This window comes from Amphiprion ocellaris, chromosome 18 (genome assembly GCF_022539595.1).
Source record: "Amphiprion ocellaris isolate individual 3 ecotype Okinawa chromosome 18, ASM2253959v1, whole genome shotgun sequence".
Classification (NCBI taxonomy): domain Eukaryota; kingdom Metazoa; phylum Chordata; class Actinopteri; family Pomacentridae; genus Amphiprion; species Amphiprion ocellaris.
The window spans coordinates 1,603,547-1,675,635 of record NC_072783.1 but is presented as its reverse complement, the minus strand read 5'-3'; the positions used below and the strand labels follow the sequence as shown (position 1 = coordinate 1,675,635).

At 39.7% G+C, this 72,089-nt stretch overlaps 1 protein-coding gene across 1 annotated transcript; it reads right to left on the bottom strand.

The window, feature by feature from the left end:
• Nucleotides 1-15,265: 15,265 nt before the first annotated feature.
• On the bottom strand, nt 15,266-59,422 carry LOC111569263 (heparan sulfate glucosamine 3-O-sulfotransferase 3A1-like). Its single transcript, XM_055004202.1, has 2 exons — nt 58,543-59,422; nt 15,266-17,922 (listed from the first exon to the last, which is right to left on the bottom strand). Exons 1-2 carry the CDS (start codon nt 59,127-59,129, stop codon nt 17,301-17,303), a joined length of 1,209 nt encoding a protein of 402 aa, XP_054860177.1. The 5' UTR covers nt 59,130-59,422; the 3' UTR covers nt 15,266-17,300.
• Nucleotides 59,423-72,089: the final 12,667 nt, after the last annotated feature.

Sequence of the window (72,089 nt, the reverse complement as noted above, 5' to 3'; positions counted from 1 at the left end):
GGTTAAGAGGAAAGTGCATTTTTTCGGTCACAAACTCAATTTCCTTGGTGAGCTGAAGAGGCCATGCTTTAAAACCCAGAGCATAAAGCCTGTTTAATTTGTCCCACATACGGGATCCTCCTGAAACCTCCCGCTCTGCTGAGGACAGACCCAGTCCTGATCGCATGTGTTGAGGAACATAGCAGCTCTTCTGTGAGCTTCGACCTTCTGTGGCTGTAATAACAACACGCTCTGCATTCTTTCATGCTTCTTGTCTTTATGTCGTTATCGGAAAGTGGAAAAATTGTCAGCGAAAGGAAATGAGGCCAAACAAATTAACCTTGTTTCTCACTTTGCACCTTACAGTGTGTTCCAGGGTTGTTCTACATGACGGCACTGTTCTAGGGTTCATGCTCTGATCTGTGATAGAAGGATGGAGCCAAGAAATGAACACAAACACACAAAGATGTTTGACATTGACACACTTCCACTGTGAGAACAGCAGCAATTTAGTTTTTCTAGTATTCACAACAACATGTCTAAGAAAAATCAATGGATTCCAATGGGTTTATTCCTTACAGATGGGTTTTTTTGTGCTTTTTTCCCCCTTTAATAAGCACATTTATAGTAGAAATGAGGATCCAACATGTCACTGTGAACAGTTTATCAAGAATTAACAGAAGAATTGTAAAAAGGTGGTAAATGTAGAATAAAACTGAAAACAAAAATAGAAAAATACTTAACTAGAGAAGCACTCAGAGAGCACAGTACACCGGCAAGGCTGCTCAGTTGACGTATCATTTCTGACAGATGAAATCTTTAATAACAAATGACCTTGCGCTGAGCACAGGCGTGTGTTATGCATGTGCATGTTATGTATTTATACCGAATTGCGTGTAAATGACTCTTATAAAGGTCTGTTGATCAGTTCATCGCTTTTGACAAGCCTTTGTTTTGCTAGTGTTAAAATAACCGTTCCTTTCATGCTTTTATTTTTATTTTAACTTGTCTGGCTGGGGTTTGCTGCATACGTGACCTAAACATGTAGCGGCCGGCAGGAATTGATGGGACTCAGAAACACCCCACAATTTAATCATTTGTTTCCTTGTATGATTTCCAACAGATAAATCACAGTCAATTTGTAATAGGATGCGATCATGTGATCGTCAGCAGGTAACTGACACAGTGTTCACTTGTTGTCATGGTTACAGTGACGGTGTGCCGGCAGCTATATCTAGCAATGGGAAATCCTTAAAGTCGTGGATTCAGACTATAAGCCGCATCACTGCCAAAATCTAATCACTTGGTCCTTGTGTCATTTCTGACCTTCCCTGAAATTTTCATCCAAATCCGTTGGTCTGTTTTTGAGTAAAGTTGCTAACAGACAGACAGACAAACGTGCGCCGATTGTCACATAACTCCACCGTTCCTTGATGGAGTAATAAAAGAACTTTAAATCAGAATATTTATGTTGAGACCTTCTTTCTTTGTTTTTGTGATTTTAACTTGAAATGTTTCAGATGTAAATGCTACTCCATTTGCATTCAAGCATAATCACATTTACAAAAGTCAGCACTGTTAAAAGACTTTGCTTCTGGTCAGTAATGAAAATTTGCATAGTTTCATAGTTTTTGAACGCTAAATTTGCAAGTTCAGGTCACTTTTTAGCGGTAAGAGAATCCAACAGTCCAAGATTGAGGAGGCTGCTGCACAACCTGCTTTGATATAACCTCCTGTCTTTAAATAGTTCTATTTCTGATCAGTTACAAGACAGGAATTGATGGTAGAAATGCATTTATTGAATAAACCATATATTTTTTCGTGTGGTTAGCGATCCAGCTAGCTGTCTAATCTGACTGCAAGTTTCTGGATTTTTAATATGCAACCACCTCACCTTTTTGCATGTAATTTGCTGTGTTTTTCTGATTATTTCTAGAATATGTTATTGAAAACCGTAAAAATAAGTATGGAAGAGGGAGAAACTGAGAAAAAGAAGCAGGACCTGTTGAGGGTTCTTGTCATCTTGCAACCTCTGAATCTGAGCAGTAAACTGGTTAGTAGTAGGATTCTGAGAGCTTACAAGCTTTGGGTCAACAGGTCAGCCAAGCTTCCTCTGTTAAAACAAGAGATGAGACCATTAGTATCAGTTTCTTGTCCATACGATGACTACAAAGCTGTCCTTTCCAGTTTTGTTTAAATCATCTGGTTGGATTCTTCCAGGGTCTCGCAACTGTGGCTGTATCTTCAGTTAGTTTAACTCTCATGACTTTAAAACGGGTCAAAATTGATCCGTTTTAAAGTTTGAAAATGTGGGGGAAAAAAATCTATTTTCACCGTGAAACTTCTGATGTCCACATTTTCAACATTTTGGGGAAATCTATGAACATTTTTTGGTGGGAAAAAAAGAAATGTTAAAATGTTTTATAAGAACATTCACAAAAAAAATCAAGCAAAATCCAGTGAATTTCACTGGATTTTGCTTGATTTTTTTTTGTGAATGTTCTTAAACAAAATATTAGAAGTTTTACTGATACATATGGAATCACTTTAGATATTATTAGGATTTTTTGGGAAGATTTTTACTCATTTTTTGAAAATATTTACAAGAATTTTCTTGCCAAATTTGGGTGATTTTTAAAAAAATAAAACTTTTAAAGAATTATCGGAATTTTCTTCCTGAAGGTTTTGCAAATTTTGAGAAATTTGTGGAATTTTTTGCTGAATTTTTGGATTTTTTTCAGACAAGGAAACAATATTTTTTGGTGCCTGTAAATGAAGACAACAGAAGGGCTAAATATGCCAGCTGCATGATGCTTCGACAGCGTGGTAATCTGGGTTAAAAGTAACACTATGCACCTACACGGCCTTTTTGTTTTCCGTACACGGCCCTACAATGTGATCAATTATCACCATGCCTCTGAAGCTGCATGCCTGAATGCCTGAATGCCTGAACTGCTCGTCTCATGACTGAATACGTTTTAGCTGTCATCACTTGAGCGAGGACACTGTCCCTGATAATTAAAAGAGCTCCATTGTGGTGCCGTGGAGCCGCTGTTCCCATGCAGGCAGCAGCGATGGGATCGGATGACGATGACGGGGCGAGTGTGGAGCGAGGCCCGGGGGTGGGTGACGAGGGGGCAGGGTCCCTCAGGGTGACCTCGGCCGGGCTTCGCTCGCCAGCTGCTGCCTGAAACGAGACACCCGAACCCCTCCATCCACCTGGATCGCTTACCTGACACACACACTGTCCCTGCTGCATATGTACGCAGATACAGATGCAAATGCCAGCAGTATCTGGTTCCTGCTCGTACTACAGGGCAGTGCTGTCACATCGCTCCCTTTCAGAGCACAAACTGCTGTAGAAACTCAACACAGTCTCAGTGTTGTGGAGTTTTCGATTAGGGTGGCTTGTAGTGTTCAGCAGTCTTTGTGATTTCTCCCACTGTGTAATGGATGATTTTCCCTTTCAGTCCGACCTGCACTGGAAAAAATACCCCTCTCAAAACTTATTTCAAGGAAATTTTACCTTGAAATAAGTGAAAAAAATCTGCCAATAGAACAAGTGAAAAACGTCTTGGTCAGATTTCTAGAAATAAGATATGATATTTAGAGCATTGAGATCTTAAAATTAGCTGGGAAAACTTATTTTAAGCTCTATTTTACCAGGATTGTCAAGCTTAGGTGTCTCAAAATAAGCCAGACATGCTAAAAAATTTCTGCTCAAAAATAGATTTTTGCTTTCATGTAACCTCCTAATTTGAGATGTATTGAACTTATTTTGAGTTGTATTATAGCGGCACTTCTCTAGATTTAAGATCATGTTGTATTTGAAATAAGATTACAAAGATTAATTGAAGCATTTTCAGATATGTCTTCTCACTGTTAGCTAGAAATCCAAATATTTAGTCGTGTTTGACAGCATTTGTTGCGTTTTAGGGTCAGCCAGCTATGTCCAAAAGCAGCTGTTTTTAACTCAAAAGTAGACATTTGCTTTTTAAACATTCATGTTGAGTACAAAATGTAAGATGTATTTTACTTATTTCAGCTTGTATAACAGTGACATGACTCTAGATCTAAGACCAGCTTGTCCTTGAAACCAGATTAGAAAGTGTGATTTAATCATTTTCATATATCCGTCTGCATACAGTTGGTTGAAAATACATTAGTTGTAAATATGACCATGGTTCTTCCTCCCTCATTTATAAATAACTCTACACCATGTAAATATGTCTAGTATTGAAATCAACTATTTATTTTTGAATTTGCAGCAACACGTTTGCCAACTTGACAATATGAACTAATTGGTGATTTTCCAATAAAATGCAGTTACTTGAATCAAGTGAAGTTTATTTCTTAAATCAAGATTGTGTAGCTTCTACAAATAACATCTCAGCTTGAAAAATGTATGAAAAGTAAAATGAACCTTGTTTCTTGTAAAATACAACTCAAAACAAGATAATTTCCAGATTGTTTGACTTAACAAGATATTTAAGATGCATTGTCTTAAAACAAGTCCCTCCATCTGCTGAAATGTCTCTTGTTAAGTGAATTTATCTTAAATCAAGTGGGATGAGACATTTTGACTAAAAATAAAACCAACAGACTTGGTAAGATTATGAGTTTTTGCAGTGCAACGGCTCCAGTTTCCCCCCATTGCCTGCTTTCTATCTTTACATCAACTATGCCACGACCCGCTCCACCAAAATATACATTCTGGGAGGTAATATTGACTCTGTCTGCAACACCTCATCAGAGTCTCCTCCAGACTAGCTCATCACGCCGGCTCCCTCCAGTAACACGTCTCCACAGCTATAGCCCCGGGTGATAAATAATTACTTACTGGAACCTTGACTTTTTCTTCTGTGGTGTTTGCATGCTGTCCCTTCACTCAGCACTGTGGCACTCTGACAGCTTCAATTATTAACGAGCTCCTTTTGCCTCGCTGTGCGCCCTCCGTGTGTTCAGGTTTTTGTGCGACTAACACCACAGAAAAGAGAAAAAACAAGAAAAACTTCAGACCTATATGTGCAAACGTGGCAGATCATTATTAGAGTCTCTTCCTGTTTGTCATTTGTATGAAGTGTTCCAGCGCAGAGCTTTTTTTTGGTGTCATTTGTTGGTGGGGGTGTTTTAACGGAGAAGAAAAGGTGCAAGTTGTGTGTTTTTCAGCAGTAATGCAGGCTGTGTATGTGTGTGCATGCATGCATGCGTGTGTGTGTGTGCGTGTGTGTGTGTGTGTGTGTGTGTGTGTGTGTGTGTGTGTGTGTGTGTGTGCGTGTGTGCATGCCTGCGTGTGTGTGTGTGTGTGTGTGTGCGTGTGCATGCATGCATGCGTGTGTGTGTGCGTGCATGTGTGTGTGTGTGTGTGTGTGTGTGTGTGTGTGTGTGTGTGTGTGTGTGTGCGTGTGCATGCATGCCTGCGTGTGTGTGTGTGTGTGTGTGATGGGACAGTGTCTGTAATGAGTGGGAGGTAAACAGGGGCGAGCTCTCATTTATTCATAAGCCAAACAGAGACTGTGCACTGAATGGGAATAAGTGTGTGATGATTTATTTACAGCTATTTGTTTCAGGCCACACAGGCTAACCTGCCTCTGAAACAACTCGTGCTCTTTATCCAACTTTGCTCCTTGTTGCTGCCATGTCAAAACAACAGCAGTTTGTAAAGTCGCTGTCGTATACAGTCTATAAAAAGTACTTATAGTATTTTCCTTTTCATTACTTTTTAACATTGAATCATGGTCAAATTAATTAGACTTTTTTGGCAAGAATTTACAAAAAAGACTCTTTAATCCTCGTGTCGTCCTGCGGGTCAAATTAACCCGTTTTAAAGTTTGAAAATGTGGGGAAAAAATATATTTTCAGAGTGAAACTTCTGATGTCCACATTTTCAACATTTTTGGGAAATTTTTGAACATTTTTTGGTAGAAAAAAAAGAAATGTTAAAAATGTTTAAGAATATTCACACACAAAAATCAACCAAAATCCAGCTAAATTCGCTGGATTTTGGTTGATTTTTTGTGAATGTTCTTAAAGAAAATATTCGAGGTTTGACAGTCCAGGTCCAGCCCCTTTTCAGCTGCAGCAGAGACACACATGAACTGGTCACCAGAAACCGCTCTACCTACAAGAACAGTTTGTTGAATTCTCTAACGCGGTGATCTCCATGGCCAGATTAGTGCTCAGAAACCAGCATTAAACAGAAGACAACAAAAAAATCATGTTGCGTTTGCCAAGGCCAGTTTGATGAAAGGATGGACGATGGAAAAGTGAAAGAAGGGTGATTTTTCTGGTGAATCATCCATTGAAATACATCCCAATCGACGCAAATACTGCAGTAGACCTGCTGGAACCTGCATGGACCCAAGATTCACCAAGAAAACAGTTAAGTTTGGTGGAGGAGAAATCATGGTTTGTTGTTACATCCAGTATGAGGGTGTATGAGAGATCTGCAGAGTGGATGGAAACATCTACAGCCTGAAGTATGAAGAAATTCCTGCTGCCCATTACATTCCATACTACAAGAAAGGGCAAATCCTGCAGCAGGATGGCGCTTCTTCTCACACTTCAGCCTCCACATTGAAGTTTCTCAATGCAAAGAAGGTCAAGGTGCTCCGCGATTGGCCAGCCCAGTCACCTGACATGAACATTATTGAGCACGTCTGGGGGTAGTATAATAAATATAATCTAGAGGGCTTTGCCATTCATATGAGCCATTTCTGATTCCAATTGATCAACTACAAGTCAAGTTGTTATTTGTTATTCCTACAACTTGAGAAGACTTTTGTCAGGGACTGTATATATTTTAATATGCATGCACTCATACTTTAACTTTTCCTCCCTTAGTCCAGCGTGTGAATTTGTCATTAACATTTCACAAATACCATATTAAATGACCTTACTTTATGATAAAATAGTTTCAAGTAAATCCAAGCTTGTCGAGCAGAAGCCTCCTGATGATTTGAGCTGGAAAAACCCTTCTCTGGTGCGTAAACCACCATGACCTCATTTAGCGACAGTCCTCCCAAGAAGAATGACAACATCTGCATTACAGCAAGCATCCCACAAGGCCACCCAGCACATGTATGTTTGCATTAAAGCGACAGCGTTGTCTACGTAAGGCTGAGGAATCCTGATGGGAGCCGGCAGGAGGTGGACACATCATTACATTCGTTAATTGTCGACAGTGATGTGTTAATGGTACAAAAACAATGTTGTCCAGCTGATTGAGGTGTCTTCATGTGTTGGCATGAACAAACAAGAAATGTGGCTGAGACTGATCAGAAAGCAGGAAAAGGTGGTTCTGTGGAGCAAACTTATTTCATATTTCATCATCAGCTCATCTATCAGTTCTGGTGAATTGTTCAGGCTATGAAATATGACAAAAATGTGCACCACAACCCCAGAACATGTAAACTGCCTGTCAGAGTGATGCTTTAAGACAGCTATGCTAAGAGAAGAGACAGTTTGGAAAATCCCATCCTGCACGGTCATTCACTCTTAGACCACAAATGATTATTTGAACATGAAATCGAGGTTTAAGGGGAGTTCTGTGCTGCTGAAGCTGTTTCCTGACAAACAGCAGTTTTGCAATATCTTTCCACACAACACTTAAACACTTTAGCATGTAATCCTCCATTAAACCACATGTTCTGATATTAGTGTTTGTGTTCAAAACAAGATAGACAACATGTTTGTTGGTGACCTTTACAGCTGTAAGTAAGGTCTGTTTTGTAAGATTATCTTTTTTTTGCTTTTTTTCAATTTGGTGAAACGAGACAGTGGGAAAAAACAAGAACTTTGTGGAAAGAGAAGGGGAATGTCATGCAGTTGTTTCACAGTGAAACTTCTAATGTCCACATTTTCAACATTTTTGGGAAATCTTTGAACATTTTTTGGTGGAAAAAAGAAATGTTAAAAATGTTTAAGAACATTCACAAAAAAATCTATCAGATTTTTTATGTGAATGTTGTTAAAGAAAATATTAGAAGTTTCACTGATATATATGGAATCACTTTAGATATTTTTAGGATTTTTTGGAAGATTTTTTACTAATTTTTTGAAAATATTTACAAGAATTTTCTTGCCAAATTTGGGGGATTTTTAAAAAAATAAAACTTTTAAGGAATTATTGGAGTTTTGCAAATTTTCATAAATTTGGGGAAGACAAGGAAACAATATTTTCTTGTGCCTGTAAACGAGGACAACAGGAGGGTTAAAGTGGCTTCTGTGTTTAAATCTGCAAACTAATCATTTGGACTGTCCAAAAACCCTCAAAAACCTGACACTACTGTAGCTTTCATGCAAATGTTGTGTGTGACTAAAAGGTTCAGCGCTCACAAAGCCTTCTACTAGAAGAGGACAAAGCTCCCCAGAGTCCATGTGGGCTCTGCCTCTTTGACTCTCTGGCCATCTTGTTTAGACTTCTGTCACCCTGCTTTTTTTCCAAAAGGAAGGAAAATTTGAGCTTAACATGAACATGTCTTTAATCATGTGTCAGGATCAATTATCACTCTTTGAGTCGCAGCAGGTCTTTTGAAGAACGCTCTCTCTTAAGGAGGGATGCGTGAAAACTTCGGAGCCGAAACGCATATGTCTGGAAAGAGTCCTGTTCCCAGACCATCTTAATTGCTCATTTGGTGCGTTGCCTGCTGTACTCTGGGCACAGAAGTGACAGTTCAAAGAGCAGGCCCTCGCTTTATTACAAGCATGCAAACCAACGGTAAAATGCCTTTTCATCACGGGCAAACAATTGGTCATTTTTGTGAGAACCTCTTAAAACTTTACAACAACAATTTCGCTGCAGCATAGCTAAACACTGCATCTTCTGCAGGCCACAGCTTTCCACAATAAGGAAAATCTGTAGCCTGGCTCATGATAAAATATAAAAAAAAACCCTCAGAATAAGAGTGAGAATCTTTAAATACTTTCCATCTTTAGTTTAATCAGTATAGCAAATCATGCTGTGTTTGGTGTTTAACCCTCCTGTTGTCTTCATTTATGGGCACCAAAAAATATTGTTTTCTTGTCTGAAAAAAGTCAAAAAATGCAGCAAAAAAAAAAACACCCAAATTTCTGAAAATTTGTGAAACCTTTAGGAAGAAAATTTCAATAATTCCTTAAAAGTTTCCCTTAAAAGTTTTATTTTAAAAAAAAAATCCCCCAAATTTGGCAAGAAAATTCTTGTAAATATTTTCAAAAAATGAGTAAAAATATTCCAAAAAATTCTAAAAGTATCTAAAGTGATTACATATATCAGTAAAACTTCTAATATTTTCTTTAAAAACATTCACATAAAAATCAAGCAAAATCCAGTGAAATTCACTGGATTTTGATAGATTTTTTTGTGAATGTTCTTAAGAAACATTTTTAACATTTCTTTTTTTCCACCAAAAAATGTTCAAAAAATCCTCAAAAATGTTGAAAATGTGGACATCAGAAGTTTCGCTGTGAAAATATATTTTTTTCTACATTTTCAAACTTTAAAACGGGTCAATTTTGACCTGCAGGACGACACGAGGGTTAATGTAAATTTCTATACGATTACCTGCCTGGAGACTGGGGATAAAACACAGGTATCTTGGTTCCATCTGGCTGTAGAGCACCAGATAAGACTCGAGATTGTGTTTTTGAAGTTTGAAGATCTCTCTTTAAGATACAGAACGCACGACAGATAAAGCAAACTGGAAACTGCAGAGACGACACAGTCGCCCCCTCGGCTGTTTTGATTGCGGCTGTGTGCGGAGCGTGCCTGCTGGAGATATTTGCTCAGACTAGGCTGGGGATTAAGGGCTCCTCTACTGGGAACCAGAGCAAACAGAGGTCTGATCCCCTCCATGTCCCACCGCGGGGCAGGAGTGGGTGGCGACTGTGTGTGGAAACCGGCGGGTCAGTGTGTGTTTGTGCACGAGGCCATGTCTGCATAGAAGTGATTGCACCATCCTGGGCGTGCACGAGCGCTCTCACTGTAGCCTCCCTCTTCAAAGCAATCTCCCTGATCCCTTTACTTCATCATTTTACATGGCCTGTATGATGCTCAGGGCTCTTCACATGCACACATTCATGCTCGCAGCCTTGTTTTTCGACAGCGCTGGCAGTTGTTTTCATGCAGGCCACACATCTTTTAGCTTCTGTGTGCAAAAACAGGCTGGGAGTTGCGTGCGTGGAAGGTTTTGTTGGCTTACTTCGAGTTAATGTGGCACGGGTGCGAGCTAATTGGGCACAGGTGACGCCACGCAGGTGCTTTTTTTGTGATGGGACGAGTAGAAGAGGCAGAAATATAAGAAGAAAGGGAAAATGCGGATCAAAGAGGTTTGCTGGGCTACCAGAAATGCCTGTCTTTCTGCAGCAGCTCACCCCACCCTGCAAAAAAAACAGTAAAAACACCACCACCACATGCGGTCAGCTGTTTTTCAATCGACAGACTTGGAGTTCTCCCCAGGATCGTGCCGTTGATATTGAGCTGAATCCACTCTGACAGGGCTGGTCGGCGCGTCGTCCCGCAGCAGATGTTGCCGTTCCATTTTCAGAGCGACGCTGGCCTTCAGAGGACTGAGCGTGAGGAGGAAAGCTGTCTCCGTTTATTACCGAGAAGAACCGTCACCGAAGAGGAGGCCCCCGTCGACCCACTCGGAAAGAAATAACAAGCAAATTGAACAAGTCAACAAACGGACATCAGCCTCCGCTTCCATCTGCTCCCACGACTCCGAGCAGGTTGTTCGAGTCACAACATCATTTCAGCGGGCTGACAATCAGCATAAGTAGTCCTCAGAAACGTGGAGACTTTCAACAGGTTTCCTCCTCTTCATCGTGGTTCATCTACTAAGTGCCTGTCAGTGCAGTTTCTCAAATCAGTCAGCAGACTGGGAGGAAAAGGGAAGGAGCAAAGAAAAGCATGCAGGTGCAATGAAGGAGTAGAGAAAAGACAGAGATGGGGAGGAAAAGGGAGTAGAAGCTGTGACTGATATGCTGTTTATACATTATTATAGTGAGTCTACAGTTACTCTGTTGTTTTTACTATAAAACCATCAGGAAGCAGCAGAGACGACATGAGGTTTGCCAGGTGACTGTTCAGTTAGACTGATGAAGTTCCAGGACAAACCTCGACATATATACTGTACATATCCATCAGTATTTAGCATTTTATGACTACAACTTGGGGCTGCACAGTGGCTTAGTGGTTAGCACCGTCGCCTTGCAGCTAGAAGATCCCCGGTTCACGATTCCTGGGATCTTTCTGCATGGAGTCTCCATGTTCTCCCTGTGCATGTGTGGGTTTTCTCCAGCTTCCTCCCACAGTCCAGAAACATGCTGAGGTTAACTGGTGATTCGTAGGTGTGAATGTGAGTGTGATTGTTTGCCTGTATATGTAGCCCTGTGATAGACTGTTACCTGTCCAGGGTGTCCTCTGTCTTCACCCTAAAGGCTGGGTTATACTTTCAGCACGAGAGAATGTGTGTGCATTTATACTCCATGCAGCGTCTGCTTCCAAACTGCAGGGGGCAGTGTATCGCAAACACACGTCTACCTGGTCCACTCTAGTACTAAACTAGAGTAGAAGAAGTTTGCCATTGTTTACACCACTTACAACATGGCATTTTACCGATTAATTGCATTTCAGCAGTTAATTTTAATTTCACACCATGAATAGTTCATAACCCGGTTACCACGGTGATCTCTGTGTGATGAATTGTATAAGTTCCCGTATTTCTAGACTTCAGCTACGAGTAGGTCCTGGTCCTCTGCAACGTTTTTCTGCGCGGCTCCGTTCGCATAGTCGGAAAAATGTGGAGGTGCACAACGCAGAAATTTTCCACGTGAGAAGGGCCACTCGGGGGCGTGGCTGCTAAAATGATGTAATTTGTCCGCACGGACCTCGCGGATGCGGCAAGCATAAAACAAGCTTCAGTCAGATTGGATAGACTGCAATTAAAGAAGATGAAGCACTGTATAGATAGTGGATGGATGGACTTCTGTAGAAGCGTTTCAAGAAGAGTTTACATCTATTTCTGGCCAAATCTCCCCTAAAGCGCTGCAGATGTGCAGATTAAGCATGATTTTAATCTGGAAATGGTCACCCATGACCAGTTTGAGATCTTTAGCAGTTTTATCAGTTTAGCATGAGGCCAATGACAATACCTGCTCACATATGTTGGACAGATAAGATTTCCCACATGGCTTTGCTGTACAGAATAGTAATGAGCTTGTTTTAACCCTGTGAGCTTGAGGCTAACTCTACTATCTTTACTTTTATCTGTCATCATAAGGGCTTGCCAGACATGCCGTATGTTGTTCGAGCCAACCAGATCATTTTATATATAATACATGCAGCTGTTTCTATATTAGCTTTTATATCAAGGAAAATTATTGTTTATACATGTATTTCACCCTAAAATGCTGACAGTGAATGTATATGATAGATAGGGTGGATTGTGTGAAATCCTGATGGTGGGATACTGTGTGACTTAGAATTTGGGAAAATATCTGCTACACAAATAATATTATTGTTATTTTATTCACTGAGGTGTTTATATGCAGTAGTTTTACTGCAGAGGTAGTTAACCAGACAAATATTATGAAATGAGAGGGACTTGGTGGTTAATTCAAATGATGCATGCATAAATTTCATCTGTATTCATCACATCATTTCTTCAGAATTCACAAATTCGTAAAAAGCACAGCTTATTTAGAAAACTCTAGTTCTGCCGTTTCCTGTAATATGATAATAACATAATGATTGTGTTGTTTAGATATTAACGTGTCTACGCGATGATGAGTTTATGAGTCATTCAAACTAGAGTAATGGGTGTGGAGATGGGCGCAGCACTTGATTTAATTTGTTTGATTGAATTTGATCTAAATTCAATTTTATTTTTTTCCAATGACACTTTGTCACACGCCCAAGCGACTGGCATTGTTGGAAAGGTCAAAACATGCTGTTTCATTTGACATATGCTATGCTTTGCTGCAGTACATTCTTCAAAAACAGTTCAACTGAGAAGAAGGGATGTGATTTTTGGATGAAAAGTGCATCTGTTCGGCTCTAAGGGTTAAAATTATTGAAGTAGCATTTCACATGTTGAGGCTGATTATAGCCTTCACTGCAACGTAACTGAAACTGACATTTTCGGCAGAACAGACCGACCATAGTTGTCCACATCAGCAATTGGTGGATCTATTTTTCAGTCTTGCATCCTATTCAAAGTACATTTGCTGAAAGTAATGCTGCCTTTCTGTTTTCTGGTCAGCATTTTTGGAGAGGACATCATATTGTTTGAATTAAATGCAGTTGATTAATGGACACAACCCGTCAGCACTGACTTGTTTCTGTAGAGCACCGAGGTCATAACTGGTTGATCAGACCATGCAGTGTGAGCATGTCCAACATTTTGTCCACGCAGAACGACTTTAGGAGCAAAATTAATGACAGACTATGAGAATGCCGCAGCAGCATGGTGGTTCAGTGGTTGGCGCTGTTGACTTAAAGATGGAAGTTTCTGGGTTTGAACCTGCTGGTTGATCTTTTTGCATGGAGTTTGCATGGGTTTTGTCCAAAAACATGCATGGTAAATTACCTGATTCTAAATTGGCTGTAGGTATTAGCATATAAACATGGTTGTACTTCTTTTTTGGCCTGCAAAGGACTGATGACCTGTCCAGGGTGTTAACTGTCTTCTACCCATTGTCCAGCTCCAGTCCTCTGCATTATATTTCACCAAATTCTAACCCTCACCAGAAAATGTCAGTGATGTTTCAACATAGTCTCCATAAACTTCAATGCACTTGCTCCACCGATGTTCAAGCTTTGCTATCCCTTTGTTGGAGAAGGCCAGATCTTGAGCCTTAAGAGTCTCCTTACCAGCATGGATGACTTCATCACTCTGAAAATGGTGACCACACAAGTGGGATTTCAGTTTGGGAAACAGAAGTAAGTCAGTGTCATTAAGGTGCATGGGGCAACAGTTCCAACCCATGTTTGGCTGCTTCTGCCACCTGTACTGTGTGTATTTCCCTGGAATAACAGCACTCAAACTCAAAGCTTTACTCTCTATTTTTTTCCCTTAGTTTGCTTCTTTAAATCATCGCAATTCAGATGAATAGTAGTCCCCATTAATGACTTGACTCTTCTGGACAGAGTCAATCAAGAGCAATTGATCACTGCCGCTTGCTTGACCTGTATGGGAGGTGGAGAACCAGAGTTTTTCCATTATTTGTTTTGATTATTCGATTCAGGATCAAAGAAGTGAACCCATGCTTCAAATCTCTTGGGGACTTTGGCCAAACCAGCTTTAAAACGAGTCATAAAGATCCTCAAAATTGCCATTTTCTTCAACTTTTGATCTGGTGTTAACATTTTGAGCACCCACTATGCAGACAGTTTGATCATATCCAAGCTGTCTTTCAAAACAGCGTGAACTGAGCCAACACTGATGTCCAATGTGTTGGACAGTAACGCGTCTATCGATCATGAATATGCGGTGAATGGCCTCCACTTAATTGTCTGATTTTGGAGGCCGGTGCTCTTCCTCCTCCTTTGAAATCAGCAACCCACTGTTTTTATGGTTCAGTAGCAAGGGGAGTCCTTACCAAGTGTGATGACCATGTCTTTGTCGACGTCCTTGGGGGTAGTTCTTTCTTTATGAAGGCACTTGATCACAGTTTTGGCTTTTTTGTGGTACATTTTTTGGTTTCCCTTTCACCCACTGATTTCCAAAGGGTGCCATCGCAGAGATGACAACAAATGGACAGCAATATGAAACTTTATAGTGAACAGTTTTGCACTAAAATGGAAGTTATGCCTCTCATTTCCGGGAACTTTTTGAAGTACCGTCATCACTAATGTCTGGATGAACGTTTGCTTTGCTTGTCATGTGCACACTAATTGCATTTTCCAAGCCAAGAAATCCGAGAGTGCCACTCCAACTTCCTTGCAAATGTTCCCCCAAAAAGCTTGTACCTGCCTCTTCAGGACGCTAAAGAGCTGCCAGCACACCCAAAATATGGCTGTCGGACTGCAGGCGTCTTGTAAAATCCTCAGTGCCTCCTGTGACACTCTGCCCTGGAGGCTGGACAGAGATAAGCAGAGACAATGTGTGAAGGTGTAACGGAGGAGATAGAGGAAAGGAGCAGCCGGGGAGCGATTCTGCAGGAAGCTGAGCTCATTAGATGCGTGAGCAGCACTGTGATGACTTCAGTGTTTGGTCCTCTGCGTTTTCCTATTGTTGAGCCTGAATCACTGCCTTGATGAAAAAGGAATCTATGTAAATAACCTTTTTTCTTTTTTTTTTTTTTTTTTTTTTTTACATAGAACATCTTTTATTGAAGGAGTGCCTTAAAAATCCCAACAACTTTTAGAAAGCAACAGTCAGAACAGCACAGTTAGATTGGTTACATAACCCCCAACCCTAAAAAAAAAAAAAAATCTATATTAGCTTTTTTCTGATGCCCACACCAAAAAAAAAAAAAAAAGAAAAGAAAGAAAAACACTGATTGTGTATCTTTTGAGGCACATCTGCTTTCAGAAAGTGGCTCACAATACAAGTTGACAGAAAGTAGGAACACAACCCGGCCATTGTTCTCATGCTCCCTGGGTTTAAAACAGACTTCCACACATATTCTGCCTCCAGGCAAGGAAGACCAGTGACATCAAGTGTATTTAACTCACAAGGAGGCATGTCGAGGAAATCTGAGTCACGATTCGGGGAAGGCCCTCTTTTTTTGGAGGTCTTTTCCCTCCACCACTCAAACAGCAGTGAATGCTATCTTTTGCCTGTAGCTTCATTAACTTAAGGTGGGAAACGACCTTTGAAATAACAAAGAGCTAACTGGAAACGTGTTCTCACTTCCCACTCATTCATGTATAGTAAATACATACGGAAACACCTGAAATTAAAGTGAGGATAACATGTTTTTAGTAGAAAACAAACTCTAAAGGCATGGCGAGCATAATAACAGGAAATAATCGCTGAGGTGTTATTCAAAATACATACATACTGCTTGTGTATTTCTTGAATAAATACATTTCAAAAATACATATATTTTTATCTTTTCATATTATTATTATTACTTTTTTGCTAGAAAAATGTTGAAATTTCAAAGCAGCTATGAATGTTCAGAATATGGCATTAATCGCTCAGTTTTTATCAAAAGCCGCCTGGACACGTTTTGATTTCACCCGCCGTCTTCCAGAAGCAACTGCATAATTTCTGTTCCACAGCCAAGGACTTTTAAACTAAAAAAAAAAAAAATAAATTAAAAAAAAAATCAGATAGTGCAGGGAGATATGACGCAAATCCTTCAACAACGCAATCTTTTTTTTGAAGAAAACATCTCTATGAGCATGGACTAGAAGCAGCTCTGATGATGGGAAATGTAACAAATACTGCATATCTGGAGCGCCACTGAGGGAGATTGGGCCTTTTTCTCTCCTGTTACAGCTGCGTATTGCTTAGGGTTAGTGCTGAAGATGGAGGGGAAAAAGATAGAAAACTCATAAAACTAAGTCAGAGGTTTATAAGAATTGAGTCAAAAGTCACAAATTATGAGAATAAAGTACAGATTTTATGAGAAAACTCAAAGTATTTTGAATACATTTTCTAAATGGCAGGACAGAATAAATTAATAACTGCAATATTAAGAAAAAAATGTCAGATTTCGGCAAAACAGTGCTAATATTTTGAAATTAACGCGATACTGCAATATTAAGGAAAACTGGCAGATATTTTGACAAAAAAGTGCTAATATTTTGACATTAAACACAACATTCTCCTGTTTTTGATTTATATTATTTTAGATATATATAAATCTATCTTTACGCTCAGAATTGTATAATAAAATTGCAACAGAGTGACAAAATGTATTAATACTATAATAATAATAATGTCATCTGCACTATGCTGAAAATTTAAACAAAACTAAACAACAAAAGCAAAAAAATAAATCATTATTTAACCAGAATAAAGGTTTAATGTTATAAAAGTCTTTTAAATTATATAAAAGATTTCATATTTCAAAAATAAAACCAAAATATTAAATCAGGTCGATCAGATGAGGTTTAAATGGTTGATTATAAGCCTGAACTCTACCCCCATTTTCACAAAAATATGCACTGTGAGTTTACTCATGAACATTTTTTTGCCAAAATATCCATTTTTCCTGATTTTAATAAAATAATCGATATTTGCTTTGAATGTCGTTAGGACTATATTAATGTAATTATAACTTCATTCTCATAATAATCCAACTTTATTCTCCAAATATCAGTATTTCTTTCTGTCAAGCGAGGCCCTCTAATTAAAGATTCCAGGTATCAAAAAGAAAAACATTCAGTCATCCCATCCAAAGAAGCGTCCAGTCATCTGGTAGAACTTCATGTTGAAGGGCCTGTAGAAGTCCCGTAGCCTCTGCACCACCTCGGGGTCAATGTTCGGATGGGTGCGCCCTTTGGTTTTTCCCAGGCAGTGAGGCTTGCTGCTGCCCTCTGCTTTCTTGAGGCACGGGAATCCCTTGGTCTGGTTAAAGTAAAAGTGTTTGTCCGTGATGATCCTCTTGAGGCCCAAGAAGTCCTGCACTCGGCCCAGCTCTCCGGCCGGGTCGCTGATCAGACGCTCGCCGCTCACGAACAAGATCTGGTCCATGGGGAAGTACTGCAGCCAGTTGTCCAGGTGCTTGGCGTAGATGCCAATCTGGATGGCGCTCCACGACGTGTCGATGAGCCCCGTAGTCCTGTTTTTGAAGGTGAGGCTCTCAAAAGAGGGAATGTCGGGCTTCTTGGACAGCGTCTGCGTGTAGTCCGAGATGGCCCTGGTGACAGGGTCCCTCACCACCACGATTAACTTGGTGTCCCGGGACATGGCCGAGATCCTCGCTGGAGCCTCTCTGGTCACAAAGTAGCTGGGGGTTTTCTCCATGGTGATCTGGCCCTCCAGGGTCTTCGGCATCAGCTCCCTGGAGGAAGAAAAAGAAAAAGGAAGTGAGATATTTATTTGACCTTAACTTCTGAGTGAAGCATACTGAGCAACTGTCACAGTTATACAAGCATTCCTACTTCAATAAACAGTACGACTGGATGAAGTCCGGCTAAGTCATCAAAAACTTTGGATCCAATCAATAAAGAATAACACTGGAAACGGTTTGTTTGCAGTAGTTTATTTATTTGATTCCGAGCATGTGTGACCAAATGTTGATTGGCAGTTTTGGCGGTGGCACGACTCCGGATTGTAAAGAAATGTGGCGTTATGAAACCAAGAGAAGCTCTCCCTTGGGTGCATTTGACTCAGGCACAAAGAGATGAATGTCAACCTCCGTACCTGTACTTACAGTAGTGACAGTTATTAAATTATTAACCCTCGAGGATCTTTCTACATCTTGTCTTCCAGTTTTTGCAATCCATGATAAAAGAACATCAGAGAAAAAGGTCCTTTCCGTTAAACTGAAACCAAATAATTAATTTTTTTCCTCACAAATTGTACTTATGGTTTCTCAGTGTGTTTCTTAGAGACATGAATTGGCAAATTCCTGTGTTGTAGACTGATATTCTAAATATCACACACAGTTCAACTGGAGCAGTCCCCGTGATCATAACATCTGGTTGTAGATTTAAATTAGTCTCAGCCCATTTTTCTTGCCCTTTTCTTACATTCCACCTCTCTACTTGCACTCCTCTTTCTACACTTTGCTGCTGCCCGGCTGCCTTCAGGACAGTGACCTTAAGCAAAGCGGTAAAAGCAGCCCATGAATGATTAACGTGGCCTCCCTCTACCATTTAGAGTCTCTGCAGAATACAGCTTTAAAATTCACCAAAGTACAGAATGCAAGCGTCAATTATTCATCTGCTTGGCTGGTGCTGCTTCAAACGAGGACTGGCACCGGCTAAGTGGCCCGAGCTTCTCCCAGGGAAGTTTGCCACCTGTGACAGAACCACCGAGACCCCGAAGGAAGGAGGTTCTCTGAAATTTTCCCGAACACTCCTCAACACTTGAATTTGTTGTTTCCAGGCACATGCAGCGAAGCCCGTACGATCAAAGTGTAGCTTCCGCCTGCCAGTAAGTGTCTTTTTCTGCTGTGATGGGCACCATTCTTCTCCCTTGCTAAGACGCCGGTATACAATCATGCTCTGTTTAACATACACAGCATGAAATGAGAGAGAGGGCACTGAGTTGTTTGCTGAGGCTGAGCTTTAGACAAACAGAGTTCCTTTTCTAAAAGATGCCAGCTGTCACGATGAATGTGATGGCTGGTTTCACTGAGGGCTTTATTCCAACAAGTCGTCCAAGTTTAATGACAACAGACAATGTCGGTAATTACCCCCCCCACACACAATGACGCATACGTTGGCAGGGTGACATTGTGCAAAACACCACTGCAAAAAATAAAGTCTGTGTAAAGGATATTTAGAGATTTCCTTCTAAACACATTATACGGGTCAGAAAATAACAGCTGGATGGACCCGAAATCATGGCTTGATGATGCACTGGAGCCATACTTTGCACGACCCCTTGCCCTAACGCTGTATTGTTATAAAAACTACAGCGCAGTAGCATCAGTAGTTCTCCTGTTTGAATGTGAATTACTTCAACTACAACTGCATGGCGTTTGCTGGCGAGCTTTGCCTTCGTTCAGCAAATTCATCTTTCCTGGAAGGAGGAATTTGCAGAGCAGATCAGTCTGTATTTAAATTTTCTTTAAACCAATAAGGTAGAGATGGCACCCAACTGGTTGAGCGGGCTGTAATCTCCAAACACAGTGGCCAGGGTTCGATTCCAACTCATGGCCCTTTGATATAGGTCTTCCCCCATTTCTTCTCCCTACTTTCCTATCCGTCTCTTGACTAGACCAGTCTAATAAAAAAAAAGCCAACAAAATAACTTAAAAAAAAAAACCCAATAAGATAAAGAAGAGGTGGCGAGCTGAGGATCACCACTGACACATGTTCTTCATTGACAGTTTTACACTGGGTAGTCTTACAAACTTTCATTGTTGGGATTCACATATAATCTGTTACTTTGTTGAATGGTGCCAATCATCTGGTCACCAATGCCATTGTCAGCAGCACATGGCCACCAGTGTTCTTCTTGTGTGGTTAGTTTATTATAGCAGGTACTTTAGTCTGCAGTCAGAAAGGGGCTGTATGTACAGTGCATGTTTGTGATTTCATATCTAACCTGTTTAGATGGTTAATTTGTGTGGTTTATACACTATATTTGGGCTGGTGTGAAAACTGTCAGTCAACACCTTCATCAGACACACAATATTTAACCTAATGTAACATATTTAGTGTTTTTTATAGCTCTGGTTGGATATGACAGAAGTTGGATTAACTTTACATGCAAAAAGACAGATGACTTCAAAGGAACATCATGGTTGAACTATGAAACAGGATGGAAAAAGTGATTTTCTGTGTGAAAGTTCGATGCTTTCTGGACCTGTCCAGCCACCCCAACATCCACCTGCAGAATTTGTGGCTCCAACAATATCATACAACTTTTGTTCTTTGCTCCTGATGGACATAATTCCTCCAGCCATCCGAGGGTTTGGTTTAAATTGAATTAAGTGAAGCTGTTTTTGTTCTGAAACAAAGGCTTGTTTTTTGTCTGTCAGTAAGATTACCAAATAAGTACAAAGCCAAATTTGATGAAACTTTGTGGAGATGTGGAAGAGTCCAATAAATTTAGTTGTGGATCCAAACCACTTTCCCTAAAATTGCAAGACAGTATTTTATATAGTGGAGGATTGAATTCTCTGCATGCTTTCTGAGACGTTAAAGGTATTCTTTTGTACTCGAACAAGAATAGATGCATGAAAAAACATCTGGATGAGACTCCCTTTGTGGCTTGAACTAAATTAGCCCAGAATGAATTTTGGATTTAAGTCGTGACAATACAACTTAAAAACCATGCCAAATGAAGAATCCCCAAACTGCTATAGATTACTGACCTGAAAGCACACGCATGTCTTTGCCAGTTTTCCTCATGGTTGTCTCAGGCTTTAAAACAGCTGCCGGTTGAGCTCAGCGCATGGAGTGAAACGGATCTAAAAGCCATGAATCAATACCTTCAGGCCAATGTCAAAACACATCCAGTCGATGCTGCTGAGTTCCTCTTTGAGATCACGAGGTCAGCACAAAAGGGACGGGCAGGAAGAGGTCGATAATAGGAGAAACAGAGCAACACAGGTGTACCGATGTCTGGACATCTGCCGGCAGCACTGACCGTCACCTGACCTCCAGAGTCCTCTCAGTGTCTGTGACTTCTCATGCAGCTGTGTAAAGACGGATATGGACAAGACTCCTTTCCTCTCGCATTAGCTCTGCTCCGTCACACCGGGAGTCCAGAGTGAGGCAGCGTCCTGGTGCTTTAAAACCAGATCAATGCCGTGTGGGACTGCAGTGGCTACTAAGCTGACAAGTCAGTGATGAAAGAATACAGAGACTAATTATTGATAACCGAGGGGGATCGCAGACGCCGGCATGCTGGTAGTTCCGAGTGTCTTCCTGCCTGCACGGTCAGGATCACGCTGATTTGGGAGCTGCTGGACTTTTCCGGAACAACCCCATATAGTAGCGCAATTTCCCGACGCAAAAGAGAACATTATTGTGTTATGAAAAAGAAATGAGAATGTACTAAAGGAAGCATCCATATTTGATGGCATGTGTCGAGCTTGTTCTGTGGTCGATGCACTCACAGCGGTGGCGGTGGCGGTGGGGCACTCGGGGGTGGATTTTCAGGGTCAGTGAGGTATGTTGTATGGTGTGTTAAAGACGACATGAAGACATCCATGTTTGGGAGTCCATGTATGGAAGTCATAAAGCACTCAAGTATTCAGGCTGATGTAAATTTTATAGTTATTGGAAGAATGGTTTCAGGTGCTTCTGTAGAGTGCAGTGACATGAAACAGATACCGATTAAAGATCAGGCAACACTTGTTCTGGTACTTAATAAAGGAAGTTGAAACGTGTATTTTTTTATTATTGATTAAGTGATTAGTTTAATATTCCACAGATTAACCATTGCTTTACTTTTACACTTTGGGAATCTTGATATATTAGTTGCATTTTTACTCACTCTGAACTCATTTTTCACTGCAATATAAATTCCTGCATCTCTATGGAAAAAACCCTAGTCATAAATTTTTAAAAAAATAGAAAAAAAGTGGAATCAATATGTACATTATCCAAGAGCTCATATTTGTTACCAAAATGCTGGAACAAATATGGTGATTCTACATACTATAGATATTTAGATTTTTATTTTGTTTCCACATTTTTCTTCTATCTGCTCTGCATAAACACTGCCTGCAGTTCAACCCAGTGCAGCTACAAAGTTTCTGTATTTTTGTCTTGTGACTATTGGCTTTATTCTTGGCAAATTTTGAACTGAGGCATGTAGAATAAAGTGATTCTGATGAAATATCACAATTCATAAGCTCCTATTTAGTTAGTTTGGCTGAGAGAGCAGCAGGTCACACATGATTTATTCAAGGACTGTTGGAAAATCTGATCATTCTTTCTTGTTTTTACTTTTTCTGGGTCTGATAAATGGTGTTGTTTTAGTTTTTTAAGAGATTAAATGTCTCTGGTGAATTTTGGGGTTCAGCAGGTTAAATGAAAGGCACAAACTAATACAGCAGAACTAGATACTGTTATTGTTATTCCTCTTTCCTGCATTACCCACAATGCAACTTGATTACAGACAGTTTGGTAGAACATTTTGGCGCGTTGTCCAATAAAGCGTATATGTACAAGACATTCAGAAAGGTTATCCTTTGGGTCACCTTGTATTGGCACAGTGATGACATTTCAGACAAAACCTCACATTTTCAATGAATTAAGTCAATTCAGTGACTAATGCTCAACTCTTCACTTTTAAGTTTTACTCGGGGGAGAAAGCTGCAAAGCACACTTGGCTTTACAGTAAGTGAACTACACTGGGGTATTTCTTTCCATTCTGCAGCAGAAGCATGCGGCGCTTTCTAATGAAACTTTACTGGCAGTGGTAGGTGATGTAACAGATGACAAACCGTCCAAGAGCTGGAGATTTACTGCAGTTCCAGATTCCGCTTTGATGTCTTCATCGTGCTGCTAAAATACAACTCCCCGAGCACGCTGATGCATGAAACACAGGCAGCGGGATCGACTCATGAAACAAGACGCAGGCCCAAAAACCAAACAAGAAACACGGCACATGAACCCTGGCTTCCCTTTAAATCAAATTCACTGCTCTGGCATGCATCGGAGTACTAGAAACTACAGAAAATATGAAGGATGACTAAGGCGTCTAGGATGTGAACAAACAAACAGGTTCTGTGCATGACAGGAACGTAACATTCTGTAGTTGTACGTCATTCCTCTCATATGGAACTAACTAGCTGCAGCAGGATGCCAGGAGTCTTTCAGGCAAACGATTCCCTATTAAAAACCAAATCCAATGTACACAGTAACAGGCTGTACATCACTCAATGCATCCTTTGTAAGCTTGTCTATAAAGTAACCACTTTGGAATAAAGGCCCTGACGCATCACTGCTTTCATTTCCCTACTGAACGAATTTCACTCACAAACCACCTCAACTCTGCCGTCAGTATCCAGGCTGAGTCACGTCTGAGCCCCCAAATAAACCGTAAGGTCTTATTTACTGTAAATCAGGTGCACGCATAATATGACAGCATTGCATATGAATTAGCAGAAAAACCAACAAGCGATCGGCTCCAAATGGGCCGTTTCCTGATGTCATCCCTGACCTTTTTTCAGAAATAGAGGGTTTGGATCGGAGCCAGAGTCTGTCAATTGATGACAGTTGTAAAGACACAGAGGCAAGTGGGCATGAGTGCCGTCCACTTCTCCCCCATGAGCTCTTTGATTCATTTTTCCTCTTCCAGCGGGGAGTCCTGGCAGGCATAAATACACTCCCACAGAGTTCCCCCTGCCACCACCACCAGATAATAATCTTGTAATTGGCTCAATATTTCTGCTGTTTGCAGGCGAAGGCGAGAGCCAGCGCCGCTCTTGGTGGCTTGGACTCGCCAGATATTTTCCAGGTCAGTGGATGCTCGCGGAGGTCATGGAGGAGGGAGGTGATTTAGAGTAATGGCTGCTGAGCGGTGAGAGGAAAGCCCACCTCTCTGAGCTGGGAGCTTTACTGCTCTGTCAACCTTGTGCAACAACACGGCGCTTTACCTGCCCCGCGGGCTGGAATCGCCGGTAGCGCCGAAACGCATAAAGGCATCCAGGAGGAAATGTACGAGGCGGGATGATGTTAGCAGGCGCTGCAAATTTCTCCGGGATTTCTCCGGGTAAATGTCCAAAAAACACGTATGCTAGTATACAGTTATTTTTTTAAAATAAGCTGAGCAAAACAGTTCTTTTCTGTAGCTGTTTTTTTTTTCTTTTCTTGCAAACATTTTTTTAAAGAGCACATATTATGCTTTTTCGGTTTCTCCTTTCTTGAGGTTTTTTTTTTTTTTTTTCCACTGTGTCACACATTTGCATAAAGCCTGTTTAGCGGTTAGTTTGGCATAACTTCCAAAGAAAAAATAGCAGCTTTCTTGCAGTTTGCCGTTCCTCACTAGAATTACATCCATATACTCCGATCTGGACTTAAAATGCAAAACCAACAGCACATTGCTATCATTAGTAGTGAAGCCTTAAAGACATGGTGGCTAAAATGGTTTATTTCAGCCAGAAATGCAGTAATGTACAGTATGACAAAAAATTATATGTTTTTGGAGCATTGAAACATGCAGACATACTTTAGTGGACTCCTAAAATAAAATGATGTACATGTAAATGTGCACCATGTGGGCTCTTTAAACTACAGCATAATAAAGGCATCCAGGAGGAAACGTACGAGGCGGGATGATGTTCGCTGAAAATTTCTCCGGGATCCCATGGAAACACCTATGAATAACAAACTGAAAATAAACTCTAATTCACCTCTTTTAGTATTAATCACATATTTCATTGGTTGGGAAGCGAGGAGCACAATGTGACTGGCTTCATTAGCGGAGGCTGAGTGCTGAGAGATACTTGCATTTTAATTCATGGATTACAGATGTGAGCTTCCTGGCATCAGGATAATCATCTGTATGGTGAACCCGGCAGCCTCAGCCCTAAAGGATCAGGGTTTTTTGTTCCCTCTGCTGGATTTCTAATCCTCCCACACTGTCACCTTTACCTGGACACATGCATTTTACTATCCAGCTGGGAGGAGGATTTAAAACTGAAAAGTACTCCTCCAACACGTCTACATGCAGGATTACTACAGTCTGAACTGTGCAGTTTCCATATTACCATGTTTCATGTTTTTGTTACGAATCAGATGAATGAGACTCAGTGTACAGGAAATAATTTCAATCAAATGGATTCATTTTGTGATTTTATATCATTTGTTTGACCTCATGAGTTGAGGTATGTAAGCACTGAAATCAACTGTTTTTGCCTTGGACTGTAACAAAAGCTCCTCCTGTTTTAGACGGAAACGATTTTACACTGTCCTATACATTCAAATAATATATTCTAATTTATCCTGACATTTTTTTCCATGCCTTGGTTTACGACCAGCTTTTCTAATGAACACTCAAAACCAAAACTTACAGTTAGTCCAAACATCTAATATATTAAACGTGTTTCTGGGCATTTTTTGCTACTGTCACATTTTTACTCACTGTTGGATTTTCAATGCAATATAATTCATGGAAACAGCACAATCATGGACAGAATTAGAGACCTTCTGTGCAAGATGACAGATTAGACTTAGTTCTGTTAGGCTGCCATAAATCATAAAAAAGAATAAAAATGAAAGCTGGATTTCTTTGATTATTTGTTTTACCAAAAAGAATAAATGTGTAAAACACTTTTGAAAGTTCGCTCAGATGTTACCACTACTGGAAAAATGGTGGCTCCACATGCTATAAATATTTAACTATTTGTGTTTTTATTTAGTTTTCTATTTGCAAACACTGCCTGCAGTTCAACCAAAAAGTCAGTGAATTTTTGTCAATAATGGCCTCTCAGCTGTGAGAACAAGTGCTGAATGTTTAGTTTTTTACAACATCTGGTTGAAGGGTTTGGTTTTAATGAAATTTTGAAACGAGACATGTAGAACAAGGTGATTTGGATGAATTATATATATAAAAAATGAAGCTTAGATCAATTTTTTTAGTTTAATTTTCCAGTGGAATGGTACATCAGCGATGTGCAGTTCAAGTAAAATGGAAAATCCAATTTTTCCTTCAGTTTTTACAGTTTCTGTCTCTAATAAATGGTGTCATTTTGGAAATTTCTTTAATACATGTTTTCAAGTCCGCCAGTCGGTTTTGTGGTTCAGAAGGTTAATTCTTACTTTGTATCCAGATCTCATATCAGATGATTATGTTGAGTTTTATGCAAACTTGGCCTTTAGTTTTTTTTCTCTTTATTCTGATATTTTATCCTGAAGTCAAACATTGTTTTATAGTGAAGGTCTTGTTTAATATAATTTCATATGATGAGGACTGTTTCATTACATTCAGCTAAGACAATAACTGTCGTCACACCTTGTTAAGAATGGAAAACTTCATTTTAATCAAGCAAAAGAAAAATCTCTGCACACACTGTCCACTTTTGTCACTTATGACAAACGTATCCAGGGGGGATTCTCTTGGAAATACAGCACAAAATCAAAGTGGTTCATGGGAACCGTCGTCGGTGGGAAGCAATTCTGAGAGACGTACAATTCTTAGATAAGAGAGTATTCTTGGAAAACAAAATAGGAGGACATGGTCAACTGTTTTCCTCTGGGAAATGACAAGGATTTGATAAAGAGCAAGTAGGAAGGAAAGAAACTCTGCACGACACCGGGGACACGAGATAACGGTGTCAGCGTGGTGAAAAGAAAAATGTAAAATGAATTCACTGAGAATAGCAGCTTCTAAATAACAGGAAACTGATGATTAGTTATGGTTCAAATAAGACGTGGGATATGAATGTGTTGCGTGTGGCGGCAATGTTTAGGGAGGAGAGCAGGAAATTGTACTGATAATGGAAAGATACTTAAAAAAAACAAACCTATTTGTCATATTTAAAATAACTCGTTATCATTAAGAACTTCTCATTGTTAATAGAAGACAAATACAGGCGGAAAACTGTAGAGAATGAAGCTTTTTGTCCTCCCTGAGCCCGAGATGAAGGGAAAACCTATAAAAGAAATAAATATAAAGTGGACTTTTTCCTAATATTAACTCACAGCGACTGTTAGCCGTTGAAAGCATTTGAACACACAGTTAGAAAAATATATTCTGGCCTGTTGCCACTGCAGTTGATCTCAGTTACAATGTCTGGCTGCACTTGGAAAATTTGTGTTTTTCCATACACGCTCCAATATTACAGACCTCGTAAATAATAGCCGGAAAGAAAAAAATGATCAGACGTATGCGATTTGTTACTGAATGAAGAGTAATATTGTATCATGCGCTGTAGTAAAAACACTTTTTACATAAAGTCTTATAGAAATAAATCTCCCTGCTGGACGCTTTCCCTACCACTGAGCTTTGAGGCTTTCCTCCTTCTTTCCATACAACAACCACTATGCGATTTAGTAAAAAATTTATAGAGTTAGCTTTGCAGTATGTTCTTATAAATTTGTCAACAGTATTTTTAACAGAATCCTTCTTTCTTTTTTCCTTTCCTCCCTCGGTTGCTGAGTGTCCGGCGTTTTATTGCGTAAGGGGTGAAAAATAAGCTTTATCTTTATGGCAACTTGCTTGTGAATTATTCACCTCCTGTGTGCAGGATGCATTCAGGCCATCCGAAGCCTTTCAGACATCAGCAGCTCGCTCCCAGATCCAGACTGAATATCAGAGGTGAGGAGTGGAGGGGATGAGGGACAGAAAGAGGGCAAAAATAGAAAGGAGAAAGGAAAATGGACAGAAATATCTCCTTTACAAATGGCATTTTGTTCCAAGATCAGGTGTGCTCACGTTTAGCTTTAGCTCCATGCTAAATGGTTGAGATAAGTCACATGGTGTCTTATCACCTGTCTGCTGGTGTTACATCCATCTGCATATCTGTGTATCCATCTAACAGTTGTTGAGGTATTTCAGTCCGAACCAAAGAAGAGGCTCAACCAACTGGTCAAACATTTAATCCCTCGAGCCACGGTGCTACTGTGGCTAAAAAACAAAGGTTCTACTCATGGATGAGCCTCAGTGGCAGATTTACAGCTCAGTGTGGTGACTCTGACACTACAGAAGTTTAAAATCAGATTTTCATACCTAGTTGTAGATGTGGAGAAACTTCACATTCTTTTCCCTAATCTCAGACATGCAAACACTACAGGATAATATTAACCCTGGTGTCGTCCTGCGGGTCAAAATTGATGCGTTTTAAAGTTTGAAAATGTGGAAAAAATATATTTTCACAGTGAAACTTCTGATGTCCACATTTTCAACATTTTTGGGAAATCGTTGAACATTTTTTGGTGGAAAAAAAGAAAAGTTAAAAATGTTTCTTAAGAACATTCACAAAAAAATCTACTTTTAAGGAATTATTGGAATTTTCTTCCTGAAGGTTTTGCAATTTTTCAGAAATTTGGGGAATTTTTTTGCTGAATTTTTGGATTTTTTTTCAGACAAGGAAAAAATATTTTTTGATGCCCATAAATGAGGACAACAGGAGGGTTAAGATGATCATGGAGCAGTGCGCCGCCTCAGGTGATTATGGGGAAACGGATATAAAAAAAAAATGGAGACTGTAGTGCGACAACTAGCTGTAATACAGCTAATATTTTTCCATAAGAAGAAATAAAACCAAAGCAGAAGGTTAAACCCAATTTGTCAACTGTTTAGCAAGAACTGTGGAATTTAATTTAGTTCTAATATCTGTAGTTAAAGTTAGCCTCAAGGGATAGAATGCTGAGTGCTAATCGTATCCGTCCCGATTTTAGTTTATAAATGCTGCATATTTGAGATTACCAGGATGATCTTGGTGAGTTTGTGAGCATTTTGGACGGTTTAAGACCGAATCTGTAAATCCCTAACGTTACCAAATATTCTGGTTCAGACCAAGATCCCAGACTAGATGTTTACTCCGATTGTTGAGAGAGGTAAAAAGAGGGTAAATCGGCCTAAAACCTTTGTATTGTGAGATCAGCCTAACACCCACCTAATCTAATAATGAGAAAGAGGTGAGACCTGCTATAATTGGCCATGCAGACGTCTCTGGCCTGTGGAAAATCCTGTGATAGCACCACACCACTTTAATTATACATAACTTTCAACCCTAATAAGATTTAAATGAATGACTTGTATAAAAATTCATCCCTATTCCAGTTATCATGAACAGAGAAATAAGCTATAGAGACCAATACCTAAATTTGTACGAGCTTGTAAACATGTTTATTTCTGCTGTAAAGTTGGGCGTTATAACATGGATATCTATGGGGATTGTAGCCAGCCTCTAGTGGCCAATCGAGGAACTGCAGTTGATGGCACTTTGGCGTTTGCTTCATTTTTCTGCCCTGGAGGTTCATCTGCTTGGTTGTACTACATATAAAACGCCTGCTAAATCTATAATCCATACTCCTGTGCATGTATTTAAAAATAATTTCTGTCTTTAGTAAACTAAAATAACATACAGATTCTGCTTTTTTTTTTTTCATTGATTGGCTGGTCTGAGACTGTCTGACATTTGTCCTGCTTCTATTCTGAGCCTGTTCATTTTGTCTCAATTCTGCTCAAATCAAGACCAACCTGAGCTCCGCTTATCTGCAGCATTATTGGTAATCCAGTGTTTTGGGTGGAGTGTAAGAACACACATGCTGCCTGGGGAACTGGCTCCATTTCACACCTCTCTGCGAGGCTCGAGCCGCTGAATTTATTCTGTCCAAAATGCTGTTACGGTGCATTTACACCTGGACTTTTTTTTTTTTTACGTGGATAGGTGCAATTACCCTGACATGGGATCACTTGAGATGCATTTCAGCGGCGGGTGTAAAACATGGAGCCAAGAAAAAGCCTGTGTCCGAATTAGCTGAGACGCAGAACCAATTCCGATTATTGCCTGGAGAGTCTGAAAAACCCACACAAACTGAGAGCAGCCAGCAGAGAGGAGGCTTAATTCTGCATTTAGTGATTCATGTTCCATTAAACCAAATTACTATAAGACCCGACCACTAAACATAACCCAGAGAGGAGCTCTGCATTGCATCTAATGTCATCACATGGATAGTATATAGCTCTGAGTAGATCCACAGACTGTGCTAACATTACTTTTTCATATTTTTCTGACCCACTTGTTCGGCGCTACATAGACTTTCAGACGGAGTGTGTGGAGATGACTCTTCAGCGGGTTTGGCGAAAGCTCACTGCTATTTTTCATTCTGCCAAGTCAGTTTTTTAGGGACTCAGCAGCTCGTGGAAGATAAGACACCTAAACTGGGGTTTAATACCAAAGCTCCTTTTCAAGGTATTGTGTTTTCCAATGTTCGCTTATATACTGTAGGTGGATTCATTAGGAAATTTCAAGCGGCCTTTCTACAGCCCTGCTTATCCTTTCTGTGTGGGTTCTAGTACTGAAATAATCTGGGGAAAGAAAAATTACAAAGAGCTGCTTCCTCTCAAACGGAAAGCCATTTCAATGGGAATTTAAATTCTACATTTAAGCCTGATTTGAATACAAAAAAAATATTTAAAAAGCCCTGTGTCAAATGCACGAGAGCAAAATTAAATGTGAATTTTCTCAGAGCCAAATGGAAGGCTTTAAGGGGCCTACTCTGTGATAATTACCCATGACAAAAGGCTAGGGCTTTTGTCTTTGGGACCACTGCCATGGTGATTTTCAAGCTGCTGAAACATTCAATATAAACATTTCAGCCCGCTGAATATGCTGCATAGACTGTCACTAAAAAGATATCCGTTATGGGCCACATGTCTGCTGGGGAGCCTCCACTGCTGCTGTTGCTAGCTGAAAGAAGAAGAAACTCCAATATTAAGACAGAGAAATAAGACAGGAAAGCTCCCCGGTTTAAAAATATAAAAGCTAAAGTCTGATAACTAAAGCTGAGTTTCAGATCCTCCAGCTGCAAATATGCTGGGCTGGCAAAAAGACAATCCTTTTCCCCTTCCTGTCTTTGTACAGCACCAGTGAACATCTCTCTACAGTAGCTCAGTGTTGTGATATTGATTCCAGAAACAAACCATTTTGCGTTTTCTCTTCTTGCTGGGATGAAACTCCCCAAATCGTACAGCCTCTTGTGTACACTATTGTACTGTACTTTTATTTTCCCTCTTAAAACAGCTCTCTTTCACTCTGTTTCTGCAGGAAAAACAAGATATTCCTGCCCTGCTGCGTTCCTAAGCCCTTCTTTTATCATCTAATGAGCACTCCGTATTAAACTCAGCCTTGTAAAATCAAAGATGATGGTTTCATTATAGTTATCAATGTAAGGAAACATGAGCAGACTCGAGAAGACGTCTCAAACACAAACGGAACGTGGCCATTAAACTTTTAAGAATGTGCTTAAACGCTATATTACAATTAGTCTGTTCAACACAGCCGTAACCATACTGTAATACCTACGTCTTTTATCATATGAAGTATTAATCTTTCTGTTGGTGCAGAATATTTCCTTATCAAGTACTGCTCCATTAACTGATTCTAACGTAAACATACTGAAGCTTGGAGTGTAAAAAGACGTCGGCATGTCATCGGTATCAGCCAAAAAAGGCTCTAATAAGAAATATTGGCATCGGCCCAAAATTAACATTAACAGGCAGATAACAGGAAAATGCTACATAAAAATATATGTTTTTCATGTACTTTGAAGTAGTTGTATTTTGCACAGTTAATGTGTACATTTAAAAGCATTGAACTTGATGTATGTACTTGCATTATAAGATTAGATATAATAACATGTTAAGTTTGCTAAAGGAGAGGCCTCATGTTCTCTGCAGTTAGGGGGAAATAATGTGCATATTTGGCAAAATCAGTTGGAAAATATTGGTATGTCGGATAAAATCAACGTGATGCACCCCTTATTGCACCTTATTCCAAACTGAACAGTCAGCAGTCCAGAGTTACATTTAATCCTGAGTAGTTTGTGCTTTTACTGCATCTGTTTGACATTATACTGTTAGAAACGTAGTCTTTCTGTGGGCTTGTGTTTCACTAGAATGGTTCGCTAACATCCAGCAGGGAGCTGGTGTAAAGATGAGGTAACTGGTGTCATGGATACCTAGAGAGCATTTAAGAGAGTTTCACTGTTGTGTATCAGACACACTTACGGATACAGCTGTTAATATTCTGTATTTTCTTTTATAGAGAAAGGCAACGGCCACAAATAAAATGTAAAACTCTGCTTTTCTACTGTCTGTGACGCTCAACCCCAAGCCAACTGGAAAAACATACATAACATGTATGCTAATATAGTTATTTTTTAAAATAAGCTGATCAAAACAGTTCTTTTCTGTAGCTGTTTTTTTCTTTTCTTTTCTTGCAAACATTTTTTTAAAGAGCCCATATTACGCTTTTTGGGTTTTACCTTTCTTTGAGTGTTATATACTTTCTCATACATATATAAGGTATGCAAGTGACAAATCTCAAAGTCAGTGCCAAAGGGAGTAATTCTCTACATTAAACACTGTTTAACTGACTGAAACACTTTGTTTAAAGTCCAGGTTATGCTTTTGTTACGTAAAGATTAGCCGCTTTCTTGCAGTCTGTTGTTATTTCTTCACTAGAATTACATCCATATACTCAGATCTGGACTTAAAATGCAAAACCAGCAGCACATTGCTATCATTAGCAGTGAGGCCTTAAAGACATGGTGGCTAAAACGATGTATTTCAGTCAGAAATGCTGCAGTAATGTACAGTATGACAAAAATAATATGTTTTTGGAGCTTTAAAGCATGCAAATATACTTTAGTGGATTCCTAAAATAAAATGATGTACCTCTAAATGTGCACCATGTGGCCTCTTTGAACTGGACTTTTCCAGTCATAGATTAATACACAATTAGTTTTGTAGAGTTCATGGCAGCTGAATGATGTATGTAGGCTTGATTGGAACAAAAACTTACAGTCCACATGTTAATCATCATAAGCGGACATGTCAGTGCAACTCGGGTGTTTTTTAATGGTTTTTGGACAACAGTTGAGCTCTACGACACAGAGGAACAAAATCAGCACTTGGCTGCACAGACAACACTTGTTAGTAGGATCAGTTCATTGTTAGTTTGCTCTTTTCATGAAATTTGTTGCCAATTAAAAAAGTCTATGCTACATAAAGGAAAAAACTACAGAAAAGATTTAATCCAGGGCTGGAACAAATGGAAGGAATGAGCTGGGTGTGGTGGTGAATGCATGATGTGTGTGGTTGCAGCTACATGAGTGTTTTGTCCACACACTTTGACCACACACAAGATGAAAACCTTGTTATATGGTGTCGTGTGCATCCTCAAAACCCACATCTTCAGAATGTCTCGCTTTAATCTTCAGTGGAGTTTTCATCTCACACCCACAGCACAGGTAAGCAGATCAATGTGCTGATAATAATTCTGCACTGTACTGTACCACACACACTATTAAAGCTGGAACTTGACAGGTTGAAAACCAAAGTCTGAGTCTTGTTGGCATACTTTTTGAGAGTTCTGACTGTAAACCGCCTGGGATTTTCTAAAATAGAACAACTTCTGAAAAGGAGTCATTGTTCTGTGCAAATGTAAGCATATAGAGAAGCCAAAATTAGTCAGGTAGTATCTCAGCCAACAGAGCTGGAGGAGACGGGGCTGGCAGATTGTTTCGCCGTGAACTCAGAACATCATTGTATTTTGCTCTCAGACATTGTGGAGCACCTCGCAGCAGAGAGCTGGTGTCAATTTCAGCTGCCATCACACCGAACTGCATTGCAGTTTTTAATTTCTTACAGTACTTTGTCTCAGGACCTGCAGGCAGAAGAGGGCAAGAGGCAGTAAAACATCATTTCCATATGAAATCGGATAGTTGTAGCATAATGAAAGCCAAATATTTGACAGTTAACTTTAAACACTTTTTAGGAGCACATGGAGTCAAGAGTCTAAGCTTACCTAGCCTGAGCAAAAAAAGTTAACAAGATAGCAAAACAGCTCTGCACATAGGCAATACATCCAGAACCTGCGAGCTCAGGTTTCTGTTTAGACTGACCAAGAGGGAGAAAAAGGAAACGGCAGATAGATGGTGTGAGATATTGGAGAGTGCAGGGAAAGCTGGGGGTAAGAGTGGAGTGTCAGGCGGACAGCACTATCGGTGGGGGGTGCAGAAGTGATTACACCGTCTCTGTGCTCTCTTCTTCTCTGTCTCCTTCTCCTATTTGATTTTCTCCCTCCTTCTTCCCTCCTCCATCCTTCCACTCCCAGGCTCAGAATACAAAGCGCCTGGCACATCACATCGCTTTCCTCATCTCTGTGCCAAGCCACAGCAAGAGCACAGCACCAGTGAAGCTTGCAACCTCCCCGTGTCGTCCTGCCACCACAGAAGAAGCAGAGATTAGCATGTATGAACGCTTCCCCTTATCACTTCCTTTGACGTAAACTCATTACAAACATGCAGCTGCAATCTCTGCAGGTTTTTCCTCCTAGATTGTGGTGCCAGAGAGACACAGACGGAGGAAGATGAAGATTATGTCCCAGAGGAGCTTTAAATATTTGATAGATTTTTTTTTTGGAGAATAAATTATGAGCTCAGTAATAACAAATTACCAAAATGATTTATGCTCACCAGGAGTGAGAATGAATGCTAGTTTGGGGAAGGCATGCAGGGAGGAGTCGGGGTTAAAGACATGGTCGAATGCGTGATTTCCATTTTGCGTCCCTTGCATTATCCATTAAATAAATAGCCTGGGGAAAATGGAACTTTGCGTGGCTCGTTTCTGTCGAGGCAGCAGTGCAATGCATAAAGAACAGGTGACGTCGAGGTGTGTGTGCGAGGCCGCCGCCGCCGCCGCGCTATCAGCAACAGTTGCAAAAAAAAAGCTCACGGTGATTGCCAGCGAGGTGGGGCACGATGGAGAACAGGTTGTCGCTGAAAGAAAAGGTGAAAAATCACCCACGGCGGAATGTCATGAGGCCTGAAACGGCACACGAATGGCTCAAACGGAGCCAGCGGTTGCCTGGGGCCGGGCTGTGACCCAGAATTCAACAGACCCCCAGTGAGAAACCAGGAGGCCCCAGCATGGCTGAGCTAAACTGGCCGTGCAGCAGGAAAACACCACCTCTTTCTCCCCACGCTGCACAGAGGTAACCCCATCTGGGAAGCCGGCTTGAGGTTGCAAGATAATATGAAGTGTAACTGAGAACTGCGGCGTCTGAGGAGCCGCTGACAACGTGCTAATGTTTTAGCCTGTCAGCTCTCCGTGAGCAAAGACGGATGGGTTTAGAAATAGAATGTAATTACAGGGCAGAACCTCATTGTCGGGGTTAGAACAATGCATAAAGTGTAGTGGAGGTTTTTCCCTTCTCCCTGCTAAAAAGAGTGCTCGACTGAAAATGGAAAGTGACTTTGAGTGCAGAGACAGAGCTGACAGAAAGCCACCAACAGAAGGATGCGCCTTTTTAAACTCAGATCTGCTTCATTCACAACATCTCAGGGACTTCTCTTTTATACATTTGACTCTTCTTTTCTCTTCTCCTACTTGGTACAACCGATGGAGTCATCAGCTTGGAGGAATCATGAGACCTATTAAGAAGTCATGCCTCTGAGCCTACTACTTCTCAGTGCAGGTACCCAAACCAACCAATAAATACTGCCTCCCAAATGGAAACAACCAAACCTTGAGATTGTAAATAGTGCAGAAGCAGCCTAAAGCGCAAACCCACTTATGATATCTGAACCATTAGCCCTGTGTAGCTAAAATGGCTAATGGTGGCCCACTTGAGGAATGGCTGGTGTTTCTAGTAAACCAGTCCTCACTTTGCTCCAAGGTAACAGGACATGTTTCCAATGCTTGTTGATGTAATACTCAACACTTTTATGTTTAAGTTCCTGGCTCCAAAACGAATCGATGGCACCAATCATAAGCAGCAACTCTGGACTTCACATTTGACATCACACCTAGCTGCATCCATGTTTACATACAGTCTGTTTTACTCCTTCTGATTTTACAGTATCCTTACCTACTAAATCTTAACATATCAACTCCTACAGCTCAGGATGATGAAAGTTCTTTCTTTGTTTGCTACAAAAAACATTGAATTTTTACCATCACAAAGGCGGAACATGGGAATTTTTGGTGTTTTGGAGTACAAAATGACTTAAAGTCCCCATCCGGTCATTAATGAAACCCATCAAAATCCTCTCTGTGTATCAAAGGTATATGTTTACAAGTTGTTGTTTTTTTTTTACATGAAAATACTATATTCCTGCCTTAAAATGGCTTACCTGTAACTGTACACTGCTTCCTCCTTGAATTTCCCTCGAGATTCATAAAGTATCTATCTATATCTGTCTATCTATCTATCTATCTATCTATCTATCTATCTATCTATCTATCTATCTATCTATCTATCTATCTATCTATCTATCATATGAACATACAACAGCTCAGCTACAATGCTGCTCAAACACTGTAAAACTACACGATCCAATGGCAAGCTGCAAAACTGGAGTAATTCAGCCATATACGTCAGGATTGGTTCTTTAGGTTTGTGACATAGGAAACCCAAGAACTCTGAATCTGTGTTTTTGAGACTGTCATTGGTACAGTGTGGTTTTAAGGTGGAAATGCTCAGCCATGGTATTGACTGCTTATTTTGCCCATTGGCACCTCTTCACACTAATGAAAACACCATCTGGACATGTTACCAATGGAAAAAACTTGATTGTGAGGGGGTCTCAAAACAGTGACTTGCTTATCAAAACAGTAAGTGGACTAATCCGTCATAACACAGCAAAATTATAGTATCTAGATATGTTTTAGAGGGAAAAAGTTTGCCATTACCTTGATTATTTGACCGTATAGAGATGGGAAACTGAAGAAAAGAAGGAGGCTGATGACACATGTTCCCTGTAAGATGCATACTGGGAATTCTGCATTTTGCCTTAAAGCGCTCAACCAGCAAGAGACTCCACATGCAGTTTTGTGTTACACATAGTGATACCAGGTAAAACTTGTAATACCATGTCAAGGATTTCAACCACGCTGCCCAGCCCTAATCATGAATGACAGGGAAGAAGAGAGAAAACCCATGATAGCATGGTATTTATGAACTTATGCATCATTTTAATACTTTACCTTCAGTGTCTAAATGGTTAAGCCTTGGTGCTGAGCTGGCTGAGAGACTGAGTGAACAGCTCTTACACTTGAGTGGCTATAGATTAACAGTTATCTCCATGAGGGATGTTGCACTTCATTCTCTTACAGCAGGTCCGTGCTGTATTTATGTACGGCGTTACGGGGGCTTGGACCATGCAGCTGTTTTTTTCCTGTATCTGTTCAGTAACAAATGTTCCAACTCTCACTGAGGCCCAGCTGATTACAAATCCACCCAAACTCACGCGAGCAGGTGATTGCATGTAGGCAGGTCCTCGGCACGTTGCTATGGAGATGCTAAATGAGGTGTTGAGGGGGGGAGGGGACATGAGCTTGATGATTCATGTTATCAATCAGAGGGTTATTTTTCAATATTGCACACTGATGTAATCGTCCTAAAAACACATTAACATTGAGGTAGTACTCCGCAGAGAGATAATGGCTGGATATTTGCGGCGTTATTGAGTCAAACTCTGCCAGCCTTGAATGACGGATGTGCCTTAGATACGGAGAGAGGCTGCGGCGTGAATAAATACGGTCTGTCCAAATCACAATTAGAAAATAAATAAATAGAGTGTAAAAGACAATAATGAGGAGGGGCTGGGCGGGCACGATCATTCAAGAGCACACATTCACCAAGGAAAGAAGCAAACCAAAACCAAACGCATATTAATGCCATTCATATTAATGACAGTTGAATGGAGGTTATTATGAACCAGTTTCAATCACATTTGCATTTACATTACAGGCCTGTAGTGCAATTGTAAACCCACAGAATTAATGGTGGCATGAGTGAAATTTGTTGCAAATAACTGACATGGGTTTAATCCAGTGGTTGTGTGATGAATGCTCCAGTAATACCTGTGTAAATGTGTACTGAATCAAGAACGTATCATCACCTCTCAATAATCGTATTTTTTCTAGTTTGGAAAGTATAGTATTTCCTCCTATGAAATGAATACAAAATATTTTAGACTATTTTGAAAATCTAGACTTCTAAGTAGAAACTCACTTGTGATCACTGATGTACACCTGAATACACCTGTGATTTCCAATTAACCTAACTGAAGGAACATGATTGTGATATGACCTTTGAATCCCAGAACTTTCTCAGGTCTGATCTGAGAGCTGAGTCTATTTTTATGTCTGTATCATGGCTCCACATGGAAAAGAACTGGAGAGGAAGAGAAAAATCTGATTGTGAGACGTCACAAAGATGAAAAAAAAAGGATACAGAAAGATCAGCGACCAAATAAAAACCAGTGAAAACACAGTTGCAATAATAATCAGGAAGTAGAACGAGCCGTAGTACCAATAATCAGGGCTGCAGTTGTCGTCCTAAAATAATACCACTGACAGTACGCTGCTTTTACAATCTTTTAAACAGTCACACAGGTGCTATCAATCAAAATGAAAGTTTCTAAATGAAACATTCAGTGCGATTAACATGGCATTCAAGCATTCAAGAATACTCCTGCTGCTTGCTCTTCGGCATCAAAATTACAAGATGCAACTCTGCTAAAGAACAAGAAAGAACCCTGATGAGTATTTGGAGCACATTCTTTGGTTAGATGAGCCCAAGAATAACTAGTGCAGCTCAGATTGAGTTCAGTGTGTTTGGAGTTACCACATCCAGGACTACCACAGTGAATGAATGGTCCTGACAGTGAAGAACGAAGGCCACAGTTTGATGATATGGAGATGCATGAGAGCAAAAGGTGTTGGGGAGATGACCGCAGAATCACAGTTTTGAATGAAGAAAAAAGTAAAAATTGTGGCCTGATTTAAAATGTCGCTTGACCTATATTCGACAGAACATTCTTGGGGTATATTGTTAAAGAGAAAGGTAGACCAACACAACGTCTGACAATAATCTCTAGAGATTTGGTTTCTACCATACAGAGAAGGTTTAACCCTCGTGTCGTCCTGCAGGTCAAATTGATCCGTTTTAAAGTTTGAAAATGTGGAGAAAAAATATATTTTTTCACAGTGAAATTTCTGATGTCCACATTTTTTGATGGAAAAAAAGAAACGTTAAAAATGTTTCTTAAGAACATTCACAAAAAAATCAACCAAAATCCAGTGAAATTCGCTGGATTTTGGTTGATTTTTTTGTGAATGTTCTTAAAGAAAATATTAGAAGTTTTACTGATATATATAGAATCACTTTAGATAATTTTAGGATTTTTTTTGGAAGATTTTTCCTCATTTTTTGAAAATATTTACAAGAATTTTCTTGCCAAATTTTTTAAATAAAACTTTTCAGGGAAACTTTTAAGGAATTATTGTAATTTTCTTCCTGAATGTTTTGCAAATTTTCAGAAATTTGGGGGGTTTTTTTGCTGATTTTTTTCAGACAAGGAAACAATAGTTTTTGGTGCCCATAAATGAAGACAACAGGAGATCTGAGTCTATCATTAGAAATAAAGTTGGACAGGAAAATAAGATTTGAATCGGTGTAATGAAAGGCGTACTCACTGTTGTGTTGAATTCCAACTGAGCTGTATATTAAATATCTTAAATTTAAAGCATTAGTTTTTAATGTTACATAGGAGCAAACACCCGACTGTTCCACTTAACCGTAATGCATGTACTAGGTGATACAGTCCAGGATCATTTTCCATTTAAGTGCCATTGCACAGGGGTGTACTCACTTCTAATGTCTACTCTGTATGTCAGAAGTGTCTTAAATAAATGTATGGTGCGTTTGAGAGTTATACGTTGAGTGCAAACATGTATTTGTGATGCTTCTTGAGTGTCTGCAGTGCGCGTTTACACATTCACCTCCAGACTCCAAGGACCTCTTCTAAAGGGCCATTTTTGTTATAATGTGCATTCAGGAGTTCATCGGGGAGAGCTAGAATCACGCGCCGGCACTCGAACACCAGAAGTAAAAGCTTTGAGGGTGAGGGGGGAAATCCCTCCTGCTGGATTTACGCCTTGCCAGAGCCGACCTTGTTTTAGAGCTGGTTGGCTACAAGGAACGGGAGAAAAAACAACCAAAAAACAGGGCGTCGAAAAAGAATATTCACTGCTGCTGGGCTGAGTGGAAAATAATATGATGCAATGAATGGTTTGTCAGAAGCAGACCTGACCTGTATGTGTTTTGTACAGTAACTAGAATCCAGTGTGTGTGTTTAGGCGTCTCCGTTGGTGCATTAGTGAGTCAAACAAAGCACAGAATCATCGATGAGGATCCACCACAGCTGAGGCGAAAGAAAGCGGGATGAACTCTTCACAATGCGAGTCTAATTACACAGTTGTCTCAAAGGGCCATAAATCAATGCTCGCGGTGAATCCTGAACAACAAAATCGATACAGTTGCATCTCAATGGACATAATGAGAATCTTGTTGAGGATTTTAAATCATGTGGGTTGATTCCAAAGCTCAGCAAGGTGTGAAACGCACGTTAAATTACAGTATGACGGTTAAAACAAGATGGATATGCATTAAATGGCACAACAGGTTTTCATTACAATTAACCCTCATCTTGTCCTGCGGGTCAAATTGACCCGTTTTAAAGTTTGAAAATGTGGAAAAAAATATATATATTTTCACAGTGAAACTTCTGATGTCCACATTTTCAACATTTTTTGGTGGAAAAAAAGAAAACTTAAAAATGTTAAGAACATTCACAGAAAAATCAACCAAAATCCAGCGAAATTCACTATATTTTGGTTGATTTTTATATGAATGTTCTTAAAGAAAATATTAAAAGTTTTACTGATATATATGGAATCACTTTAGATATTTTTAGGATTTTTTTTGGAAGATTTTTACTCATTTTTTGAAAATATTTACAAGAATTTTCTAGCCAAATTTGGGGGATTTTTTTTTTTTAATTAAATTTTTAAGGGAAACTTTTAAGGAATTATTGGAATTTTCTCCCTGAAGGTTTTGCAAATTTTCTGAAATTTGGGGAATTTTTTTGCTGAAGTTTTGGATTTTTTTCAGACAAGGAAACAATATTTTTTGGTGCCTGTAAATGAGGACAACAGGAGGGTTAAAACAAGATGGATATGCATTAAACGGCACAACAGGATTTCATTGTGATTAATAGAGCCATAATTAAAATCTTTGTTTGCTACTGTTTGTTGTGGTAAGAAGTGGTTATTAATGAGTCGGGTCCGAGGGTTGAGCCAGACGGATGTGAAGAAAAGCGTGACTCTGAGCGTGTAGAGCAACATGTCGGGCCCCTGAACTCTCATCTGTGTTAATCAAACTTCTCTAAATTGTTTGTATAATGAAATTATGGCTGTCGGGGAGGCCTGGGGGACATTAATTAAGCAGATAAGCAAATGAAAATAAATCACTTTTTAATCAAATGCGCCTACCTGTGTGTCCGGTAAACACAGGAAAAACAGGAAGTGATTTTGTTTGGTGATTTGAGGGTCCATAAATCGCAGTGACAAGCAATCAGTGCTGCCGTTGTGTTGGTGGAGCTCTGGGAAACTGGACGGACAGTAAAATATTACTTCCGCTCCAGAAATAAATACAGAGGGAGTGATGTTTTTTTAATCTTCTTTTCTATGTCATGATTATGATGACGAGAATTCATTTTTCAACCGGTTTTGTTGGGTTCATAGTTTTAACACTGAATAGTTTTAGTCCAAATTTGCACCAAATGTTCAAGTTTAGCCATTGAATTTTAAGTTTCTGAGGCTCCAATTGTCTCAACAATTACAAGATTGGCCTATATATAGCCTATACATACTATATACATATATCAGCATCCAGTACGGCTGCAGTAAACTGTTTTTAGCTGATTCATTTGTTGATTATTTTCTTGATAAACTGACAACTTGCTTGGTGTTTTCCACTATTTTCTGACCATTTCTAGACCAATCGATGTATCTAATCTCCCAAAATGACGTCTGCAAATGTCCTGTTTAGTTCAAGACCCAAAGATGTTCAGTTTACTGTCACAGATGATGAAAGAAAGCAGAAAATATTGAAAGTCTGGAATCAGAGAATTTTGACGTTTTACTCAAACCAGTTGATTGACTTTCAAAAAAGTTGGTGATTAATGATAAAGTTGACTGTACAAATAGATGTGACTAATGATTTCATTGTCTTTCTCTACTCATTTTAGACTTCCGTTAGGTTTAGATTAACGGTATTAGCACCTTTGATCACCTCCTTTGTGCTACAAATCCAACAAATCTCCAAGTTGGAATCTTGTTTTTCTTTTGGCTTAAAACCAAAATGTGCCCACAGCAATGCCGCAGTGATTTCCTGCTAAATCCATGACATTCACGTCAATAGATGCTCATCGAAGCGCAGTCGGTTGGATATTAGAAGTTCAGCGCCTCGAGATAAACAGTTGGAGCCGTTAAACCGTAGCAGAAACGGGCACAAACTGTGCAAAACAACAACTGAAATGTGACACATCTGTTACTCCAGCTGTTACCTTTTTCTTCTTTTTTTAACAGGTGAATATCAATGATTCTAACAACTCACTTTCTCTCATAAATACAGCTGCCACTCACCAAACTCCAGCTGAACTCAGCAGGAAAGTCACTCACATTGCATTATGGCTGCTACTTGTGCAACGAAACATTATTCACAAACTGTATTCACTCACTTTTCTCTAAATATTATTCATTATGTGGGTTAAGGGGAGCAGCTAAAACACTGGATGACATCAGTGCAGTAAAAGTATGTTTCTTTTAATTTTCAGTGGGACTGTGGATGCAATAAATCCATAAATCTGGTCCCTTAACATCATGATTATGGCGCTAAAAAGTTCAGTCCACTGAAACTGTCATTAATTCATACACTCCTTCATTATATATTTGAATATTACATGTAAACTGTTTTGCTGCTTTTTCTGCTCCAGAAAGTTGCTAAATATATTGTTAACAGTGAGTTTTTATAAGATTTTTTTCTGGCAAAAATCAAGGTGGCGATACTACTACAAAATAAAAGTCTTTATCAAGGTTTAACAGATTTTTGAACAATCTGAACTGACGTTTCTTTGTTTAAATGAGGCTATATGATAAAAAAAAATCAGAAATACTGTATGTGCACTTGTTGAAAGTGTAATTTTGATACACTGGGGATGTTGTATTGCTAATCTGAAGGATGCAATGTGTGATCAGATGCATGGAAACTGTTCAGAATGTTAAATTGGTAATTTCATTATTTGTTTTTTTATATTACACATAAATGGTATTGCTTTCTTGTTGTTTAAAAAATAGCTGTTAAAAACACTGTTAATGAGTATTCTTCATCAATTTTTTTGCCAAAATCAAGGTGATGATCATACTACAAAATAAAAGCCTTTACTGAGATTTACTGCTTATTAAAGGGAATAATGAACAGTCTAAAGTGGTGTTCCTTTATTTGAATGGACCTAAGTGGGAAAAATTTCAGAAATGCTGTTTGTGCACTTCCTAAAAATGTCATTTTGACACACTTGATTTTTTTTACTAATCTGAAGGATGCAATGTGTGATCCTGCAGATTGTTCAGGACATTAAAATAGTCATTAATTCATACGTGCGTTCTTCTGGTACTTGTTAGTGGATGACATACACTGTATATGACAGGAATATACTGTAATTCCTGTCTTTTGGTTCTAAAAAAGACTGTTAAAGAATATTTTACATCAGAGTTTTCATTGACAAAATACGGTCAGTAATACTACAACAAAAGTTTTTAACAACATTTAGCACTTATTAAATGGATTATTGAGCAATCTACAGTGGCATTTCTTTACTTCAATGAGGCTACATGATTTTTAAAAAACCTGAAAAATGATGTGTACTTGCTGAAAATAATTTGGATACACTGGGGATGTTGTTTTGCTAATCTGGATGATGTAATGTCTGACACTGCAGATGCAGATTGTTCAGTACATTAAAATGGTCATTAATTCATATGTTTGCTCTTCCATTATTTGTTTGTATATTACACATTAACTTTATTCTTGTGTTTTGGTTCCAAAAAAGTTGCTCAGAAGATAGTTAAATTTTTTTCATCTGATTTTTCGTTCATTAAATTAGGGCGGTAATGGTACTACAAAATAAAAGCCTTTACCCAGGTTTACCACTCAATAAAGGGAAAAATGAGAAGACTTAAAGTGGTGTTTCTTTATTTGAATGTAACTTTAAATAATGATTGGAGCTCAGTTTTGGTGGTCAAATATGTACCCTGAGTTGGGGGGATTATGGGATGTGAGAGTGCCACCTGGGAGAGCCACAATGAGGAAAGACAGTGCAGTTAATGGATGTGATCACAGCTTCCTGGTGAATAATGTAGCCCTGCTAATTGGCTGGATTAATAATTGATGTGGGGCCTGTTTGAGGGAGCCGCAGTGGATAAACCGTCTTATTAGGGAAGACTTTGAAAGCTGTATCTGCTGCATCTGTCTACGCTGGCGGCTGCCTCTAAATAACCGGCTTCCTCCTCGCATCGATGCTGCGACCGTAGGGGAGGATGTGACTCTGAGAGACCGAGATGTCAGAATAAACAATCACCCTGACAACATAATGACATAATGAGCCCCGGCCCCACCACATGTTTGACGGTTAAAATGACTCGGGTTCATGTCAAGTCCCACCGGCTCCACAATGTTGTTACACCCTTAGTCTAAACTGACCGTGGCTGACCCAGAACTGGCCAGCTGCGAAAATAAAAACGCAGAAATTAAACATAAGGTATGGATATAACAGAGCTTCCACCTCAAACCTGGTGACAGGCGCTAATGTTCAGAGAGGAAACAGACACAAACCTGTGTGAAGAAATAGTGCAGCGAAGGAATGGGATTTGGTGGGTAAGAAAAATAGATTTTACTGTAAACTTGATTTATTTGCTGTTCTTAAGGTATCCAGTTTCCAGAGGATGCATAAAACGAGCCCATAAAGAAGTCTTGTCTTCCTGTCTCTACGGGTCAACACCTTTCAAACTGCTGTTGTGCTCTTATAGGAAACAATAGGATCAATATCTCAGGGTGTGTTCAAAGGATTTCTGACAATCCAGAGGCATTTGGTGCAAAGTTCAATAGGAGGTAAACACAAAAGAAAAGCACAACAATGAGCTGGTCTGATCACCGAGGACAATAAAAGACTACACCTATGTTTGTTTGATGAAAAGCAGCGCAGAAAGACTCAGCATGAAGCTGAGATTTTGGAAATGTGGTTCTCAGCTCTGGTTTGAGCACAAAACATGGACATTCACAGTATCAAATTCCAGCCTTTAAGGAACACTACAACACTCTGGAATATACTCTTATTGGCTTTTTTTGTCAAAAGTTAGATAAAACAATAGATCCAACTCTGATGTTTGTTTTTCTAAATGCTTCAGCCGCTTAGCTTAGCAATAAGACTAGAAGAAGGAGACAAGCTGCTTTGCTGTTTCCAAAAGCTAAAAGCATTTTATCTATCAGCATTTCTGAGCTCATTAATTAATGTGTTTGTAGTCACCAAGTTGACTGGTCAGTCAATAGGCTCCTATCCAACCAATGAGTATTGTGACGACCCTCCACCTGGACACCAGGTGTGCTCGATCAGGAGCTGAGGGTCGTCAGCTGATTGAGACACACCTGGGATCAAGATGCTCAAACTGCATAAAACCTCCCTGGCTTCCAGGATCTGGTTCTTTCTCTGACAGGAGCTGCTTCCTTCTGCAGCTCCAGCAGCCTGGTCTGGGTCTGGGTCTGGGTCTGGGTCTGAGTCTGGGTCTGAGTTTGGGTCTGAGTCTGGGTCTGAGTCTGGGTCTGGTTTTAGTTTGTGGTCTTTAGTGCACCTTGTTGACTTGGTTTGCGTTACAATAAAACCTTCTTTTAATCCCCACACTGTTGTTCTCTCCCCGTTTTGTTGCAGCTTCAGAGCCGAGTTGTAACAGTATTGGTATTCTCATTGGTCAGACAAGCTCCAAACTTACTTTCATAAGGAAAAAGCTCTACATCAGCAGCTATGCAGGATTAATCCATTACTTTTGCAGCAGGAGGACCAGACTACCTGTGAACACCCCCATGTTTTTACAACTCTGAAGTGGCCCAACCTAATAGGAACTGCAAGGTGTGACAGACGCTTACCATGTCAGCTCCAAACTAACACACATCATGTCAAATAACTCCTTGATATGGCTGCATATCACTGAAATGGATGGAGAAAAGTGAAGTGTAAACTTTACAAACAGCAGCTTCAAATCACAGCTCAACAACCAACATGGCAAACTTGTCTGCTGTGGGACGTTCCACCAAATTTCATGGGGAGGTTTTTGAATATATGATAACTGGCCTATTTCAGCAACAGTTTCAGCAGCTGTAGCTACACTCAAAGTTGGATGTGAAGCGTCCTCATTGAAAAGGAAAATAAATTTCATAGTAGAACCTGCTGAAGTAACGACAAACACCAGCGTCTTGTGTTTATTCGGAATTCATTTAGCTGTGAAGATTAGCAGGTGGAGAGAACATTTCTTTCACCCATCAAGACCTTTATGACTGTCGCTGTGCTAGATGGCTGCTTACAGGTACCCAGGATTCACTGTGAGCTGGGCAGGGCAGGGCAGCTTTCTCCCATAATGCACCTTGGTCATGGAACAACCTCCAAAATCACTGTGATTTTGTCTCCCTGAATCAATTCAAAAACTTGATCAAGGAAAATATAATCCATGTGTGTAACTGCTTTTCCTGGTCTGTTTTTTTTTTCCTTCTTTTGTTTTTGTTTGAACCTGTTTCAATCTTTCTTATTTATATAAGTATATCTGAATTGTCTGAATTGTTTTTATATACTATGAACATTTTACATTCTCTGAAATGGTGTGCTGTCTTGGCCAGGTCTCATTTGGAAAAGAGATATATATATTTTTTTTTATCTCAAGGGACTTCCTGGTAAAATAAAGGTTTTAACCCTCCTGTTGTCCACATTTACAGGCACCAAAAAGTATTGTTTCCTTGTCAGGAATTCAGCAAAAAAAAATCCACAAATTTCTGAAAATTTGCAAAACCTTCAGGAAGAAAATTCCAATAATTCCTTAAAAGTTTCCCTCAAATTAAAAAAAAAAAAAAAAAAAAAAAAAAAAAAATTCCCCAAACTTGGTGACAAAATTCTTGTAAATATTGTCCAAAAATGAGTAAAAATCTTCCAAAAAAGATCCTAAAAATATCTAAAGTAATTCCATATATATCAGTCAGACTTGGTTGATTTTTGATTTTTGATTTTTTTTTGTGAATGTTCTTAAGAAGCATTTTTTTTTTTTTTTTTTAACATTTCATTTTTTTCCACCAAAAAATGTTCAAAAATTTCCCCAAAATGTTGAAAATATAAACATCAGAGGTTTCACGGGGAAAATACATATTTTTTCCACATTTTCAAACTTTAAAACGGGTTAGTTTGACCCGCAGGACGACACAAGGGTTAAAAAAAACAAAAAAAACTAAGCACACTGTGGCCAATTTAGTTCATCTTAAAATCACCGGTAGTTGCAACCCTAGATAGTGTGCAGAATTGTGTTTTTTTTTTTTTTTTTTTTTTTTTACCCTAACTGACTGAATTGAAAAGTTGGTACGATTTCAGTCAACCAACAATAAACTATCTGCTGCTCTCTCCCCTCCACCCTCACCCTGAGCCTGGTTCTCGGAGTGTTGTTTTCCGACCTCCCTATTTTAGTTTGTTTTGCTCCTTTCGCCCGTTGCTGACTGCTTGCTCATAGGGGATCCAAAGGCAACTTTGGATTGTTGGATTTTCTGTTTAAAAGTCGTACGGTCTGTACCTCACTATGTTAAGCACTGTCAGATGATATATGTTAATTTGCACTATATAAATACAATTGAAATTGAATTGAAATAATGGCATTAAAACTAAAGGAAGCCACTGCACCCAACCAAGAACTGGTCCAACAAGTAACTACATTAAACCAACAACTGTCATTGTTGTATTTTTTTGTGCAGATTAAACAGAGGAGGTTGAACATGTTAATTCATGAACTTTAGCGGTTTCTTCCTGGTTTTAGGAATACATGCTCAACTAAGACTCTTTAGCTTCCTGTTTAACCCTCGTGTTGTCCTCATTTACGGCACCAAAAAATATTGTTTCCTTGTCTGACAAAAATCCCAAAATTCTGCAAAAAAAATTCCCCAAATTTATAAAAATTTGCAAAATCTTCAGGAAGAAATTTTCTTAAAACTTCCCCTTAAAAGTTTGGTTTAAAAAAAAAAATAAAATAAAAATCCCCAAATATGGCAAGAAATACAAATTTAAAAAAATAAAAATTGTAAATATTTTTTAAAAATGAATAAAAATCTTCCAAAAAAATCCTAAAAATATCTAAAGAGATTCCATATATATCAGTAACAGTTCTAATATTTTCTTTAAGAACATTCAGAAATAAAATCCAGCAAAATTCGCTGGATTTTGGTTGATTTTTTTTTTCTGAATGTTCTTAAACATTTTTTTAAACATTTCTTTTTTCCACCAAAAATTGTTACAAAATTTCCCGAAAATGTGGAAGTTTTCACAGTGAAAATATATATATTTTCCATATTTTTTAAACTTTAAAACGGGTCAGTTTGACGACACGAAGGCTAATGGCCAGGTATGAGCAAGGTAAAGATCTTCGCATCAAGCTCTCAGCAACAGTATTTCACACAATTCAGGATTACTCCTTAACGGCCATTTTCCTCCCAGATGGTTGCGTAACTTTATTGAGAGAACATACAGCACAGAGAAAAGTCCTTCTGCAGATTTTTGCAGCCACATTTTCCCTGCTTCGGTTCATCTCTCACTTCTGGTTCACCACTGAGGAAATCAGTTTCCCCGCTCGTCTCATTAACATGCAAAGCCTCATCTTTAGGAGAAAGGATAATAATGAACGAAGCAGCTCCTTTATGGAGCTCCAGAGCACTGAGGACGTTCCTTCCTGTTTCTATTAGCTGGACATGTTCCTTTGACAGCAATCTCCCTCCTGTCTAATGTACAGTCAGACCCAGTTACAGTAGCAATTACTGGTGTTCAGGTTAAGATTAATTGAATTACTGTGTGGCTTCTCTGCACTCCTGTGTGGGCCCATCAATCACCGGCTCTGCGCTGCACGGACCCTTTATCACCCTCTTCCATCTTTATGTAAAAAGACGCAGGTTGTGCTGTTGCGCTCCATCTATCAATAAACGGGTTCTTGGCGGCAAACTCATTTTCTAACACATTCCTCTCCTTAATCAAGCTACCAGACAGTCGGAGGGTAGTTAGTAAAAGCCGTGTGCCATCTTTTCTCCAAATGAATGAAAGGTTAGATGAAATTAAAAGTAGCCCAGCTGGGATCTTTCTCTTGTTTGACTTTAGGAATGCAAAGAGAGCGTTCATAGAGCATTTGTGATACATTTCATTTGATTGATTCGTAAAGAGAAATCCCACCGATGAATGGATCTTTTGTGTCGTGCGATCGCTCACAATTGAAATACAAAAGACTTCATGTAAAGCGTTTGTTTGAACAGCTGGACTTCTACTTAAAGGAACCAGGTAGCTTTTTCTGAAACCGCACTTGCAGTAGATCTGCAGCGCTTCTGTTTGAATAAAATAGCTCTCAGGGCAGATTAAATGCCACTCCGTCATTCTCTCTCCATTCACCACCTCCATTATTAGCTTTTTTAAAAATTGTGCAGGATTTCTGGTCACGGTCTACAGTACTGCCAAACCCTAATCTTGGGCATGTTTTATTTCACTCATCGCTGCCATGCAGACTCTTTGTTCGTCATCTAGCAGGAATACACAGAATTCGCTGGATGTGGAAGTGCTGAAAGCTGGGAAATAACATCTGAGGGGGAAATGATGTGTTGGTCTCTTTGCGGGCCGTGCCAGAAAAATGCCAATCCACACAACACGTGGCTCGAGCTTAGCTACAGTATAATGCAGCGCCGTGCACGGAGGCAGAGGTTGGGGCGGCGGAATCGAGGTTTGTGCCGTCTGCAGGCCGTCGCTCTGCCAAGGCGACTGGCACCGACCATAACCCCCTGATGGAGCAAGAGGGGAAAAAGGTTGTTTGGTGCCATCCTATCGCCACACAGGCAGCTGCAGATAGCACACATGGCAAGAGAGGCCATGCCTTTGAGCGGAGAGGCACAAACAATTCCATGTTAGCCAGAAGGCTTTAAAAAAAAAAAAAAAAAAAAAAAAAAAAGCAGCGAGGCTTTCCTGCTGAAGGCCTGGAAAGATGAACTTCCTCGAGTAGTAAACACTTAAATGTTTTTTAATTTCACGTGGACTTGAGATACCAGACGAGACACGCGCCAGAGAAAATGTAGCTGAAGTATTTTAAAGAAAAACACCACAGTTGGAATGGAAAACGGAGGAGAGGGGCTTCCTTCTTTTTATTGGTTCCCAGGCTTTTCCACAGCGACGGCTTCTCCCTCTCCCTTTCTGCATGTCTGTCTTTTTCTCTCTAGTGGAAAATAAGGACGGCTCCCTGTCCTGTGATAAAGCTGCAGCCTGCGAGATGGGAAAGAGAGATCCATCACACCGAGGCGTTGGTTTACCCTGCCAATCCCCACTACTGAGGGCTGTAACGTGTACATGCTCCATCCATGCATCATTTACTGAGCCCTTCTGTGCCCAAATAACATAGTTTTGGCTGCACGTTGCTCAAATCCTAAAGCACTCTGGCAAATCCTCTGAAAGTCTTAATATGCATGAATTCTGGAGGTTGTTTTGCGGTTTGTTTCTATGCAGACAGCTGAAACAGTCTCGTCTAAAGCCCCTTGACTCTCCTGTACCAAATGATAGGGTTACAGTCTCTCTTTGTTTGAGGAAGGATAACACTTAACTTCCATCAACCTTGAACTGCCAAGAAAAAAAGTAGAAATATAGTACAGGAAGAAAATTGCAAACATGATTTCTTTTTTTCCCATTTGAGTTGTGCCTGGAGGCAGAACTGCTGTGATGCTAGAAAACATTACCTGGCAGGTTTCCATGGAGTTCAAGGAAAATAAACATCACTGACATTCATGGGCATTGCTTGAAAAGCATTAAAACTAGCAAAGGGCTTCAGGTATATTGCCCAAAAATAGAACGCCGAGCTTCAGACGTGAAACAAATGTTTTGAAAAGGTCAAACATCTCCACTTCAGAAACAATCCGACGATGGAAGCATTTCATCACAGCTTTACGGAGCAAATGTATTTTTGTACAGTCGAGCACAATAAAAAAAAAAAAAAGTGACCTCGAGCGCTCCTTTTGAAATGTGAATCCTAGAATAAATGTCTCCTAATGTGCGCTGTAATACCTCTTAAAAAGCCCAACAGCTGCTGGGCTGAATGAGCGGAGATACGCCGGGGTCAAACAGGTTGCTGCCCAGAGTACACATCAACCCAAAAGTGAACAAACAACAGCATCCTAGAAACAATGCAACCCGATCCCAAAGTTACAGAACCATCTGTTGGCATGGTGAACTCTGAGGGTGGCACATTCTGTGGCGGCGACCCTCCTGACTCTGACCAATCACACGAGGCTTTCTGCACATGTTCATCAAAGCTCCGGGAGGTTCTGATCCCTGACACCTGAAACATTCGCCTTCCTTCATCTCCAGAAGACGGCAAACGCTGCTTATTTTAGGTGCATCAGGTGAACGCATCAGGTGTGAGCGTCTGGTGGAGATCCAGGTGGTGTCCGCCGAGCGCCCCGCACCTGCTGCCTGTCCTCACCCCCCCACTGGAGGGCAGATTCCCAGGATGCCACAGGGCAGCTGCTGACAGCCACTACTTTGGATATTTCCCCTTGGCTTCTATCTGCCTCCCCCTGCATGGGGCCTCCTGGGGTCAGCTGCTGAGGGGAGCAAAGATGTCGGTGGGGGTGGCGGAGGTCAAGGAGTTGGCGAGAGGGTTGGGGGGTGAAGCTGCATACCTTCAGCGGCAGGTGACCGCCTCGGTTTTACAATTACACCCCACGATAATCACTTTCACAATCCGAGGGCGGCTCGGAGGCTCACGCTCAGGAGGGCTCTGCTGATCACGTTACGTCCGACGTTTGTGCGACCTCCACAACCCCGACCGTGACCCCTCCACCTCCACCTCCACCCGGCCCTCCCTTCCACTACACCTGCCCTCCACAAACCTGCTCCTGTTAGCACATGAAGCTGTGTTCCGGCAAAACTGAGCCACTCCTAATCAGCCTGTAGTTTTTATTATCGTTATATGGTGAAAACAAGCATTTCAGTCAACTTCAAAGTTGCTCTCATTCCATTTTTCTTCACTGTGGACTCATTTTTCATGGCAAAATGAAGTCCTGCACCTCTATGGAAACAACACAACCATGACTAGAAGTAGACAGAACTTTGTGCAGCATGATACAGCATAAATAATAAACAAGAAAGTTGAATTTCTTTTAGTTGACAATTTTATTTTTAAAAAGCTAGAATTTTCTAAGTTCCGTATACAAATGTGTTTGTGTACACTGAACAAAAATAATTGACTCTACACACTATACATATTTGACTTTTTTTCAAATATTCAATTAATTTTCATGTGTTTACCTTCAGTTCAGTGTTAACACACCCTGCAATTCAGCCCTATTCAGTCAAACACTCCCTGATTTTTTTGTCACATGACTGTTATTTGCAGCTGAGTCACTAATATATTCCAGATTGCATCAAAGAGTGCGAATTTTTTTCTTTTTTACAGAATCTAGTTAGAGCAAATGCTTTATTTTTAACAAGACATACTGATGATAAACATTTCAATGAAAAATCAGGATTCTAAGCTTATATTCACTAATTACATGGTTTATTTTTTATTATATAGCACTAAGTCACTAGATGATATATGTTGGGAATTGGTGCTATAGAAAAAAATCAAACTGAACTGAAACAAAAACGGAGAGTGCCAAATGATCAGTTCAAAGTTGAAAATCCAATCATTTGTCCTGTTTTGTAGTTTCATGCTCTGATAAATTGAAATTTTTTTCTTTTATGACCTGCTTTGAAACCCGACTGCCTGTTTTGGGGTTCTCGGGGTTAATACTTTAATTCCAGCCTTGTCTTACATGTGAATTAAACTTTAGGGTGAAGCAGCTAAGAGTGGTTTACTTTGGAAAGGATTCAATTCTACACTCAAAGGTAAACCTGCAAGTTTTATGCACCAGGAATCTCCTCCCAGTATATAAAACCTCTCTCCACAAAATAAATCCCACCTCCGGTTCCATTACGAAACTTCTCTAACTACATAAGAAAATGACCACAAGAATCCGTTTTCTGACAACCTTGAAGAGCATTTCATTTTCCTACTCGGTGGTAAAAACAGGATAAATTAAAAAAGGAGGGATCTGCTTTTAAAGTCTCAACTGCGCCTTAGAGAAAAGAGAACAAATTGCTGCTTTCAAGGCTTCTGTAAAGAGACCGTGGAGATGCATTTGTAAAGGTTGCACACCGAGAAAAACATTCCAGGATGTTGCTTGCGTTTACAACTGATGTGATTATAGAAATCCAGATAGGCAAGAGATATTTTAGTGTCGCAAAACTATTTTCAACTCATTTAACCCTCCTGTTGTCCTCATTTACAGGCATCAAAAAAAATATTTCCATGTCTGAAAAAAATCCAAAAATTCAGCAAAGAATTCCTTAAATTTCTGAAAATTTGCAAAACCTTCAGGAAGAAAATTCCAATAATTCCTTAAGTTTCCCTTAAAAGTTTTATTTTTTAAAAACCCCCAAATTTGGCAAGAAAATTCTTGTAAATATTTTCAAAAAATGAGTAAAAATCTTCCAAAAAATCCTAAAAATATCTAAAGTGATTCCATATATATCAGTAAAACTTCTAATATTTTCTTTGAGAACATTCACATAAAAATCAACCAAAATCCAGCGAAATTCATTGGATTTTGGTTGATTTTTTTTTTGTGAATGTTCTTCAGAAACATTTTTAACGTTTTTTTTCCACCAAAAAATGTTCAAAGATTTCCCAGAAATGTTGAAAATGTGGACATCAGAAGTTTCACTGTGAAAATATATTTCTTTCCACATTTTCAAACCTTAAAACTGAACTGCTCCACAGCTGAAGATGTTTTGGCTTTAATTCCTCACTGCTGACATCTAACCTCTCCCATTCCCAGTCACTCTTTCCACGGCTCCTCCTTTAAACCTCTCCACACTCAGAATGACAAGTGAAACATCAGGCAGCAGCTAAACAAGACTTTAAACTCCCAACTAAATGACATGTCGGCGAACGCAGCCAACATATGAGGAAGTTGGAAGCCGGCCTCGTTTCAAACTCACCAGCTTCTCACAGACGAAGCTCCAAATGTGACTTTACTTTCTTTTTATTTTTTATTAAATGGAACCCAGTCAACAAGCCCGGCTAAGTAGCCCAACGAGTAAAATACTAATGGGATTTAAACATATTATTCTCACACACTTTTACAGCTCTGTCTTGAATTGTTTTCGTAAACTATAACAAAAATCTCCCCGTTTGTTCTGCGTTTAAGCACCGCTCGGCACAGAAACACAGATCGGCTGGTTTCTAGCACAAGTCCCCACTGGGTCACTGCTTTTATGATTAAGACCCTTTTTTATTTTATTACATTTCAGAACTTCCTTTCAAATAAAGCCAGTTTTACAAAGAGGGAAGCCCCTAGTTTAATGTGATTTCTGCAGCTTTTCGGAGCATGTTTTCATTCGCTTTCTCGTGGTTTTAACTGTTACACACGAGGAAAAAAACGCTGCAGAAAAGGCAATCAAGTTAATACACAAGATTTGCTGATACACAAGCCGCCGTACACCTGTTTGCTTTCTGTTTTTGTGCATGAAAGGTGTGTATTAATGCACCGAATACTGTTGTGTTATGATAAGTGTGTGTGTGTGGCGTTGGCCTTGTGTTTAACGGGTCACATATGTTTTTATGAAGGGTAATTAACCCATTAGGGGATCTGGTGGAGTCTAATCCAACCAGTCTGCAGACTTCAAACAGAAACTGCGACGGCGAGGTCTAGACAGGTGAAAGCCTGGGTGTTCAGTAACCTAAGGAGGCCAAAAACATAATAGCGACTACTCTTGTCGCTCAGACCTCGGCCTCACTTCACAGCGCTTGTGCGTGACCTCCTTGTTCACTCTGAGTGTCCATTTCCACAACAAAAACCTTGACAGCTTGTGTGTGGATATACAGACTCATGTGTAGTGAAATGTAACACTGACTGACCGGACAATTGGACCGAGTGTTGGTTTCCTGGTGGAACGACAGAGTTGAATGTACCAACCGCACACAACTGAAACCGAAAAACAGGACATTTTATTTCATCCAAATAGCTAAAAATGTGTTTTTAGTTATAATATGTTACAAAACTGGTTGACTTTAGCTGAGTCAACATGCTGGAAACACCCAAAACACTGGAAGAATAAATGTATAAAGTGGTAGAGAATGAATGCAGATGGCCAGGTAGGATTTTGCACAGATATTTGGAGGTTTTTGGAAATCTAAAAGCGAAGTTACACGCATAAACTCGTCGGTGTTGTCAAAACTGCAACTTTGATCTTCCTTTATGTTGCGATTGCTTTGAAGTTTGGGTGTGTAACCAACTTTTCCAGGCCAGTGGGTGGAAATTCCAAAAACAAGCCGGACAAGTTTATTTCCGGGAAAGTTGAAAGGAAAAAAATCCGAGGCTGGAGACGCTGTCCGTGTCACAATAAGAGCTCAAAGGTGTAAAAATTTGTTCCTCACATTTCCCATAAGAGATGATGATTCATGCTGAGGACGCGTCCTTGACAATTAACAAAAAGTCTCCGGAGACGGAAGCTTCGGTGTTTTCGCCAATGAAAGAATCACATAATTCAAGCAAGTTGGACACAGCGATTCGTCACATGGAATCTGGGCTTGTTTTCCACAAGATAATGACGGTTTTCTACGTGCGGAGCTGCTTCCTAGTGTTTTACAGTTTGTTCTAACAGTCTTGAACTCTTAAAATGACTCCAGGGCACGGAGATTGGGACAATTCTGCACAAGTGTTCGGTTAATTTAACCCTCGTGTCGTCCTGCAGGTCAAAACTGACCCGTTTTAGAGTTTGAAAATGTGGAAAAAATATATATATTTTCACAGTGAAATTTTCATTCATTTTCAACATTTTTGGGAAATCTTTGAACATTTTTGGGGGGGAAAAAAAATGTGAATTTCGCTGGATTTTGGTTGATTTTTTTTCTTAAATAAAATAGAAGTTTTGCTGATATATATGGAATCACTTTAGATATTTTTAGGATTTTTTTTGAAGCTTTTTACTCATTTTTAAAAAATATTTACAAGAATTTTCTTGCCAAATTTGGGGGATTTTTTAAAAAATAAAACTTATTTATGGGAATTTTCTTCCTGAAGGTTTTGCAAATTTTCAGAAATTTGGGGAATTTTTTTTTCTGAATTTTTGGATTTTTTCAGGCAAGGAAACGGTTTTTTTTTGGTTCCTGTAAATGAGGGTTAAGCAGCAGAATCAGACTGATTTCTTCGATTCGACGGGCAGCTTTTGAAGCTGCGCCTCGATATGACCTCGAGCCAGAAACTTGAAAATGAAAGCGGCTCAGTCAAATCACCAGGAGAGACTCTCAGACGGTCGTGGAGGAGATGAACTCCTGCAGAGTAGGGGGGCCGCGCTGTTGTAACAGTTATTTATTCCTCTTTTCAATTCAAGGGTCCTTCTGTTTTTAAACGGACAGCATTAAGGCGAACCCCGGCACCGAGGTCCGTCCTCGGAGGCACGGCCCAAATTCCAGAGAATCTTGGCAACTCCTCAGGATAGATGGGACCCTCATGGATATAAAAACCCCCACAATGGATGAATAGGTAAACAGAAGGGTGTGAAAGAGTGATGGCAAAAAGAGAATGTTCACTCTCAGAGAGGCACAAAGAGGGAGGTGTGTGAGTGGGAGATGGGAGAGAGCCAGAGTGTTTGAGAGAGAAGGGGGGAGGAAACTGAGGGGTGAGGAGGAGGAGGAGGAGGGAGCTGTTGGTGAGCGAGAGTAAAAGTTTTTGTCTCCGGGCTTTTAGAGGCTGCTGTGTGTGGTGTTAACTCAATCAAAAGGTGAATTATACCTCCCGAGACACTCAGGTAACCTTTCATTATGGCCCTAATCCTTCTTAATAACAGAGCTGCGATGTGGGCGATGCCCCATTAGACAGAGAACCACCGAGAGGAAGAGCCATTATTCCCTGCAGGCCCTGTGGAAACGCGAACACACAACACTCACTCACTCACACACACACACACTCGCAGTGACACATGAAATCAATCACAAACTTGAGCGAAAGAGGGGAAAAAACACAAGCATAACTGGTCCATAAGGAAACAGTGGAGGAGTGTTTACAGCGTTTCTCTAAAGCTTCATCAGACTGGAAGTGATTCTGTAAAATTCAGACTCTTCAGCAATAAAAGAACGCAAAACCGTGAACTTTTTCACCTTCAAAGTTGATAAAAAACACACTCCTTAACGCACACTTAGGCTGGTGACACACAACACTTTTGAGAATCTATTTTTTCCTCTGTAAGCTGCTCTTACTTCAGCTTTTGTTAATGAAGTGTTTTGCACTTACTTAATGCTCGGCAAGGATTAAGTCTGGGTTTTTATAAAGAAAAACCTTGTTTAAATTAGACGCTTTCTGCACACAGTCAGATTTACAGTGGAGAAAAGATGCAGAATTTACATTAATAATTAACTAACTTGGAACAGCAACTATGATTAAGGTTTTATTAAATTTAACAAATGGTTTAAGATAAATTTAAAGAAAAACGACACAAAAAGTTTTGCACTCACTGATATTTTAGGATTACAATGAAAATTTAATTTAAAAAGTTGATTTTAACTGTTTTGAGAAAATTGTGCAGAACCTGAGAAGACTTCATGTCATTTTTTTTGTATTTTTAACTCTTTGATTGACCCTTTCTCTCTTATTTCCCAGCCTAATCAAGCTGCAAACTCGTCTGTGTCTCGGACCAAAGCAGCTTTAAATCCAGTCATCCTTAAAATGTGCAAACAGAATGAGCAGCTGATAGCATCTAATGAAAGCAAGGCCTAATGTGGCTTTAATAAATCAACAGGCTTGTCCACACAGCTCATTCCAGCAGCTATTACCTCTGGAAAAAAAAAAGAAAAGCTGAGATGTTAAATAAAGATTTCTGGGTTGTGCAGACTAATCTTTATCATGGTGATGAAGTAGGAGGCGAAATAAAAAGTTGGGAAAACACAATTCATCATGATGGCAATTTAATGACTGAAAACACGATGAGCCGAGATTAGAAGGGGATTTTTAATCTTCTTATCTCTGTTTGGCATTATGAGGATGCAAAATAATACAAAAATGTTTAAACTTCGTGTTTGTTTGTATATAAGTAATTGTTTAGTAAATATTCACCTGTACCACTCCAGTCCGTTGTCATAGTTGCGGTCGAAGAAGTGCGGCTCCGCTCCAACGGCTCTGATGTCGGGATGAACCCGCAGGAACTCCAGCAGAGCCCGGGTTCCTCCCTTCTTCACCCCGATGATCAGAGCCTGGGGCAGCTTCTTGCTCCCCTCCCCGAGCGGACTGAGTTTACCTGCGAACCTGGCCGGAACTCTCCTGGAAGCCACTAAATCCGGAGCCGGCAGCATGAAGGACTCTCCGGGCAGCTCCAGCTCCAGGTCCTGCCGTGCGCGCTCATCCGCCAGGACGCGTGAGGAGGCGCGCCGAGCAGCCCCGTAGCTCTCCAGATCCGAGCCGGCGGTCCATTCATACACCAGCCTCTTGCTCCTCAAGTCCCCGAAAAGCCCAGAAGCACGACCGGAGGCGGATGAGGAGGATCTGTCCGGTGAGGGCGAGGTGGAGGAGACCGTGGAGGCGCAGCGCTCGGTGAGGAGGTGCAGGAGGATGATGGAGGCGAGCAGGGAGCACAGCATGACCACCGCTTTCCTGAAGATGCCTCGGGACGGGGGGTCCAGCCTACTGATGCGGCTAAAAGCCATACCGGTCCCTGGGTGGTCGGCGCAGCAGCCGGAGCCATGCTAGGCGCACATCACCCAGTCCTCCAGCCATGAAGAAGCCGAGCGGCGAGTCTTCATCCACACGCATGCACCGTGGATAAAACACCTCGATCTCCTCCAGAAAGTGATACCTGCAGCGAACAGGTGAGGAAGGAGGAAGCCAGGAAGTGGCCGAAAATAACGAGCTGTATCCAGGCAGCGCGCACAGATTTACGCACGCAGGTAGAAGTCTGTGCCCAGGATGCCACCACGAGCCCTGATGTACCAGCCCGCACGTGTAGAGTTGTAAACTTGTCTCGCACGTCAAGTTTCTTGACAGGCAGCTCTCTGGCCAATGGGATGAGTAGAACAGCAGAAAGGAACCAATGGTGTTCCACGTGGGCGTGTGCGCACAAACAGCCCATCTCTGCCACTTTAAACGGCATCTTCATATTTAAAATAAAGTTCAAATCACCTGCAGGGGGGAGAAAATGCTGCATCGACACACTAATATACACATTATAGTAATGCACAAAGATAAATAAAGCAAATTAGGCTTCAAATTTTGTGAAATACAGTCAAATAAACACAATTCAACACAGTGATTTTATTTATTTACACACTATAAAGTAACTCAAAGGACAAATTCCCGTCACTTTTGCATGGTTATAAGATTTAAAAATCCAATTTGCTGATTTAGATACACTTTTTAAGTTCCAGGTTGGGAAATTGCATCAAATTAATATTGTAGTTTCAACTCATTTCTGCAACAGTTCATTTAAAGCTACATGTTATTCAAGTTTCCTCTTCCACTACATAATTAAATGCACAGTCGCAAGATGAAGATTTCATATTTGCTGATTTACATGAATCTTGAAAGTTGCTAATACTACTTTGGTGAGTTGGTTTGTCATAATAATGCTGCCTCAACTTAATATTATGTGTAAATTCAACTCAATATGTCTGCATCAGTTGATTTAAACCTAAATTTAGGTTGACGTTACTCTAGAATCTTATTCAAGTTACCTGTTCCAACTACTTCATTAAATGCAAGGTTACAAGTTTTAAGAAAAAATCTAATTTGCTGATTTAGATGCATCTTTTAAGTTGCAAACATTATTTTGATGGGGTGGGTCGCTGCATCAACTGAATCTTTTGAGAAATTTCAACTCAGATTCCTTCATTAGTTGATGTAAACTTAACTTTAAGCTGAGGTTGTCACTAACTAACCCTAACCCTAACCCCCTAGCTCAAATGAAATTTCGTTGTATATGAAAATGTGCAATGACCAATAAAGATGATGATGATGATAACTAGTCTAAAATGTAATTCAAGGGACCACTTCAAGATTTAAAAAATAAATCTAGTTTGCTGATTTAGATGCATCTTTAAAGTTGCAAACTTTATTTTTTGACATAATATTGTTGAATCAACTTAATATTGAATGTGATTTAAACTCAAATTCCTGCAACTGTTGATACTAAAACTAAATTTAAGTGGCTGTAACTTAATGAAACTGACCTGATATCTTATTTTTTTTCATCTTAAGGATTACAAGTTCTCATGTATCATAACATAACTGGACCATTTTAGATGGTTTAAACTGGTGTATTTTTAAATGTTTGGTTGTAAAGAAGAAGCTAATACTGCAATTCATTCACCGGGTAAACATAATTTCCTTAGAAGTTTTCACAACTTCTAATGTAATTAACGGAAATTGTTCGGGCTCAACTTTAAACAGTAAGAGTATAGTCCTTAAACTTAAGGGTCAGTATATAATTGTTGGGCTTTTTGGATTATAGTTGACATTTTTCTGTTTTCAGGCCTAAAATCAACCTATAACCAAACACCACATGGCATTTTTAGAGAAACATTCTTCTAAATATTATATATACAGGTTAATTTACAGATACTGTAGTAAACCTATTGACTGCTTTATATTAAATAAGTCAGAAAGCCTTGGAGTCTGATCAGTCTGTTCTTCAGGAGGAAATGACATCATGTGGAGCAGGTCATGTGATCTGGAATTAACACACTTCCTGGAGAGGTGTGTCTGTAATGGGGAACTTAGTTGGAAGTGATTTGTTATTTTCCATATAAAATGTGATTTATTGCCAAAAAAGAAATATCTGTCATGATTATCTCAACTTAATAAAAGAACACAATCCAAACTATTTCTGAATCAGCTCATTTTATTATTGTTTAGCTCATTAGAAGGTGGTTGGTATTAAATTGGGACGGTTATTTAGTTGATATTTTAGTGATATCCAATCATTTTTTATTAATAAGTGATTGTTTCCATAATAAATAATGATGGAATTTGTAAAGACATGATCATAATGAACATAAATAACATTTTTTTTTTTACTTTCAATAAAAATGTATGTAGGGTATATCCCATGGACTTCAAAAGTCCCCAGATTATAGACTGACCCTTATATGCTTAAACTTGTGCACAAAAATGAACATGAACAATATAAACGGTAACAAATGCAGTCGAATTCACATCAACACACATTATAACACACTCACATAAACTCCAAACTCACACAGATCAGCTTAGTTGCAACTGCTGCCATACTTGCAGAGGTAATTTTATATGCGTTTGCTCAGTGCATCATCCCCAAAAATAACTGTATCGGCATCTTTTCAGAGGCCAGAATCATCCCTCAACTCTTCGCTCGCTTCCCCTGCTGCTGACAGGCCACCAAAGAAGACGTCCTCCGCCGTGAACTCCTTTTTATGACACATACGAGAACAAAAAACGTGAAATAATGATAACGGCTGCATTACTTCTTTACAAGTGCACAAGAACAGAACCAAATGTTTCACATCTGCTCCGGCCTTTGGGGTATTAGCATGAGAATGTGCAGGCAGTGCTTCAATGCTGCACAGCTCGCTGCTCGAGAAAGCCGATGGAGACCTCAGCACTGCCGGCGCCAGATGTCCCCCCGTGTTGTCGAAACAATACGAGGGGGGTGTCGCACATTTAACAAATCACACCCCGTCTTTTCTCTGTCTGCTCTGACACTGAGAGATGTTCAACCCCGTCAAACCAGCCGTGATGACACCCAGCATTCCCTCACAGGGGTCGCATGGCTTCACATCCCAGCCAAAACTCTTCAAATAACCACACTCGAAGTCACGATATCTGTGTTTTCATGACAAAGTAAAGTTGCTAGAGTCACCGTGAGCTCACTACTTATGTATTTCTGTCCGCAGAAAGGTTCCTAACCCAGAGGTCGCAAGATAAACCTGAGGGGTCAGACATGATTAATGGGGAAGAAGAGGAAGCTTTTCCACACAAAATAGCGCCTTTTTAGACAAAACAGTGCTTTTTTCCTCCCTAAAGTTTACAGCCTTATATTTTAGAGAAATAGTGGATAGTTTTACCCATTCTTCAAAGAATCAGCAGAAATATCGAACTTTAGAAATGCAGTATTGCAAGTAACAATCAAAAATTCTAAATATCACAAAAGGAAAATGTTAGTCTTAAGTAAAACATGAAAATTCTGCAATATAAAACTACTAGGAGTAAAATCAGATATTAGAAATGCCACTGTAGTAGAAAAATGTACTTTTAAATGGTAAAATTCTTCACAATGAAAAAACTTTGAAAGAAAAGTGTATTAATTTTATGAGCTTCTTTTTGATTTCTTGTTTTGTAAACAGCATTTTAGTATCACAGCGGTTTGAGGTGGTTTTATAGAACTCTGGATGTTTAAATCAGATCATTTATTTTAAAAGATCAGATGTTTTGAATAAAAGAAATGAGTAAGTTCAATAATATAAATGAGTAAAAACTATATTTCTCTCTGAAATGTGGGAAAACAAAACATTGTGACTTTTTTCCCCCCAAATTTTTATAGTTTTTTAAAGAATTGTTCTTTCTATACTGTCTTATTGTTGTTTCACAGCTTTGAGAACACTCACTTTGCATTTCACATTTGGCACATACTGTAAGAACATGCGACAAATAAAAACTCTTGAATCTTTGACTTAATAAAGTCACATAAAGTAGAAATGCTGTAAATGCAGCCTTTCAGGCCATTTATTCAACTTTTAATGTTCAGTTTGTGAGAGAAAAATCCCATTGGCTCCACTCACAGACGTTAAATGTGCAACACTGTTTTATTAAGCTAAAAAAGGAAGTTAATAAGCACCGATAAAGACCATTGATTAGCCTAATACCCCTGTTGTCATCAGTGGCGTCTGGGTTGGGACTAATTCTGGGGCGTTCCCGGTGCAACGTGCCCATTTTGAGTCTGGTGTAATGTTTGTGCAGCCACATATACTTCCTTTAAAAACAAAAAAAAACAGCATTTAGTGTGTAATTACACACCCAGACATTGGTGCTTTTAGAAAAATGTGCAAGCAGTCTAAAAGGGATGTAAAAACGTAATTCGGCTTTCATCTTCGCCGTTTATCCAAATTGCAGCACTATGGTTACACTGACGCAGCCTTTTTGGAATCTTGGATTGCAAAGTTGGGGTTTTAAGGTTTTTAAAAGGGAGCGCAAACACACACAAACTGTTTGTTGTGCTTTCGGTTTATTCCTGTGCTCTCACTTTGCATAATGAAATAAATTCTCAGGGAGACGTCATGGGAAACGAGGCCGAAGGAGGAGCAGCCAAATTATCTGCGTATGATCGTTGTTGCACCGAAATGCAGAAACCATACCTAGACCGGTGCATTAGACCTCTCAGATGCACCATCAACAGGGAGAATATGGTCGTGCAGAAACAGTTTCCACTGCTGAGCTGGCCAAGTAGTTAGACTGTGTGTCTCAGCCGTGCACATAATCTCTAGACAGGTTTATGAACTGAGGTTTGGGAGCTGTCAGTTTAGAGGAGACATCTTTACTGCCAATATTACGGCTTTACGTTTCTCGACCTGAAACCCAGGGTGATAAAAATTCTGCTTTTCTTAGTTACAGAACAATATTCATTTTTGGATTTGGACAACCGTGCAAATAAACTGGGTAAAATTTATGCTGCATATTTAAATAATGTGAAAAATCTCCATATATCTAATGCTCCGAGGGGCAAACATGGCTAGAAACAGATGCTGTTTTACACTTGGAAATTGTTCGGGTGTAATTTATGACATGTTCCATGCCTGAGCTGTGATCAGCGTCACAGATTTCCACACTAGCGGCATTTCTTTGGCTCCGAACGCTCGTCTCCTAAAAGCCGTCTCATTTGGAACCAAATTGAAAAGGCATTACCCTCTTAGGAGCTCAATTAGGAACATTAGTAGAAGCCTTAAAAACATACACCTACCTCTCAGGCTGCTAATAGAATTCCCACTTTCTGTGATTTAAAAAACATTTTTTTTGCTTTTCAAATAATATATTCCAGGTTTTAGAAAGTCCAATCTTTGTGCTCAAGATCTGGGAAAATGAATGCAAATTTCAGATGCTGTACTTGCACATATTTGTATGCTGTGCGAGCAGTGACTCAGTGTTTAAACGAAACGGTGTTTTTCTCAGCGCGAGAGGAAATGTACTCGTTCTATATACACAGCTGTTGGCCATTCATCGAGGCTGGGTTCTTCTGCTCCGCTGGCAGGCCGTCCGCTGAGCAGGAAGGGCTTTCTATTGAGCACGGAAACCCAAATAAATCGTCCTCTTAATCAGATTAATGCTCATCTGAAGTGGCCTGTTGCTCTGAACGCTCTCCAAATGTCAACATACAGCCGATCTGAATGAAGCACACGAGTAATTACGCCCCATTCATGAAAGCTTTATCTTTCTGAGTTTTGTTTGCTGCAGCAGAGGAGGAGGAGATGGCACATAATCTGAGTCTTTCTTCAAATTTGAGGGCATTATGATGGTTTGTAGATGTTCCAATAAATTCAAGTATGCCATTAGTTATTGCGGAGAACAAGAACCTAATTAATTTGCGGATGGAAGATTTACCGGCCTCCTTCTAGGGCATGTGAGGTGCCAAAGTGTGTCTGAAAATGACTCACACAGCAGCTCGTCTGTGGCGTCTTGCATTTTGTGTCACATTCCTTCCTCCGAGAGGCAGCAGGATGCAGCTGATTATGAGAAGGCAGGCAGGAAAAGGAGGGGAGGGAGGTCCTGATAGCTGGTATGAGGCCTGAGCGTCTCTATGTCCATCTCTGCAGGCCAGTAATCAGGTTTAAAGACAAGCTGCTGCGGGTACAAAAAGGTTAATTGCACATATGGCCTGCTATGTTGCGCCGCAAACAGGAGGGACAGTTGTCCAAATTAATCTCCAGATGCACTTGTCAAGTGGAAAACGAAATCACGGTGACTTTGAGCTCCAGTGTCGAGGCTGTAAAGTACAAAATGCAACCTTTAAGAGCATCACATCAATCCTGACTCCAAAAAATGATGTCTCTATACAACTGAAGTGCAAATATGTATTAAGGGAAATCTATTTTCTGCCATTTTACATTTGTTTATCACAAATCTTTGCCATTTATTTAACTGCTTGGCTCATTTTCAGCCAACCAATCAAACTGTATATCGGATGGGTGGGACTCATCACCATGGTAACCTAGAAAATGGAGGAGAAACTTTAAACATGTTATGGAAGGGCCATATTTCAACTCAAATTATGATATTTTCCTAAACCTAACCATGTAGCTTTGGTGCCAAAACTTCTAACATGTAGTTATAGTTGTCAAACTGTCAACCAAAGTGTGATATTTTCCGAAACCAGACCAAACAGTGAGTAAAATTCAAAATTAAACAGGTGAAAATGCTTTTAGGATGAAGACCAGTGGCCTCAGAGAGGATGTAAACCTCAGTTTCCTGTCAGAATGTCCTTTTGCAGACTTTGTGGCTCTTCCAAATAGAAAGCCTTTTCTACTAGCTTATGGTCTTTCAGAGATGTTTCTTTCAAAATGAAATTACTTTTATTTAAAACACAAATGAGAATGCAGTTTAGCTGTATCAGAATTTTGGAGACAGGGTTGTCGACATGGAAAAGCTCAGGAAAGATTAAAATCAGGACTGAATATGAGACAAAAATCTGTATTTGAAGCATCTGAAGACTTGGTTTCAAATTAGAAGTTGACCTGGTTAATTATCAGATCCAATATTTAGCATTTTTCCAATTAGCTTTTTATTTTTTTCAACCTATTCCCAATAAAAATCGGTTTAAAAATGCACTACCTTGGCTCTGTTGCAGCCAATCCTATCTGATTGGTTATACGTCACGATTAGTAGCCAATTAACACTGGAAGATAAATGCTGAACAGTAAAATCTAAAAATAGCCAAAGACATTTCAATAAAATATTTTGTTGGAGTTTGTATCTTTACAATTTTTGACACCAAGACTTAAATTTTTGCTGCAAACATACATCGGTTTCCAGATTGGTTTTTGGTCTCCTTGATTACTGATAGTTGGTATTGGCCTTGAAAAAAATGAGATGTAGGTCAATCTTTTTTTAAAAATTTGAAGTATTTATCTATAACATTGAATTAACAACAGTCAAATTCACAGTTCTCAGAAAAGAAACATCCTAAAGTTGGATCATGACTCTGGAAACAATCCCAACAACTATCTTTAGATTTTGTTTCAAACATGGCAAAATCCCAACGATGTCGTTTAATTAACAATCATTTTCAAACTAATCTAGAAGAGCAAAGACAAAACACAAATACAGGAATCTCAACTGAAACTTTTCTGACTTGTGTTCATTAAGGATCTCATCGCTTACAATAAGGAGCTGGTTGAGACGATATGTTTGTTTTTTCACACTGCAGGTCTCAATAAATGCCTTTTCGTTCCTTTCGTACCTCAGTTCTATTCTGGGGCTGCAGGAAGTCATGATAGCATCATTACACAAAGACTCACCAAGTCCAAAAACAAATAAATCCCACATTGACCTTTTGACTTGCTTTGTTCTGGGGACGAGGCCAAACCGTGGAAGCGGTGGCGTCCGATGTGGGACTGATATTAGCGTCCAAATGACCGTCACAGATGATGTGTCACATGTGAGCCCATTAGAGCGCCACTGGACAGCGCCGTGCTGTGTTCATTAAAAAGCAATATGTGGAGGTCTGATCTGCCATTTCCTGCAGATAAGTATCTGCTCATACATCCAAAGAAGACAGCGAGGATGTGGGTTGCTTTAGCCACCGCAGGGCAGGCGAATCACAAAGCACAGATCCGCCGACTGCGAGTACGAATTAACCGTGTTGCTAACGGAGCCTGAAACCGTGTGGGATGGAGGGCCGGAATATCTTCACGCTGTTTGACGATGTAAAACCGTGATGGAGGCCCCGAGCAGAATCGATTAAAGCGATCATTTGTTAAATCAGGTGTTTTTCTGCCTGACTGCAGTGGTGGTATGAGTTTACTGTTTAACCTCAGCCTGATGTATGACCGTACACGCAGAGCAGGAACAGGCTTTATTTTGGCAAATGACCATATTTCATGTCAAATAACTGACTAAACATCACAGACCATATGGAAATTATATTAGCTAGCACTAAATATGCGTTGCTGTGGTTCTAAGGCGTGTTGCGCAACCACAACTGGGACTTAATTCATGTCTTTGACGACGTTGCAGCGATCGGATCCATTTCCAAGCGACTCCTGAAGAGTGTGACGTTGCACAGTGAGCACACATCACCCGCTGGCTGGATCACGTTGTCCCCGCTCTCACCTGTTTTCCTTGAAAGCCATATAAATCCCACTCCGGAGACCTCAAACGTCTAGCTGAGGCTTTGTGTGGTCCTGAGGTGTGAGTCCAGCCAGGCTTTTACAACTGATGGACATGTGAAAGTCGGAGCGACACCCAAGACAAACAGTTAGTAATTACAGCGCATAGTTAGAATAATTCTTTGAGAAAGCAAAAGCGGAGGATGACGGGCTGCTGTCAGAGTCAGGAAACCTGGAGGTGTGCGGCATGATGCATGGAGGGAGACCCCTACACTGAAAAAAATGCTCCTCTCAAAACAAGAAAAAATAACTTATTTCAAGGAACTTTTACCTTGAAATAGGTGAAAAAATCTGCTAATGGAACAAGTGAAAACGTCTTCGTCAGATTTCTTGAAATAAGATATGATATTTAGAATATTGAGATCTTAAAATTAGCTGGGAAAACTTATTTTAAGCTCTATTTTACCGGGATTGTCAAGCTGAGGTGTCTTAAAATAAACCAGATATGCTAAAAAAAAAAATAATAGCAGTTTTTCACTCAAAAACAGATTTTCGCTTTCATGTAGCCTCCTAATTTGAGATGAATTAATCCTCCTGCTGTCCTCATTTATGGGCACCAAAAAATATTGTTTCCTTGTCTGAAAAAAATTCCATAAATTTCTGAAAATTTGCAAAACCTTCAGGAAGAAAATTCCAATAATTCCTTAAAAGTTCCCCTTAAAAGTTTTATCTTAAAAAAAAATCCCCCAAATTTGGCAAGAAAATTCTTGTAAATATTTTCAAAAAATGAGTAAAAATTTTCCAAAAAAATCCTAAAAATATCTAAAGTGATTCCATATATATCAGTAAAACTTCTAATATTTTCTTAAGAACATTCAGGAAAAAATCTACTAAAATCCAGTGAAATTGACTGGATTTTGGTTGATTTTTATGTGAATGTTCTTAAGAAACATTTTTAACATTTTTTTTTCCACCAAAAAATGTTCAAAGATTTCCCAAAAATGTTGAAAATGTGGACATCAGAAGTTTCACTGTGAAAATATTTTTTTTCCCACATTTTCAAACTTTAAACCGGGTCAGTTTTGAGGGTCAAACTTATTTTGAGTTTTCTTGTAAAATTCAACTCAAAACAAGATAATTTCAAGATTGTTTGACTTAACAAGATATTTAAGATGCATTGTCTTAAAACAAGTCCCTCCATCTGCTGAAATGTCTCTTGTTAAGTGAATTTATCTTAAATCAAGTGGGATGAGACATTGTGACTAAAAATAAGACAAACAGACTTAGTAAGATGGTGAGTTTTTGCAGTGTAATGAACTCTCCAAAGGGTTTATGAGCAGAGATGTGGCGGCAGACAACACCGAGGTGCTGGATGTGGCGGATATTGCCTCCGCTCTGGAGAAGGGGTTTCATTCCTGATGACAAATGGATGCTTGAAGTGACTAGAAAGAGACTGATCTCTTTATGTTTTTACCCCACAGACATTCCATCTTTTCCTGGATCATCTGTGAGGCACGCCTTGATATTAACTGGCTGTCATATCGCAGACGTTTTTAAGTCTCAGGTGCATCCTGGCTGGAAACCACACACTCTGAAAACACCTGAGTTTGGCCCGGAGAGGTCATGAGAACCGGGATGACTGGCAGCCAGAGCGTGCCTGAAAGAACGTTTGGGATGACGTACGAAGGGATCGGTTTACTTCTGATGTCGCCACCAGATGTCCTGAGGGGCATGAGGAAGACTTGCACGCTAAGCAGTGCAGATAAGCAGCAAAATATATCAAAAAGTTGAATGCTAATGTTAAAAATAGTAACTCCAAGGCAGCTGTTTGATCACTGAGTCGCATTAGAAGACATTAAGGGAGGAAAATATGTCTAAATATTTCATATAGCCATCAAATAAAAGCTAAAACATTGGACACTGAGATCTAAACAATAATGTCCATGTGTAGCATTTCATTTCATGTGCAATATGTAATGTTCTCGATTTTTATTCCTCTGGTGCAATATTTCACTTCCATCTCATTTTTTAGGTGACATATTTCATTATCATGTGTACTAATACTTACTACGTCAGTATATCTGCTAGCTTTACTTCATACTGTTCTATTCTAGCCTTATTTTAACTTTTTTATTTAATTTCAGTCATACTTCTATCTTATTCCTTTCTATTTTATAGGCGCTACATTTCTTATGTCATTTTGTTTTTTCTGACTAAGATCTAGCACAAGAATTATTAAAGGGCTGATGAGAAGGAAATTATCTTCCGAAGTGATTTTTCTCTGTCACTCGCACAATAAACTTGCCACAGCTGATAAGGCTGCTTTATTTTTCTAATTTTCACTCATAGGTGAGGAGCTAACCTCTCAACTCACACTGCTAATATTAACATCAGAGAAGATCTCGCCTGGTCACAAGGAAAATTTATAATGAACACTATTTGTTAACGTCAGCCCCGGCGGCGGCTCTCGAAATCATCTCGGCCGCTGACTGACGAACACCTTCAGAAGTCTAATTAAATTTCCGCCTTGGATGACTCGTTAATAAGAGCCGAAGCGTAAACAGCTCCTTGTTAGCTGCAGCTCACACCGCTAATCAACAGGCAGCCACAAGCTTGAGTTTGCATTTTCTTCTTGCCTCTGTGCCATCATTGCTGGGAAATGATTGTTTTTGGGATTGAAAAATATAGCAATTTCTGTCTGTCACAGTACTATTAAAGTATTTCCGCCTAAAATATCAGACCTTTAGTTATGCTGTATGAAAAAAAAAAACTCTGTAATTGCTTCCTTTTGAGCTGAGCCAACTTCAGTATGCAACAGGGCTGCTGATTTATGTAACAACAGGTTTGAGATAAAGGTTTGACACAGTTTTTTAAAAATATGGTGGCAATTAGTGACCTCAGACCTCAGCTAGATGCTAAAACAAGAGGCTCAATAAGCTATTTGATGCAATATTGTCATTTATATTCCTGTAGACATTCAAAAATCACTAAAAAAAATACTATTTTAATACTTATACCTATGGATCTTCAAATATTTCCAAATAAATCGGCTGAAAACAAGACATATAATGTAGTTTTATTGTTTTTCAAATGTGTGAGGAAACAGGTTGATGATAAATTTAGCTGAGTATCTTACATTTGAAAATTATGGAATAATAAAACTGATTCTGACTGATCGCTGATATTGTTACAACTAAAGAACTTTTTATTAGGAAAACACCACAAAGACAGTGAAAAGTCTGCAAAAAACTCCTATATTCAGACGCAGATACTAATGTGAATGATCTTTGCCATTTAAATCCTTTAGATGGAGAAGATTCCTTGTCTTAAGCACGTGTTTAAAAGTTACTGCATGGATTTAGTGTTGAGATTCTGCAAAGTTTGGGGGCTTAGGACAAAAAGATTAGAATGAACAATTAAAAGATACACCAGAAGTGAGACATCCCAACCTTTAATCTTAAGTATGGGTCACCAGTCACTTTGAAATGGACAAACTCAGATTGTATTCTATTTTATGATAACCCTGATGACTACAGAATTTTGTCAGCCACAGAATACATTATACTGCTGTATTCATTCATATGACTTTAGCTTTCAGACATGCGTTTGGTGGCATCTGAAGGTGTCTGAATGAGCACACGTGTCCACAGGGGCGTTTTTTCTCACGTGGAAATGCCTCGTATCTGAATATTGCCCGCTTGGTGGGCGTGCACTATTTGGCCACTAGGTGATCACATGACAGCCCTTCAGACCAGTAGAAACGTTGGACCAACATGACCAACAAACTCTGTCTTTTATTATGAAAACAGTTCAGCAAAAAGTGCTCTGAAATAAGCTGTGCAGCAGCTGAATCTGTCCTCATTTTAGTTCAACGACGGCTACTTTTGACGTTTAACGAAAGTTTTCATGACGTGTTGGACCTCTGCTCCTCGCACCGAATCTGTGTAAAGTAGAAGTCAAGTCTTCTTTATGTAAATGAGCTGCAGGCTACTCCAGGGTGACATGCAACAATGTCGCTCGAATTGCAACGCGAACAGCATGCAACAGGGTGCATTTCACATGGACGATGAATGGGATGCGAGATATTGACGGATCCAGTGGACACGTATCTTTACTGTGATTCTCTCCATCACCGTCTGAATTTAACCGTGAGGAGCATTAATGTGAAAGTGACCTATATCTGCCTGACAGAATGGTGTCGCTTTAACAGATTGATGAAGCTTGTAATGTCACATATCCCACATGTGAAAAGGGCCAATTTGATGTCTTAAGTTAAAATCTGGAAATGCAATGAATAGCTGCTTCATCCATCAGAGTTTT

Excerpts from the sequence above, each read along its gene's own strand:
- LOC111569263 (XM_055004202.1), bottom strand. The coding sequence starts at position 59,129 with ATGGCTTTTAGCCGCATCAGTAGGCTGGACCCCCCGTCCCGAGGCATC. Across the intron at positions 17,923-58,542 it reads AACGGACTGGAGTGGTACAG|GGAGCTGATGCCGAAGACCC; the intron begins GTGAATATTTAC and ends TTCTTCCTCCAG.